We start from the raw sequence: 72,089 nt of genomic DNA on the forward strand, positions 1-72,089 counted from the left end.
GCGCACTATAGGTAGGCTACGACTTGCTTTCTAATTAGATTGGCAAAAATATGTGAATTCATGATAATTAGTGTGAATTGGGAGTGGGTACCTAGTTTTTCCTACTTTTCATTTTAGAAACCATGACTTAAGGGTTGATTACTAATGTTTAGAGGGTAGTACCATGATTAGTTCGGGTTGTACGTGTGTTGTCGCATACTATGTGATTTACTTGTTTTACTACGTAGTTTTTGGAGCATATTTTGGACTTATTCTAGGATAGACTAGTGTTGTCTTAGACCCATTGTGAGACCCCGTGGTTCTTTCGCATAATATGTTTATCATTGAATGAGTGTATGAGGCTTATATGACTTGGTGAATCATTTCAGGAGAATAAGGTTGCAAATGGGAGGTAAAAAAATCAAATAATTAGACTAACGTTATGGGTCAAGGATGCCCTTAAACAAGTTCGAGTTAAAGAATGTATATTCTAGCACCCCGCCCGTTCAGAACGCTTAAGTTAACCAGTACCTTTGAGGATAAGACAAAGAGTGTATTATATGCTAATAAGGATGTTTTATAAGGTGACATAGTCGCCCAATGATCGTAAGTTAAGTTTTGAAGTCAAGCAAGTTGAGAAATAAAAAGTTGGCAAAAGTTAAGAGCAAGTTTCTTTGATAAATTTTCTGAAAATTGGGTTAAATGTCTCAGAGCTTTTCTCCCAATCTATAGAGTTTTAGAAGAACCCCAATATATGAAATTGAAGGTCTACGAGTCTACTTTCCAACGCACTAAATCATTTGTCCATATGACTTCAGAATTGAGAGATATTCAGAGATTAGTGAGACTGCAAAAGTAGGCACGTGAAGGTGGGCCCCTAGCCCATAAGTCGGTTTAGCTTTATAAGATCAGATTTCCCTTTGTTTTATCTCATTATTTTTTACCAAAATAAGAACAAAACAGTCCTAAATCCTCTCTAAAGGTTCACCTATCATCCAAGCAAAGATTTACAAGATTTCAACATGGTTTCACCCTCGGAACATTCATAGAGATTGTGTTATTTCTTTCCTCCTCGTTGGTTGTGATTTAAAGAATTCTTCATGGTGAAATAGTCTCATTTTTTTTTATGTGGTGTTGCTGTTGTTTGGAGACTACATACTGTAAGGAAGGGGGTACAATCCATATTGATACAACAAGGCCCAAATCGAGGTATGTTAAGGCTAAGCACTGTAATTCCTTTGAGCACGAATTTTGGAATCCTAACTCGTCAAATATTGTTTTACTACTCTATTACTAGAAAGACTTTTGGTGAAAGGCATTGATATTGCAGCTGGTGTATTTTTGTGCCTCCATTATGTTGCTATTCCACTCGTTCGGTTAGATAGGGTATTTGGCGTCTTTATGTCATTTTTTTGATTCTCTTGACTATTGGTCCATGTGTACATATTCTTATTCTTCTTTAGGTGTAGTAACTTAAAAAGATTAGAGATGAACAATATGAATTTGAAATCAGTCCTCCTTCCTCGCTAATTTATATTTTTGAAAACTTTAAAATAAAACGTAGATCTCCAAAACTCTTAAATATAAATCGTAGGTTTAAACTACTAAAGTACGGGTTTTTCTGAAATACTTTCTGTTACAAACCACTAAGGAAACATATATAGATACTAAGTGAAGAACTTTAAGCTCTTTATGAACATCCTCAAGTTTAAGTTGCCTTTCTAAATCCAAGTTAAGTGTTCCAGTTTAATCTACAAGTATATAAGTTTCACGAGATATTCACATGTGATACGAAAGTGATTACGAGATTATGAGGACAAGAGTACCAATGATCCAAGATTGGCAACATGATTCAGGTAACAAATGCATTACTGATCCATGACATTACATGCTATGCATTCTACTTCAGAGCTATAATCGGAATGTGGGGCCTATTGCCTATATTTATACGTATGAGACATAGATGGCCACAAGTTGGTGAATATGATCCCAGTTCGCTACCGGAAGGCACCACCATTGCTAGCACTTGGTTGGGTAGTATGACATGCATTTGCATCTAAATATATATATATATATATATATATATATATATATATTCACGATATACGATTACGCGAGCATTCCATGCATATTTAATTTATATAAGGTTTGATGTCAGCCATGGCGGCTACTAGAGTTTTTGTTTCAGGTGGTATCTTTATTCCCCTTTTTACAGTAACTATTTATTATTCTATTTTATTCCTTACATACCAGTACATTTTTATTCGTACTGACATCCCGTTGCCTGGGGACGCATTCTTATTTCGTGCGTGCAGGTTCAGGTATGGATTTTGATTAACCCGTCTGCTAGGATTCGGGGTTCAGCTGTGAGTTGGTAAGCTCCACTTCTTCCTGGAGCTTTCATAGGATGTTACTTTTATTGTACAGTTTCGGTATAATCGGGGCCTTATCTCGACCAGTGCTTATGTCACTCTTAAAGGCTATTGTGGATGCAGTATTCTGGGTTTGTTTCTGCAGCTTCCAGTTTCCAGCCACATAGGCTTTGCATGTATAGATATGTATGTATGTGTGTATATCTTCATTGTAGCCTTGTCGGCTAGCTAGTACCTTATTATCTTTGGCTTGTCTACTTCGTCTATATGACTTACCGATATTCAGGTTATGACTTTATGGGTCCAGTCATAGTATTTTAGATGTTATGTTGCCCGACCTTCTAAGCCCTCAGTTGAGTCAGTTGGTATGTTTGTGTGGCTAACTTGATTTCTTAAGGTTTCGAGTGCCAGTCATGTCTTCTCTAGTTTGGGGCGTGACAAACTTGGTATCAGAGCAGGTCGTGTCCCAGGGAGTCCACAAGTTGTTTTGTAGATTCTTGTTTTTGGGTGTGTTGTGCACCACACTTATAATCGAGAGGCTATAAGGCATTTAGGAATGGTTACATTTCTTTCAATTTATAGATCGTGCTATAGAGCTAGGTTATAAGTACGTATGAAATCTGAATCGTGCTTTGTATTTCACATATGCTCAAGAGCATTTATCGAGGTTTTACGGTAGAGATTGTTTGTCATCAAAATTTTTTAGACGTGATATGGCTAGAGGTGCTCGACTTTGTTATTGATATGGGCATGGATTGGTGGAAACCTTATTATGTTGATGTCGACTACCAAGAGAAGACTGTTAGATTTCAGTTCTCATGGGCAGTAGTATTAGAATGGAAGGCTAATGGTGCAATGCCAAAAGGCAAGTTTATTTGCAATCTTTAGGCAAGGAAATGTTTGCCAATGGTTGTACTTATCATATTTTCTGAGTTATTATAGTGGGCAATGAGTTTCTAGGTGTATTTCCAAGTGAGCTTCTTGCTATTTCCCTAGAACAAGCGAGAAATTTTTCTACTGATACATTACGAGATGATCTACCGATATCAATTTCCCCATTTAGAATTGCACCAACAAAATTGAATGATATATTAGATAAGAGCTTTAACAGGACTAGTGCATCACCAAGCGGTGAACCAATGTTATTTGTTCGGAAGAAAGATGAATCATTGTAGAAGTGTGTAGACTAAAAAAAACACTTAATAAGGTGACTATAAAGAACAAATATCCACTACAAAGGATTGATGGGTTTTTTCGACCAACTATATGATGTCGGATTCTTCCCAAAGATTGATTTACATTTAGGGTACTACTAGGTACTTGTTCGAGAGAGTAATGTTTCAAAGACAACTTTCAGGATTAGATATGGCCATTTTGAGTTTCTTGTAATGTCTTTCAGATTGGCGAATGACCCAACAATATTTATGAACCTGATAAATAGTATATCAATGTCATTCTATACTTGTTCGTAATTGTATTAGTTAATGATATTTTGGTACATTTCATTCAGAGGCAAATCATAGATATCATCACTAAGTAGTGCTTCAGTTACCCCAAGGTTAGAGGTTGTAAGCTAAATTCTCAAAGTATGATTTCTAGTTGTATTTAATGGTTTTTTTGTCAGGGCTATGTTGTATTAGATGCTGGTATCCATGTATACTTATAGAAGACTGAGGTCGTGAAGACTTGGCCTAGACCTATGAACCTGGTGGAAGTTCGAATATTTATGAGGGTTAGTGGAGCATTATATAAGTTTTGTGGAAGGATTCTTTTTTCTCCACTTTCAGCACCCTTAACAAAGTTGACTTAAAAAGAAGTTAAGTTTCAGTAGACAATAGCCTATGAGGGGAGATTCCAAGAGCTGAGATATCAAATGACTTCAACACCAGTTCCGACCCTACAAGATGATCAAGAGGGCAATGTAATGTATTATTATGCTTCAATAATTAGGTTGGTTTATATTCTGAAACATTAAAGAAAGGTAATTGCTTATGCTTCATGATAGTTAATGAAGAATGAAAAGAACTACTCGACCTACGATTTAGAGTTGACTGCAATTATTCATTCCTTGAGGATTTTGAGGCATTACTTGAATGTCTTTAATGTTGATATTTATACAGATCCTAAGAGCCCCCAATATATTTTTAGACTGAAAAAGGTAATTCTACAATAGCTCAGATGAAATGAATCGTTGAAAGTTATTGATGTGGGATATCTTATATCATCCAAGGAAAGTAAAATATAGTAGCGAATGCCCTCAGTCGCAATTCTATGGGTAGTTTATCACATTTGGGAACTGAGAACCAGGAGATGGCCTAAGAGCTCCATCAGCTAGCTGGTTTGGGGTTATATTATAAAACTCCAATGATACTAGAATCACAATTCAGGATTGGGTAATATCATCTCTATTTGTGGAGGTGAAGGCATGCAAAAGTGAAGATCCTAGCTTAGATCAGCTCAGAGGCAAGGCTTAGCAGCAAAAAATAAATTCACCTTTGATAGAGCAGGAGAGACAGTCTTCAGATTCAAAGATCAGTTATATGTTATGAATTCCACATGGATTCTATTGAAAAATATGGGACATGTGAACCATTCTCGCTTCTCTGTTCACATAGGAACCATAAAAATGTGTCTTGGTATTAAGGAGATATGTTGTCAATAGGGAGAGGTAGAGCATGAGAAGCTTAGTTTTCTAACTCAGGAGATAGTTATTCCTTTGTGGAAGTGGAAGGAGATAAATGTGAATTTTGTCACATGTTTTCCGCATTCGCGAGGGAAGATCAAATTCCAATTGGGTGATTATTCACAGGTTGACGAAATCAGCCCATTTCTCTCTAGTCAGGACTACCTTCCGGTGGAATATGTTGGACTGTACATTAGAGAGTTATTCATACTCAATTATGTCTCGGTATAGATTACTTCAAATAGATGGACGCATTTTATAGCACAACACAGAGATCCTTGTTGAAGGATTTGGGGACTCAAGTTAATCTTAGAACGGATTTTTATGTTCAGATTGATGGCCAAGCCGAACATATAATATAAATGCTCAAGGACATGTTGTGGGTATGTGTGCTAGATTTTCATGGAAACTGGTATAATCACATGTTACTGGTTGAGTTTTCTTATAATAACAACTTCCAAGCAGGTATTCAAATAGCTCCTTATGAATCACTATATGGAAGAAGTGCAGGTCACCAATTTATTGGTTCAAGATTAGGGAAGTAGAGTTTCTAGGTCATGATATAATCTAACAGGTTATGGAGAAGGTAAAGCTTAGTAGAGATCGGTTGTAGATATCATAGAGTAGTCAGAAGTCTTATGCAGATATTTGACTACGAGACTTAGAGTTTGATGTAGAAGATTGATTTTTCTTCAAAGTATGGCCTCTGAAGGGTTTCATGCGATTAGTCAACAAAGGAAAGTTGAGTCCAAGGAATGTAGGGCCATATAATATTATTCGGAGGATTGGTAGGGTGGCTTACGAGATTGATTTCCTTTCAGAATTTAAAGCAGTTCATCCGGTGTTCCATGTATCTAGTTATAGAAGTGCATCGAAAATGCTTTGAATTATGCCCGTTGAGGATATTCTTGTCTCTACAGACTTGCTTTATGTTAAGGTGTTAGTGGTTATTTTGGTTTGGCAGGTAAGAAAGATTTGGACTAAAGAAGTGGTTTCTATGAAAGTGTTATGGTGGAATAACAACGTTGAGGAAATAACTTGAGAAGCCGAGGAGGAAATAGGGAAGAATTACCCCCAACTATTGACGACTTAAGCTAAGTTGTTTTTCAATAATTGACAATTATTCGTGTACACAAACTTAATTGGATTTTAAGTACCAAAAAAATGTAGTTTATATGGCTTGTCATGAGCTAGATATACGAAGCCTTCTAAGTGGATTTTCAGAATTGGATTTAAGATTTATGAACGTAACAAATATAGCCTTGCAAACAGCACAGTAGCATCAAGGAATACAACCAAGAGATTGTTCGAATCCATTCGCGGACGAATGTTCTTAAGGAGGGGAGAATGTGAGACCCCGTGTTTCTTTCGCATAATATGTGTATCATTGAATGAGTGTATGAGGTTTATATGACTTGGTGTATCATTTCAGGAGAAAAAGTTACAAATGGGAGGTAAAAACACAATCAAATAATTACACTAACGTTATGGGTCAAGGATGCCCTTAAACAAGTTTGAGTTAAAGAATGTTTATTCTAACACCCCGCCCGTTAAGAACACTTAAGTTAACTGGTACCTTTGTGGATAAGACAAAGAGTGTCTTATATGCTAATAAATATGTTTTATAAGGTGATATAGTCGCCTAATGATCGTAAGTTAAGTTTTGAATTCAAGCAAGTTGAGACATAAAAAGTTGACAAAAGTTTAGAGCAAGTTTCTTTGATAAATTTTCTGAAAATTGGGTTAAATGTCTCGGAGCTTTTCTCCCAATCCATAAAGCTTAAGAAGAACTCCAATATATGAAATCGAAGGTCTACGAGTCTACTTTCCAACGCACTAAATCATTTGTCCATACGACTTCAGAACTGAGAGATATTCAGATTTTAGTGAGACTGCACAAGAAGGCACGTGAAGGTGGGCCCCTAGCCCATATGTCGGTTTAGCTTTAAAAGATCAGATTTCCCTTCATTTTATCTCATTATTTTCGACCAAAATAAGAACAAAACAGTCCTAAATCCTCTCTAAAGGTTCACCTATCATCCAAGCAAAGATTTACAAGATCTCAATGTGGTTTCACCCTCAGAATGTTCATAGAGATTGTGTTATTTCTTTCTTCCTCGTTGGTTGTGATTTAAAGGATTCTTCATGGTGAAGGAGTCTCATTTTTTTTATGTGGTGTTGCTGTTGTTTGGAGACTACATACTGTAAGGAAGAGGGTACAATCCATATTGATACAACAAGACCCAAATAGAGGTATGTTAACGCAAAGCATTGTACTTCCTTTGAGCACGAATTTTGGAATCCTAACTCGTCAAATATTGTTTTACAACTCTATTACTAGAAAGACCTTTGGTGAAAGACATTCATATTGCAGCTGGTGTATTTTTGTGACTCCATTATGTTGCTATTCCACTTGTTCGCTTAGATAGGGTATTTGGCGTCTTTATGTCATTTTGTTGATTCTCTTGACTATAGGTCCATGTGTACATATTCTTATTCTTCTTTAGGTGTAGTAACTTAAAAAGATTAGATATGAACAATATGAATTTGAAATCAGTCCTCCTTCCTCGCTAATTTATATTTTTGAAAACTTTAAAATAAAACGTCGATCTCCAAAACTCTTAAATATAAATCGTAGGTTTAAACTACTAAAGTACGGATTTTTCTGAAATACTTTCTTTTACAAACTACTAAGGAAACATATATAGATACTAAGTGAAGAACCTTAAGCTCTTTATAAACATCCTCCAGTTTTTGCCTTTCTAAATCCAAGTTAAGTGTTTCATTTTAATGTACAAGTATATAAGTTTCATGAGATATTCACATGTGATACGAAAGTGATTTCGATATTATGAGGACAAGAGTACCAATGATCCAAGATTGGCAACATGATTCAGGTAACAAATGCATTACGGATCCATGACATTACATGCTATGCATTCTAGTTCCGAGCTATAATCGGAATGTGGGGCCTATTGCCTATATTTATACGTATGAGACACAGATGACCATAAGTTGGCGAATATGATCCTGGTTCGCTACCGGAAGGCACCACCATTGCTAGCACTTGGTTGGGTAGTATGACATGCATTTGCATCTATATATATATTCACGATATACGATTATGCGAGCATACCATGTTTGTTTAATCTATATAAGGTTTGATGTCAGCCATGGCGGCTACCAGAGTTTCTGTTTCAGGTGGTATCTTTATTCCCCTTTATGCAGTAAATATTTATTATTCTATTTTCTGCCTTACATACCAGTACATTTTTATTCGTACTGACGTCCCGTTGCCTGGGGACGCATTCTTGTTTCGTGCGTGCAGGTTCAGGTAGGGATTCTGATTGACCCCTTTGCTAGGATTCGGGGTTCAGCTGTGAGTTGGTAAGCTGCTCTTCTTCCTGGAGCTTTCATAGGATGTTACTTTTATTGTACAGTTTCGGTAGAATCAGGGCCTTATCCCGACCAGTGTTTATGTCACTCATAAAGGCTATTGTGGACGCAGTATTCTAGGTTTGTTTCTGCAGCTTCCAGTTTTCAGCCACATAGGCTTGGCATGTATAGATATGTATGTATGTGTGTATATCTTCATTGTAGCCTTGATGGCTAGCTAGTACCTTATTATCTTTGGCTTGTCTACCTTCGTCTGTATGACTTACCGATAATCAGGTTATGACCTTATAGGTCCAGTCATAGTATTTTAGATGTTATGCTTCCTGACCTTCTAAGCCCTCAGTTAAGACAGTTGGTATGTTTATGTGGCTAACGTGATTGTTTATGGTGTCGAGTACCAGTTACGCCTTCTCTAGTTTAGGGTGTGACACATATGCACCTTCTGATCTTCATATGTCTCCGACGTCATTCGGATGGACTAGCTCCTTATAGATTGGAATAGCAGACTTGGGTTTGATAGAATGAGCCTTTTGGCCCTTTCTTTCTCTTCTCCCTATTTATGCGGCTATGATGCGTTACCGAAGATTGTATGCTCTCTAAGGATCTGGAGTGATTTTGGCTTGGAGCCTTTTTTTATACCTCCGGGAGTGGATGTAAATCCATCGTTGCTTGGAGCCCACTTGATATCCTCTTCGGAGTTGATACACCCCCAACACTCTTGCTAGTTGTGTGGCTTACGCCCCTGGCAGTGGGCTGGTATGGCGACTTGGACATCTGAGATCCTCTACGGAGTCGATACGCCCCTGAGTCACTCTTGCTAGCTAGGCGTCGTGGGTTGATTGTCACTTTAGCTAGTTGGGTTGGGAGTTGACTGGTTCTTAGCTAATTGGCTGGGAGCCTGGTTGATGTTCTTGGGTAGATATGGATTACTTTTCTTTATTATAGACCTAGCTATTCTGTGTACCTGTCTGACTTTTGGGGGTCCATTCAGGTTTCTGTTTAAACTTGCGCATGAGTGTACCTTTTGGGCTTATGTGGGTCAGTTAGATTTAGCTTAGTTGTACTTAGATTTACTTTTTGTATACTCATTTGCCTTATTCCTTTCCCGCTTTAAACTTAATTGTGTCTAGATTCTGTCTTATCAGATTGTTTTTACCTTTCTTGATCCATCGGCATGTGATGCCTACTGAGTACCTTTGTTTTGGTACTTATCCTACACTTTAAATCTTTTTGTGATGTAGGTCCTAGTACCCGCTACACACGGTGATCATTCGTGCCATTTTTTAAAACTTGTGGATATCATGTACGAGGGTGAGCACTAGAAGCCTGGAATATCTTATTTCCTTCTGTTCATATGTTAGCTAGTCTTTTGCTTTCGAAACGACTTATTGTGGTCCACTTTTGGGACTTGTGTTTATCTTACTAGACAGCTCTATACTCGTGACTTCTAGATTTTGTGTGGGTTTTCTTTATATTTAGTCTTTGGTTTGCTTTTTCTTTCTGTCTTTTCTCATTGTTAGTATTATGTTTTGTTTAGTTCCACCCTTGTACTCACTACTTGTCATTATAGGTACGTGTAGGCTTACCAACTGGTGGGTTAAAGTAGGTGCCATAATGACTCGGGAAGTCAGGTCGTGTCAAGTTAGTATCAAAGTCAGGTTCTCCGATCTCACTTATATAGAGAAAATACCTAGTAGAGTCCTACGGATCGATGTTGAGACAGTTGTGTCCTATCTTTTGGAGGCTACAAGGTGTTTTTATGAATCCCTCTCTTTTTGTATCACTTTCGTGTGTCTTATTAGTTTCTTGGAATCTCACTTGTTTCTCTCTTTTTGTAAGATTGCTCGTACACGTCGTGTGGCGGCTAGGAGTAGAGGTCGACCTCCCTTGCCTGGTAGAGGTGTAGCACCACCCAGATAGAAAGAAGGGTGTGAAGCCTTCAATAAACCCTCCAACTGCTCGTATTGCAAATAAGTCGGTGGGGCAGGGACTAGCCCGACCACTACCTTGATTGGTTGTGGCACCAAATCTTCATACAACTATTGCCTAACTTGTGAAAGTGCTTGGGGCAGGAAGCATGCCCCAACTGCAGCACCAGTACATTCGCGAATACCGAAACCTACTCCCACACCATATCAACAAGATCAACCTATACTAAAGGTACCTAGGGGCAAGTTACCACATGGGGTTGCCTAGCGCGTGAGTGCAGTTGGATCTATGCCACTAGAAGAGTAGAATATGCTCAGAGTGTTCTTGTGTCTTTCATATGCGAAGTTTTCTAAGGCTATGGTTGAGGATGTCCACAAGTTTCTGACTATTTGTCGTGAGCGGCTGCATACTTTGGGCCTTGTGGATTCGAGAAAAGCTTACTTTACTTCATATCAATTAGACGGGCCAGACAGACAATGGTGGTGTACATTCATCGAGACTAGGTCAGATGGTTCCCCTCTAGTCACCTAGACCAAGTTCTCTGTCTTGGCCATATTCATCCCTTGCAGCATCAAAGATCGCCTCCGAAATCAGTACATTAGGTTAGAGAAAGGCTCCATGATTGTGTCACAGTATGAGGCGAGGTTTCAATAGCTCTCCTATCATACCACTATAATTCTACCCACATAGGAGGAAAGAGTTTGGCGTTCTATTCATGGGTTGTGACTTCAGCTTCAGATTGAGACTCGGTCCATGGTCTCCGCAGGTTTCTTTTTTCTGGATGTTGTTAATCACGTAGCACTATTGAGGAGCTCCGTTGTGAGGCCCAAGGGTGCAGCGACAAGAGATCTAGATATGAGGATAACTATAGTGAATCCCATTCTAAGTCTAGAGATACACATGATAGGGTTCGACATCGTTTTCATTAGGTCCAGCCTAGTCTGCCTATTCAAGCCTCATTACAGAGTTTAGAGGGTGATTTGTATAGCCAGAGTGAGGTTGGCTCTAGTTAGAGTCATGGTTCCTAGACTAGTGCTTTAGGCTGTGGTGGTCATTCTTTTAAGAGTAGATCATATTTGGGTTGTTTTGATTATGGTGAGTTAGGTCACTGGGCTAGAGATTGCCCTTTGCCTAGACGAGTTGCTTCAGTTCCACAGCCAACTTTACCAGCTTCACTAGCAGCACCTCCAGCTAGAGGACAAGGTCGGGTTCAGGATCATTGCAATGGATAGCATGGTATTCAGGGTGGTCCCAGGGAGACAGGTTAGTTGGCTGGGCTAATGGACAGGGTAGAGGCAGAAAAGGCAATTTTTATGCAGCGACAGGGACAGCGGAGGTTGATGCATCGAATGATGTGATCACATGTTTGATTCTTTTATGCCATTAGACCGCCTCAAATTTATTTGATCCAATCTAGCTATTATTATGTGTTTGGGTATTTTACTTCTTGTATGGGCATGATTTTTAAGCCTATAGCAGCGTCATTGCGTGTGTCGACCCTTATGGGTGAGTCTTTAGTATTGGATAAGGTATTTCGATCTTTCTTAGTTACTATCCAAGGGGTGACATCCGGGCTGACCTTATATTGTAAGATATGCTTGATTTTGATATTATCTGGCATGGACGGGTTATCTCTTTACCGTGCGATATTAGAATGTTTCTCTAAGACCGTTACTTTAGTCATGCCTGGTGTTCCCTCAATGGTGTGGTAGGGCTCAATTAACAGCACACCAATTGGAGTTATCTCTTTTATTCAGGCTCGGAGGCTAGTGGCTAGAGGATGGTTGTCTTACTTGGCCTAAGTGTGAGATGTAAGTAGGGAAGTCCCTCCAGTTGAGTCCATTCCACTCGTTTGTTATATTTTAGATATGTTTCCTACCGACCTACTTGGCCTACCCCTAAAGCGTGATATTGATTTTCCTATTCAGCTTGAGTCTGGTACTCGGCCTATTTCCTTTCTGCCTTATTGGATGGCTCCTACAAAGCTCAATGAGCTTAGTGTTCAACTTTAGGATCTCTTGCAAAAGATATTCATCAGGCCTAATGTGTCTCCTTGGGGCACTCCTGTTCTATTTGTGAAAAAGAAGGATGGCACGATGCATATGTGTATTTATTATAGGCAGTTGAACAAGGTGACGGTGAAAAACCACTACCCTATGCCTAAGATTGATGATCCATTTGACCAACTTCAGGGTGCCACGGTGTTTTTGAAGATTGAACTGAGGTCTGGTTACAATCAGCTAAGGATTAGGGCAGTTGACATCCCTAAGACAACATTTGGGACTCGGTATGGCCACTATGAGTTTCTAGTGATGTCTTTTGGGATGACTAATGCCCCTGATGCCTTCATGAACTTGATGACGTGGGTGTTTAGGCCATATCTTAATTTGTTCCTTATTATTTTCACAGATGATATTCCATCATATTCGCGGAGCAAGAGTGATCATGAGTAGCATCTGAGGATTGTGCTCCAGAATCTGAGAGATCAATGACTTTATGCCAAGTTCTTAAAGTGCGAGTTTTGGCTTGAGTCTGTAGCATTCTTAGGGCACATGGTGTCCAAGGATGGCATCAAGGTAGATCCAGCAAAGATTGAGGCTATTCGTGATTGGGCTAGGCCTACTTCAGTTATTGAGGTTTAGAGCTTCGTCGGTTTGGCAAGCTACTAGAGACGGTTTGTGGAGGGATTTTCCAATATTGCTGAACATTTAACCAGTTGACTCACCTTGATGTTCTTTTTTAGTGATCTGAGGAATATGAGTTGAGCTTTTCAAAGCTCAAAGGGTTGTTGACTACTTCTCATATATTAACTCTCCCAATTAAAGGTGAGGGCTTCACGGTCTATTGTAATGAATCATGTGTTGGTTTGGGTTGTGTTTTGATTCAGTGGTGCCGGGTCATTGCTTATGCATCGAGGAAGCTTAGGTTACATGAGCATAACTACCCCACTCATGACTTAGAGTTGGCGGCAGTAGTTTTCACGCTTAAGATCTGGAGGCACTACCTATATAGAGTTTGTTGTGAAATCTACACTGATGACAGGAGTATTCAATATATTATGAGCCAGAGGGATTTTAATTTGAGGTAGCTTCGCTGGATTGACCTTCTAAAAGACTATGACCTCTCTATTCTCTAGCATCCAAGCAAGGCGAAATAGTAGCAGACGTCTTGAGTCGGAAAGGAGTGAGTATGGTAAGTCTAGCCTTCCAATCTATGGTGGAGTGACCTTTAGCTTTGGACATTCAGTCCTTAGCTAATCAGATGGTGTGATTGGTTGTTTCAGACTCTAGGCTTATTCTAGTCTATGTGGGAGTTTAGTCCTATCTTCTTGATCAGATCTGTAGCCGTCAGTTTGAGGATGATGCCTTGGTGGCACTTCAAGATTATGTGTTAGTAGGTGATTCCAGTCAGGTAAACTTGGATTCATATGGGGTTTTGAGGTTTGTAAGCCGTATTTGTGTTTCGAGAGTTGGGGTTTGATTCAGCTAATATTTCGGGAGGCCCATCATTCTAGATATTCTATACATCCGACACCGCAAAGATGTACTTTGACTTAAGGGAGCATTACTGGTGGAATGGTATGAAGAGATATATTGCGGACTATATATCTTGTTGCCTTACTTTCAAGCAGGTGAAGGTCGAGCATTTGAGACCTAATGGCGAGTTTCAAAGATAACCCATTCTAGAGTCAAAGTGGGATTGCATCACTGTGGACTATGTGGGAGGAATTCCTTAGACTTCTAGAGGTGTTGATAGTATTTTGGGTCATCGTGGATCGATTCAGCACCGAGAGGTTAGCCCGTATTTACATTTGTAAGGTGATTCGTCTTCATGGAATGTTTGTCTCTATTATACTAGATCAGGGTGCTCAGTTCACTTCTAGCTTTTGAAGGACTTTTCAGGATAATTTGGGCACTCGTGTTGACCTTAGCATAGCCTTCCACCCACAAACTAATGGTCAGTCAGAGCGTACTATCCAGGTTCTTAAGGATATATTGCAGTCTTGTATGTTAGAGTTTGGAGGTCAATGGGATCAGTTTTTGCCTTTGGCAGAATTTGCGTACAATAACAACTACCATTCTAACATCCAAATGGCCCAGTTTGAGGCCTTATATGGTAGGCATTGTCGATCTTTGGTTGGTTGGTTTGAGTTTACAATGCCTAGACCCCATGGTACAAACCTGATTCAGGAGGCTTTGGAGCAGGTGAAGGTGATTCAGGACAGACTTCGGACATCTCAGAGTTGGCATATGAATTACGTTGATAGTAGGCAGTGACCTATGAAGTTTTCGGTTGGTGATAGAGTATTTCTTTGTGTGTCGCCTATGACGAGCGTGTTGAGATTTGGGAGGTGGGGAAAGTTTCGTCCCAAGCATATTGGGCCTTTTGGGATCCTTCAGATAGTTGGAGAGATTGCTTATAAGTTAGCTTTGCCTGGAATGTTCTCATCTATCCACCTAGTCTTTCACTTTTCGATCTTGCACCGGTTTGTTCGTAATAGGTCACATGTGCTTCAGTTGATGCAGTGGAGTTGGATGATCGCTTGACCTTCATGGAGAAGCCAGTTTCCATTCTTTCCAGAGATATGCAAGAGTTGTGTTCGAGATTCATTCCTATGGTTAAGGTCCGTTGGAGGCATCATCCAATTGAGTAGACAACCTTGGAGACCGAGAGTGATATGTGGGAGCAGTTTCCTAGCTTGTTTGAGCCTTCAAGAACTACTTGACTCTTACTTTCATAGGAAAAAAAAAATTAGTAGTGGACGTTGTAATGAATTCTAGGTTATTTCTGTGTTTATGCCTCATGTTCGTCATTTACATCTTTCTTGTAGTGACCCAAGTAATTTATGACTTGCTAGGACTAACAGTTTAGTCACCTGGTCATTTATTTAATTTTATGTGAGTTCTAGTATTTTGGAGCTTTGAACCTTGAACGGCCAGTTTTGATCAAAAGTTCAAAAGGATGACCTCGTAATCCAATTTTGATGATTCCATCAACTCCGAATGGGTCATTTTAGGCTAGTAGCATGGTCGGCACGACTCCGAATCTTTCAGTGCAAGTCCGTGCGATTAGGCATTTTAACTTTCAAGTTAAGGCCTAAGTTTGACTTTAGTTAACATTCTAAGTAAATGAGGTTGGATGAAAAATATGTTAGTGCGGTTAGGTCTGAAATGTTGAATTTTGGTTAGAGTGACTCTTCGTTTAGATCCCAAGGCTTCCAGACTAATTCCCAGCCCCTTTGTGGATTTTGTCTTAAAATAGAGTTTAGGTGTCAGACCCACTTTTTATCGAGATGATCTCGTATGTGAATTTTGACTGCTCCGTGGATTCCAAAATATCGAATTTGGTAAGGTTTAATATCTCGTTTGCGTTCACAACTTCCAAATGAATCCCACCCAAGCACCCCGTTAGAGAATTCAGAGTTTAAGCAAACCAGCTGAAGTGTTGATATCTGGTGCATGCTTTTAGCGACCAGAAATCAGACTTTCCGCGACCAGAATTAGTCTTTTAGCGACCAGCTATGGGCTATTTATATAGCAAATTTGCAACCTCGTTTCTTATTTTTAAAAGGTGATTTCTTTCTCATTCAAGCTCCGATTTGTGAGATTCGAAGTCCTGAGTGATCGTCGGGAGCGTGGCTACATGGTGAAGTGATCAAGAGTTGTTGAAGGACATCCAAATGAGATGAACTTCATGATTAAGTTGTTGCCCCATCTCTCTTTGTTGCTTCACTTGTTGATTATTGTTGTGGGTTGTTTTAGGCCTCAGATTGCGTTCATATTTGGAACACAGTTGGAGGTGTATTTTAGAACCTCTTGAATGAGTCAAATTCAGAAATTCCGATGCAAGTCCCACGACTCCTGTTTAACTCTAAAAATTAGGTTGTCTCCGTTTTGGGTGATTTTGGTGTCTAAATGATCGTACTGACATTGTGCTCCTATTTTTAATAGCCTAGCAGCATTAAGAGGCCCGTTCAGAAGGGAAAAGCTTTGGCATTGTGATTTGGAGCGCATGCGGTCGGCCTACAAGTAGGCTACGATTTTCTTTCTAATTAGATTGAGCATGGATATGTGAATTCATGATGATTAGTGTGAATTGGGGGAGTGTACCAAGTTATACCTTCTTTTCTTTTTAGAAACAAAGACTTAAGGTTGATTACTACTATTTCGAGGGTAGTACCATGATTAGCTGGGATTGTATGTATGTTGTCGCATACTATGTGATTTACTTGTTTAACTACGTGGTTTTTGAAGCATGTTTTGGCCGTAGTCTAGGATAGACAAATGTTGACTTAGACTTATGCACCTTGTAACCTTGGTATGTCTCCGACGTCATTCAAATGGATTAGATCCTTGTAGAATGGAATAGCAGACTTCGGTGTGATAGAATGAGCCTTAATTTAGGCGTTTGTGCAACTTGTTGGCCCTTTCTGTCTCCTCTCTCTATTTATGTGGCTCCAATGTGTTACCATATATTGTATTCTTTCTCAAGATTGGAGTCCTTCCGGCTTGGAGCCTTTTGTGATACCTCCGGGAGTAGACGGTGATCCACGGTAGCTTGGAGCCTACTTGAGATCCTCTTCGGGGTTGATACACCCCTGGGCACTCTTGATAGTTGGGCGGCTGACTCCACTGGGAGTGGGCTGGAGAGCTGGGCTGCTTGGATATCTGAGATCCTATATGGAATTCACACTCCCCCGAGTCACTCTTGCTTTTTGGGCGGCTCACGCGCCTGGGAGTGGACTGTATGGTTGGGCAACCTAAGTTGATTGCCACTCTTACTAGATGAGTTGGGAGTTGACTGGTTGACTACTTGGGCTAGGATCCTGACTGATGTTCTTGGGTTTGGATCTGGATTACTCTTCTTTATGATAGACTTACATATTTTGTGTACATGTCGGGCTTATGGGGTCTGTTCGAATTTTTGTTTAACCTTGCACACGAGTGTACCTTATGGGGTCTGTTCGGATCGCGTCATAGCCAAATCCAACATCTCCAATAGCACGATAGAAACCACGAGAGCAAACAAAAGGACTTGTTGGGAGAAGCCGATATTTTCTTATATAGTTGGATTTAATATAACAGAGTTTACGTAATCTGTTAAAACAATCAAACCATGGCACGAACCATTGATTTGATGAAAGATACTACCATAACCAGTGGACAAATATGGCACGTCTAGATCAGGAGAAATATAATCAATATCATCATATTCACCATTAGGAGTTCGGAGAAAAGACAATGTATTTGTTCTTTCAATGATAGAATGAATTCGTCTTTTGTTGAAGAGGTATAGTTATGATGAAGATTGATGAAACTGAACGATTGTATGAGATTGCACCAACTTTTAGTAACACATTTGAATCGCGTAATAGATTTCATGGGGAGCTTGAAAAATATATAAATCTCCACATCTTCTGATAATTTCTTAATTGTTCCATTCGTCATCTTGAATTTTTTGAAAGGTAATTTACATTGCACATCTCACACAATTTCTTTGTGTAATAACATGATTTTTTTTCTTTTTTACCTTGTTATCCGCATCATAAGTCCATAAGTAACTGCCCATGCATTAAAATTTGCATTTTTGTGGCTCTTGGGGTTGAACTATTTTCTGTATCCCATAGAGTTCTGATAAATGTCAAATGCATCACTATGCATGTCAATTCACTCGAGTGAATGAGTGAAATGAATTCATATGATATTTTATTTTTATTAAAATCATAATTTTTAAGGATTAGTGTTGGTGTTTTCCTTTATTTTCTTATATAATTATTTTACACATGGTAGAATGTGAAATAAAAATAGGGATATTAAATTGTACATAAATTAAACATTAGAATTACAAAGCTAACTTTCACGATAGTGAAGAAAACTTTATTTTTCTAAAAACACATAAACAAATACTGTAAAATAAACACTGTATATATAATAAATGTGTGTAATGTATCAAACTGAATTTTCAACAAAAAAATCTTAAATTAATCTCCATATAACTTAATTCATCCATAACATTCATGCATATATTAATACTAGTTTCTTGATACATGTGATGTATGTGCATTTCATGCTAATAAGTACAAATATTTTAAAATTATATAAATAAAATTAGAATATGTGTACAATAGGTTAAACTAAAATTTTAAGGGGGAGATTAATGTAATAAAATTAATGATCAATGGGCTTATTCGACCGACTTGATTGTTGAAAATAAAATTATTGGGTGTGGTTAAACCCTGCGAAGTTGAGTCTTAGTTATATAAGTACAATCCGTATGTTGATTAATTTTGATGTTATTTTGTTCAAAAATATCATATAATTATGTCTTACCTAATACATACTTGTAGATCGAGATTGTTGGTATATATTTCATTCTACATGTGTAACACCTCGGAAATTGGTAAGTTGAATTGGAAACGAAAGTTTTGAATACTATTTAAGCATTTGATATTGTTGCATCTATCTAAGTTGTAAAGCTTTATTGTTTTCAATATATTTGCATGTTTTACATATAGTACATTTCATATCTTGATGTTTCGGCCTAGCGGGTCCAGAATTTTCACGAAGTGGGTTCAAGATATAAAATAAAGAGCAACTTTCACATATAGCAAACATAAAAATCATATTTGTATGTTATAGCTATAGTTTGCATAATTGCGCTCCATAACAAATTTTATGATTGCTATGGAGCTTTTGATATGTATAATTCGCTACAAACATCCAATTTTATACAAATTGTTCAGTTTGTATAAATTCATTTATACATCTTATTTGTATAAATATAAGTGTATAGGACGAAAATATATATGTATTTGTATTTGTATTTGTATATACACTTTTCTCTCGCTTTATACAAACACACGCATTTTATACATTTTATACCGAAATGTATAAAATGGCTAATTGTATACCGAAAATGGCTAATTGTATAACGAGATCAGATAGCAAAAAAAGGTGATGTTTGCTGCGAATTACAATTAAAAGAAACTATGGCTATAGCATTTAATTTGAATTAACAGTTTGCTATTTCATACAATTTTTCCTAAAATAAAATAAACAATGTTGGAAACGAGAATCTTGACGTTTCGGCCTGGCGGGCCCAAGATTTTCACGAAGTGGGTTCAAGATATAAAATAAAATAAACAATGGTAGAAGCGAGAATCGAACTCGAGCTGGCCAAAATGAACCCTCTTCATCGCTAGGCTAAGCACCACACTTGTGCTAAATTGAGTCAAAATTTAATATATACCTATAAAATTTCAAATATATATACGTTGTTATTTTTCTACAAAGTAAGTTCATATGAACCCACTTAACCCACTGTAGGTCCGCCCCTGAGTCTCAAGATCGACATCAAGTACTTCATTGAGATCCTTTCCATCAACTTTTGTTGAGACCTCCTTGCATTTGGAGGGCTCCGGTTCAGTTATTTATCTCATTATTTAGTAGACTGTTGGTGTTTTTAAAAGATGGGACAACAAAAATAATTGATTGAAATATCTCTCAATATTTTTATGAAGCATAATAAGGTTTTAAATAGTTAACTTGAAAACATAATCTACAGAAAATCTGCATAACAAAAATTCAGAAAAGGCTAAATGATCTCAACAATTAAAACATCCTAACAAATATGTAAAATTCAAATTCATTGTAAAGCTATTTAATTTATTATGCAAAAAAATTATTGGAGTAACTAAAACCAAATTCAACACTTTTCCTTTGCTATAGATATTATAACTTAAGAAATATTCCTCCTCAATTTCTGCTTTGGCAGTTGATGCTAAATTATATATGTTCATTGTTTTTTAACTTCAAAAATTTCTTCTTTCTTCTTGTTCTTCTTTATACTTTGTGCTTAAAAAATGCCTTCAATAATTGTATCGTGTCTAAAAGATCTTTTGAAAGTGCTTTAATCTGAACTTTTGTAGGATTTGCAAAATGTTGTTGCAAGGATTTTTCTTCCATCACATATCACATTGCTTTCAAAATATGATTTTATCCTCAAGGATCAAATTTGATAGTTTTCATTCGTGAAAATTTGTGGGGCATTGAAAGAGAGATTATTGCTTGCAATTTTTTTAGGTTAAATTTTTTTGAAAAAAGCACAGGTTGAAAATAGCCCTAACGGGTTAAAATGGATTGAAAAATAACCCTTGCGGGTTCAAAGTAGTCCTAACATGTTAAAAATGATATGGTAGTTCTTTGGAAGAACTCACAGATCCCGTAAGGTCAATAAAGCTCTTGATACCACCATTGGTGTTTTTAAAAATGGGCAACAAAAAGAATTGATTGAAATATTTCTCAATATTTTTATTAAGCATAACAGGGCTTTAAATATCCAACTTGAAAATATAGTCTGCAGAAAATCTGCATAACAAAAATTCAAAAAAGGTTAAATAATTTTGACAATTAAAAAAACCTAAAAAATATTTAAAATTTAAATTCATTTAAAGCTACGTAACTAATTATGCTAAAAAATTACTACAGTAACTAAAAGCAAATTCAACATAGATATTCTAGTGTATTATTCAGGTAGCGGTGGGTCTGTTCCAAACATCTATCTTAGTTCAGTAGAGGTTTCATACATAAGTTAGTGAATCAGTTAAGTCTTGATTTTCAAATATCATAAGCATTATTATTATGTTGATTCATACTTATATATCAGACTTTTCATAAAGCATGTTTAGAGGTGTGAATATTTATCATTTTTAAAGCTTCTGCATAAGTGTATTCTTCCATTCTGCAGTAAGCCAAGTCAAGGGTTTGCTTGAGAAAAGTAATGGTTTTCGAGTGTCGGTCACACCTAGGGCAGAGACTGACTACAACAAAAACATGTTTTAGCGGCAATAAATATACATATTAACAAAGAGTGTTAAAGCCTTTACCAGCATTAGTTAATTGTCATTGGATCCCATGTCGCTAAAGTCTTTAGGGACATATACAAAGAGTGTTAATTGCCGCTAAAACTACATATTTAGTGACAATTAAGTTGTTGTCGTTAATTAATTGCCGCTAAAAATCATTTTGAGGTAGTGACTCGGTGTGTGATACAATAGGAGCTATTTGATATCCATAATACAATAAGAAATCTCTTGCCCAAAATTGGGTAACGAATGAACCCATCGTACTGATGCACGAAACAACCCAATTGACTCCACCAATAGGTAAAATAGTTCAAGGAACTTGTACCAAAAGGTTGGGCACATTCCAAGTCAAACATTACCCAAAACAATCCTACACCATACTAACTCAAGAATACCAATTTCAAGAATAGAACGGGAAGATTAACAAGATTACGATGTCACGACCCGAAAAGACGAGGCATGATGGCACTTACCATAATCCAGTAATAGGTATGTCAATCCATATCCAAAAATGACAAGCAATGTGCATATTGGATAGAAACAATAATCAACAAGAAATTTTAAACAAGAAAGCAAGGTACACTGTGGAAAAAAGAAGAACAATAACATAAATACAAAAAACAGAGGTACAAGATCCAAACCCACGACCTGGTGGAAATTAGTACAAAGATACTATATGAGTAAAAATCCCAAAAGTGGACAAAAAGTACATATTTGTCTAGAAGACAAAAGAGTATCCAACAACTATGTACAAAAGAAGATAGGTTGAACTAGGACGCCATCATCTAACCTTCAACTCTGAAGTCCTCCGCAACTGGCCTGAATCAATGCTGACGACTAGCGCTAGGATCTACATCAAGTAAACAGATGCACAGTGCAGTATGAGTACCAAACAACAAGTACTCAGTAGGCATCATAGGCCGAGTGAACTTGAAAAGTAAAATTGATTTAAAAAGCGAGAAAGTAAAAGCAACTAAAGGTCAAGCGAGCGAAATGATAATGAAATACTAACTACAAAGCACACGAGTCCAAGAACGAATGAAAAGAACAGCAAGAAACTAGCTATTAACCTAATTGGGCCCATGAGCCCATAAGGTACACTCTTGCACAATTGAAAGTAAATAACCCAAATGGACTCTTCTAAGCCCGATGGGTAGACAGAAGAGCTACAACTATTTATGAATGAGAACTAGTGAAATCCAAAACAAGGGAGTGCAATAGTCCGGACCTCAAACCATGGCTAAGACATGCGAAGAACCCAATAGAAGAATACCACCATATCTCAACCTAACAAGGGTAATGTGTCTGAAACTCAGAATCTGATTGAAGACGATGTACCCGAACCTTGAACCGCAACTATAAGATCAGTGTGTCCACGACTTGAACCATGACTATAAGATCCGTCAGGGAAGGAATACATAACATAAGTCATCATAATAAGGGCTACCATGAATTGGGCCCAACTTCATAGCTGCCAGAAGCCACTCTAAGCTTGAGTCCAAGACCAATCCCAAAACAGTCAAACGAAGCCCGCTTTCATAATTGAAAACATTGGGGCCATATCATAAAGAGAGTTATGGATGAAAGGTAACGAGAGTTGAGTTTTCGCCTAGATAAGGTTCATATTATCAAACTCAAGTCTGCTATATCAATTTATACGGAGCTAAGTCGTCCGAAGTGACGTCTGAGTACCTAAAAGGCTTATTAACTGCAAAAGGCAAGTCTAAGGCAATCACTATTTTCTGTCTAGGCTAAGCACAAGAAAAAGCTACAAATAATAACATGAATTCACAATCACAAGTTCAATCTAAAGAATGGTAAGTCGTACCCTACCTCAAAGTTGAGCACACATGCTCCAAAATCACACTTCTATAGTTTCCCCTTCCAAAAGGCATCCAATTGTTTCCACACTATTAAAAATATGAACACAACATCAATATAGACTTGTCGGCACCAAAATCATGAAATTGTGGGACCTGCATCATAAATCCCAACATTGACTCTGTTAATTTGGTCCTAATTAGCTCAAGGAACGTGTGCCTAGAAAATGGACACAATCCGAGCTCGTAAAATAACCAATTCAGATCATGCAAACAAAAGAAGCCAATTCACCATTAAATCTCATAACAAAGAAGGAAGGAGGGGAACTTACAGTTCAATACGCGTGAAAAATGAGCCAACCAAAGTGCCCAAGCATTCCTCTAATGAATTCCCATAAGAACACTGATTTCCCACAAACAAACGAGTTCTCAAAGCTCCAAAATCAAATACAACATAATAGAAAATAATCTGAAAAACTAATTTAACTTCCTGTAAATGCCGCAAAAGCGGTCACTATGGCCACTTAAGCAACATCGCAAAAGAGATGACTTTACCATTAAAGCGGTCTGGCCATGCAGATAGCCTACCGCTTAAGCAGTCCCCTGGCTGCTTAAGAAAAGTTAGGGTCGCCAAACCGGCTAGGCCTGAGCTGGTAGGTCTTGCTTAAGCAACACCCTGGCCATTAAAGCAACTTTCGCTTAGGGCTGCTTGAGCATCTGCACTAACACAATACACCAAAAAATTTAGCGAAGTCCTAACAAACTCTGCTTAGGTGCTTAAGATTGGTTTGGATGCCCATGCACGCAAACAAAATATGTTATCTCACTAAATTTGGCATTCCAGACTCAAAAGAGATGTTGAAACTTCCAACTGAGGTTATCTCGACGAAAAGTGGGTCCCACACCCAAAATCCATTTAAAGTAAATACCCACAAGGTGACTCGGAATGAGTTGAGAAGCCTCAGAATCCATACTGAAGGTCCTTTTGGACCAAACTCAACGTTTCAGAGCTAATGAAACCGTCAAAATTGTATGTAGAGGTCATCCACCTGAAGTTTTGACCAAAGTCAACCATTCAAATTTCAAAAGCTCCAAAACATGAAAACTTGCACAAAAAGCAATGGAACAACCAAGTGACCGAACTGTCAATCCTAGCAAGTTATAAATGACCTAGGGTCACTATATGAACGCTCTAAATGCCAAAAATAATGGAATAAATAATAATGACCTAGAAGGTCATTACATACAAGTTTCGAAGTGAGATAATGCTCCCACGCTTCCCTGCTCAACCACGACAATTCCCCAAATATGTCCCTTCTAATCGAGCTCAAAAGGGACTTCTTCTATGTGAAGAAAATGAGAGAGAAGAAAGATATTAAAACCCAACGACCGCCTAGTAGACTTGAGGTCCTGAGAGCAGTGTTGTCTGTGTGGAAAGGGCCACATAGTGGCGGAGGTCATGAGAGCACCCCTACTCCATAGAAGAGGACCCTATCATACTAGAGCAAGATTGTTGAAGTGATCAAGCTCTGCAGGAGCGGGGCACCGTTGGAGCCATAACTGGTATGGGTGGTATGGGTGATGTCAGAAGCCATAGCTGGTATGGGCTCACCATTGGAGCGGTTCCACCAAAGTGAGCCAAGCTCCATGAAAGCAGTATCATTAACAACTAATGTACCAGCAAGCTAGGGATTAAATCTTATGTTTCAAATGGACCCTCAAGATTTGTTTAGAGTCCCACGAATGCAAATTGAATATGCCCCAACCTAAAACAACAATACAGACTCAATAAGACTGTCAAAACTTCCAATGGAGGTCATTTTGATGAAAATTATACCCCAAGCTCTATTATAGCTAAAAATCATACGGTAGCTTGAAATGAGCCCGAAATCCTCAGACCCTAACCAAAGGTCCATCTAGACTAAAATTGGCATTTTGAAGCTAACGAAACAATTACAATTACATTCAGAAGTTATTTACCTAAAAATTTTATCGAAGTTAAATATCTAAACATCAGAAGCTCTAAATCATGGAAACTAGCATAAATAATAAACAACATGTCTGGTGATTGTCATGTCAGTCCTACTAAATCATAATTAACTCGGGGCGGTTATAGAAAAACTCCAAATATAAAAAATACATGAAAATGGAAAAAATGACCTAGAAGATCATTACAACATCCACTACTAATAGGACTTTCGTAACCGAAAATTACATCAGAATTTAATTCCTCAATAGCTTATCTTTGAAGCAATTTAAGATCGGAATAAGATTTGTAGAATGGTACTTATCTTAGGGTACAAAGTTACAAACCTATATCTGGGGGTTTTGGAGGGGTAGAAGGTGTGGGAGTTGTGTTGTCTTCATCCATGGATGAAGATTAAAGTTGAATGTTAAATTTAGCAAAGTTTGTTATTTGCTATTTTTATTTTGAAAGCTTCATTTTATTTTCTTCTACCTTACTTCAAATTTCAGCTAATTTATACAAATGTCCCTTGCCCCAATTTTTTTTTTTAAAAAAATTTATGCAAATGTACATTAATTATTTAAAATTTATTGGACATAAATTCATTAAATGATTCGGATCATATTAAATTCAAGATATATTAATCCAAATAAATATTTTAAATTAATTATTTAAGTCTAATAAATATGGATTTAATTAAAGTTCAATTTCATTGGACTAATCCATTAATTTGAGCTACAAATGATGAGCCTACTTTGCTAAGTTCAATGTCATCTTATCCTAAAGGCCTTGTTTGGTATTATGTGTCAAATGGCGTGGCATGCCACATCAAACAAAGAAGTCAATAGGATCATGTCATGTGTCAGAATCATATGACATTCCTATTCCAATAAAGACCAATAAAAATGTGTTACATGTACAAGTGATGTGTTCCGACCAATCAAATATCATCATATCACTTAAATTTGATTGATCGAAGGAAACCTGTTTCTATCACTACTCCTTCGCCATTTCACTTAAATTTGATTGACCGAAGGAAAATTTGTTCTCATCATAACTCTTCCATTCTACAACTATAAATAGGGGTCCTCATAATTCTAAAAAGATCCCAAAATTCTAACAAGAAGCTAGAGAAAGCTCGTGGATCAAACGCCGCAGATTTCTCTAAAAGCCATAAGTTCAAAAATTCAAGTACTCAAGCATTCAAATTCAAAAACAACTCAAGATCAAGACCACTGGATTCAAGAACAAACTCAAAAGGCCTTGAATTCAAGTACAAGTCAAGATCAAGTTCAAGAACAACTCAAGATCAAGACCACCAAATTCAAGAACAAGCTCAAAAGCCCTTGAATCCAAGTACAGTCAAGAACAAGTTCGGGATTCAAGATCAAACTCAAAAGCCCTTGAATACATAAATTCAAAAAGATGAATCAGAAAGTTGTAACACTCATATTTTGAAATCAATAAATACAATTGCTGCAGTATTTTTTTATCCTAATTATTATTTTCCCGATTCAAATGTCATTGTCTACGATACACTTAAAAGATATTCTTTTAGATAAACAATCAGATCTAATATTGTTTATATATTTCTATCCAATAGACAAACATTAGATTAATCTAAATTAAGGTCTAAAAAGGCTTATAAATTTTAAAACGAACCTATTCATTAAAAAATTATCCCAACTTTAAAAAAATATTATTTCCTCATTCTTTAAGGTTATTTATGGGTTTTATTTAATTTAATTTAATTATTTGTGGAGTCCAAGTTTCACATAGTATCAAAATAATTTATCTTTACATATTGGATTTTTAAAAAAAAAAATTATAAATTTGATTGAGTGATTTTGAAAAATAAAATTCTCGAGTTAGTGATTTTGTTGATACAAAATAAAGTTCAATGATTTTGTTACATAAAGAATCATATTGAGTAACCTTTTTGAGATATTAATTCTATCAATATTGGATATAAAATAAATAAATTTAAAATATCGGATACATATTTAAGAAATAAGGAAATTTTATGCTCCTTCACCAAAAAGCATCTTTTGAACTTAAAAAGAATTTCTAAACATAAATTTATTAAAATATGTTAAGAAAGGAAGAGTGTGGTGTAACAAGAAGACATGTAGAATCTGGCAATAAGCAACAAAAGATGGGAACATCGTAGAGTCTGAATATGTATTCGAAACCTCCATTTGGAACTTTGGAATGTTATGCTAATAGAAGATACATATGTAACCCGGCTTAAGTTAAGGATAACGTTTTGGGAGAGGCAATTCAATTTTTTAATTGTGATGCATACATATAAATAATAGGCTAATGATTGTACACTTCAGACTTGAAGATAATAACAAATACTTGGTCATGGCAAATTTCTACAAAGAAGATGGTGGGCTCTTATGGATTTAAAGCTACTGTACAAAATTATTCAATTCATTCAGTTTATATATATATGTTCTAATGCTGCCTCCTACTAATATTTTGTTGCAGGAGTTTCAACATCCATTTCAGAAACCCCCCCTACTCATTACACAATCAAAATTCAGTCACTTTCTCTTCTAAAGAAGAACAATATTGAGAAATACACCTCTCCTTATTTCGAAGCTGGCGGATATAAATGGTGCAGCAAATTTATCCTAGCTACTGTAATCTAATTAATGTAACTACTCTCTTCAGTTTTAAATTTTGTAAGTTATGCAGGAAGTTGGTGTTTCATCAAAATGGAAACAAAAGCAAGAATAAAGCAGGGAAGCATGTTTCTGTGTATCTGATGATGGCGGATGCAACCTCACTAGCACCTGCAGGTTGGGAGGTCCATGTTGGTTTTCGGCTGTTTTTGCTTGATCACAACAATGACAACTACTTGGTCCTCCAAGGTCTCAGTTCTTAGATATACTTCAATTTCTTTTTTTACACATAGCAAAGGAAAAAGAATCAAGTCTTCTTAATTACAACAACAGATACATTTACTGGAAAGGGAAGAAGATTCCATGCTATGAAGGTGGAATGGGGATTTGATCGATTCATGAGTCAAGAAGCTTTCAACAATCCAGAAAATGGGTATGTTGTAGATGACACGTGTGTCTTAGGAGCAGAGGTATATGTCCGTCAAGAAAAGTTCCGAGGTAGACAAGACTGTCTCTCCATGGTGAAAGACCCCATTAGCTATAAGCACACCTGGAAGATCGACAAGTTCTCTGCTCTTACTGCAGATTGTGTAGACTCTAAGACCTTCATGGTAGCAGAACATAAATGGTACAATCACTCGTTTCCTTTATTCAAACAGGGTAACTAAATATCTGTTATATACATAATGGATATCTGTATCTATGTATAAACTTGAACAGGAAGATACAGGTATACCCCAAGGGCAAAGGGAGTGGTACAGGCAACCATCTATCACTATACTTGGCATTGGCAGAACCAACCAGCCTTTCTCAGGGTTGTCAAATATATGCAGATTTTACAATGCGTATCCTTGATCAAGTTAATGCCCAACATGACTTAGGCAAAGGTACTTAACAGCAGTCGAGAACTTTAAAAGTTAATGATGTAAAAATGTTGAAAAGATTAATGGATCATTAGTATGTAATCATCATGTATACTACTTTTGGTTGCAGCCAACTATTGGTTCAGTGGATCACAGACGGTTTGCGGATGGCCAAGATTTATATCAATTGGGTATTTCAGTTTGCCAGGAGCCGGCTTTCTCGTCAGGGACACTTGTGTTATAGAGGCTGAAGTCACTGTGCATGGGGCTACTACTAATAAAATTATGCTCTAATTAGTACAAAGAATTTGATCATGACAGCAATTATTGTTGAGAGAATATTTTCTCTACTGTTTGGACAGACCAGATAGAAGAACATTGAAGTCATAAGTCTCATTCTGACAAATTGATCTGCCTGTATCAATCATGCCAATTTGGCATGCCATGCTAGTCCCGGTGTTCTTTCTCATACAAGTAATGCAAATGAACTACTACTATTTGGAATTTAAGCCCATTATTTCTCCGTTCTTGTTGTATCAATTAGTATTTGTTTAAATTGAGGAAAATGATGCAAGAATGCCCTCTCCATTTCTCTCGACTTAGGATAGTGCATTTCCTAGTTATCACTTTATTTCTTTCGAGCAAATTCTAGTATGGAAGTGAAAAGGAAGACCCTCAGAACTAAAAGTAGAATTTACTTTACAACATACTTTAAATGTTCTCTCAAAATAAATATTAAGTTTTACATTAAAATTTTTTTTGGTAAAGTAATCAAATCATATTAGAAAAGCATCAAGAAGATGCAAATGTTACAAGAGAGCAAAAGAAGCTGCTTCAAACAAAACATGAAGCAAACTTACCTGTAAAACAGCCAAAAGAATTCCCTGAATATTCTACTAAGGTAAAGACAGGGAGCTAACAAAATTCAAAAAGTTATCCACACTGTTTACAGGGGAGAGAAAGTGCCAACTGAATAAACATTCCAAACATAGGAGTCGAGATTCCATTAAAGCATATGTTATTTCTCTCCTTCCAGAGACACCAAAAAAAGCCATAAATGAACACGATACATAGATAGTCCATTACATAAATTCTGGGCTAATTATCTAGATAGTCCATTAAAGTTGGCACGATACATCAGTTAGACATTTTATCTTCAGCCATGACCAGTTGAACACCTTTGATTGACAAAAGTGTGGCTTGTGTATACAAGATGCTGATGTGGCAAACCATTTCACGCCGATTTTGAAGGCATAAAACCTCTTTTTCAGCTAAATTTATTAGTATTTTTCATACTTCATCCCCTCCTCTCTCCCATGTGTTCTTCCCAAAATCCCCTCCCTACTCTTGTTCCATAGAATCCATCTTATAAAACCTCAATTGTAGATATTAATTAAGTAAATAAAAGTGTGCTCTCTAACATGTTATGATATAATGAGATGGTCACACATTTCAATACGGTATCATAGCTAGTTTATGCAATTGAGTTAGACCCAAAATCTCCTTCTTAACATGGTATCAAAGTCGACCCATCCAATTCTTGGTTTACCCTATTTTAGGGTCTCAAATTATATTGTAAATGCTCTAGATATCCAGACTTGGAAGTGCAGGGGGGACTAGAAGATCCACATCAGTTGTGTGATGGGTAGTTGGCATCCTTCTATGGTCCTTCGAATTTTCCACTTCATGAGCCAATTTTTGGATGGAGTCAAATCAAAGGTCCATTTCTTGACAATTAATATAACAAAGTAAGAATGTGTTAGGATCCAACTTCAAAGAAGGTAAATGTACTTCCCTCAAACTTCTATTAACTTCAAACAATAGTTGTTTAGCCACAAAGGAGAATTTTATAATGCCTCTCGCAGCTGTTACACTACTGAGAGGGAGTTTTTTCTCTATGGGAGAAGGTGCATCTTCCATGTTATTTTTGAGAAGATGTATCCAGGGGCGGACCTAGGTGGAGCCCAGGGGGTTCACCCGAACCCCCTCGTCAAAAAATTACACTGTATATATAACGTCAAATTCTAATTTTATATGTATATATATTAAAATGAACCCCCTAAGAACAAAGGACAGGCTTGGCTCAATGGATAAGTGGTTCATGTAGTGCCCCTATGTCATGGGTTCAAGTCCCATTGGCAACATTTTTTCCCTTTTTTAATATTAGCTTTGGAAAATGGAACTTTTGGGCTTAGACCTTCTTCTTCTTTTTCATTATTTTTTCCTTTTATTCCATTTCTTCTTTTTAATTTATTTTTGTTTAAATTTATTAGACACATTCTTTTATTTTTATATTTTATTCTTTTTATATCTATTATTCATTTTGTTTCAACACAACTCTTTTTTCATATACGTTTGAATAACTTTTTAAAAGAAATGATGAATTATATTGAACTTGAAATTGAGATAGAAATATAGATTATTTTTAAAAAAAATGTAAATTAGATGTAATTGAGTGAAGAAACTTAAATATCGTCAGCGTCCTTTTAAACATATTAATTTAATAGAATTAATGAAATTTCTTTTATATTTTTAATTCTATTTTAGTGAGATGAAAACTAAACTTATTTGATTTATTCGTTTTTTATTTATTTATTTACAAATTATGACTAACCTAGTAAATTGAACTATATGAACTAAAAAAATTGACGATGATATTTATTTATATTAATAATATGCATTATAATATTAGTAATTCTATTCTTACACACTTTTAGAGAATCTTGACGATTTTCATAGTAATATTTGATTGAATGGATATTAATTTAAAATTTTTAAAAAGTGAAATATAAAGTAAAACATTACAAAATAAAAGTATAAAAAGCACAAGAAATTTTAAGAATGCTCGAGGGAGCATGATAAAAGTAAAAAGAAATGTTTAATACGGTATGCTAAAGTGAGTTAAATTTAGCATGATAAGGTAAATATTTTTCTTCCCCGTCTTGTTCCCTTTTTCATCATTTAATTTTCATGTGTTTTAGGAATTAACTTATGTAATACAGTCGATCCACTAAAATTCTTATCAATGCATCTTTGTTCTCAATATCTTTGATTAGCTTAGTCTTTACTTTTATGAACCAATGAAATATCTATGGTTCTTGTACAAAGTGCATGCCGAGGGGCTACTACGCTCACCGCGCACTTGCATTACCACCTGAACTTCCTCTTTATTCTTCGAACCCCCTGAGCAAAAATCCTGGGTCTGCCACTGGATGTATCCTTCATGTTAGTTTCCCTTTGCGGGGAGGAGGTGAATCCTCCATGTTCCTGTGGACGGGTTTCTTGTAGCTAATGAATTTCAGTTGCTTTTGGCAACACAAACAATACTCTCAGCCCCCAAAAAAACATAAACTAATAAATGATAACAAAGAGAGGAACTACTTACCAAGAAATCCATTATATTAAACATTGGAAAAAGGCCCAGAAACTTGAAGTACAGGGAGAGCAGAGCACAACCTGCTTGAACTTCAAATAATAAATTTTATTCACATACCAGTTCAGAATTGGGAGAAAAGGATGGTCCTGATGCCAAAAGTTAGAAACCAATAATATAAACAGAAAACAAAATATCCATTTCAATTTGATGTACACCAGAAATAATCATCAGTAATAAGTGTTTAGTCATACCTAGGTCACCTCTTAACTTCATAAACTCAATGACAGTGGACAATTATTAGTTTCAGAAAAACAGCTAGATGATCTAGGCAATCTAAGTTCTATATAAAACAAACAAAAGATGTAGCTTGGATGCATTGTTCACAGATATTGCATAATTAGCTTTCAAGTAGGCAGCAGCTCTAGCTTTTCTTCATCATTGTGGCTGTCATTGGAGTGAATGGCAACCATCATGAGCTTTTCTTGTTCCAAATCATAAACTTTGTCTGTCATGCCTTCTTTCTGGTATGCATTAATCATAGTAGAGTAAGTCATGAGATCAGGTCGACATTGCTTATCTTTCATTCGCTTGAAAACCCTCTCCATCTCCATTACGTCCTCGGCCTTTGCACACGCATAAATAACAGAATTGAATAAGGAAGTGTTTTCAGGGATCTCCAATTTCCCAGCTAACTGGACAGTGTTGATCACCTTATGAAAAAGGCCTGCATTTGCATATCCCCTGACAAGACAGCAAAAGGTCTTGGTGTCAGCTTTCATCCCTTCGGCACGCATTTGATCAAAGGTGTATTCCATATGCTTTGCCTCACCTGCATCTGAGAACGCCTCAATGACATTATTGTATGTTGATGTGGTCCATGGATATGAGAGTTTACGCATGTACTCCATTACAGATGACATTTTATCATACATCTTTTTCTTCCCATAAGCACCAATGAGGATATTAAATGTTCGCGTTTCAGGCTCAATCCCAAAATTACGGATTTTTTCATACCATCTCTCCATCATTTCAATCAGCCCCTTGTTGCCAAATATGCTCAGGATAGTGTTCATAGTCCATACATCAGGTTTGCTGTCAGCACTTTCTAGCATCCCTAAAAGCACTTTCTCCATTTCTGCATACTTGCTTGCTCTACCATAACCACTCAAGACTATATTCTGAGTGACAGTATTAGGAACTATGGAACGATAAGACATTTGTTCATAAAGTGACTCAACCAAATCAAATCGGCTAGCGTCTACACATGCCTTGATTAATATACTGTAAGTGTAAACATCTGGCTGACAATGAGGTAGGTCAATCATGGCATGAAGAAGAGAAAATGCCTTGTCAAGTATGTTGCTTCTACAATAAGCACCAATCAAGGCCGTATAAAGTTCTGAAGTAGGTTCGAGTCCCTCTTCAATCATTGAATCAAAAAGCTGTTGAGCCTGTCCTGGTTGCCCACATCTTCCAAGAAGAACAAGGAGCCTCATGTAAGTACCTTCTTTTGGTTGATAAAAAGGTTGCTTCTTTAACATCTCAAATACCTAGACGTACAAAAATATAGCCTGACTCAATCCATATGTTTACAAGTAGAAAAAGTATAGACAGTTAAAGTTTCCACCCATTACTCAAAAAAAATTTCGACAAACACCACTAAAAAATAAAATAAATTCAATATTCTCCTAATTAAATGAAAAAGAAGACCTGAAGGGCTTGTTGCCATTGCTTTTTATCAATGCAATCAGAAAGAGCTTCAGGAACAGTATTGACCCAAGGATTGGCGGTATTCTTTCTATGGATTTTTTTGTTAATAGGGGTCCTACTCCCCTTCTTGTTGTTCAGGTGGGAAACGGAAACTTCAGAGAAACCTGGGTATTCACCTTCTTTCCACTGTTTCTTCTTCTCAAATGCAATCCTAGAAGAAGAGCTTGTGGCGGCCACAGCGCAGCAAAGGCCGACGCCGGCGCCGGTGATGATACGACGGCGACCACCAATAGAAGTCGGAGAGGGGATAAGCGAAGAAGAGGAAGATAAAGTAAAGGAAGCCCTCGTCATTCCTCTACTCTCTCATGTGAAATGGTAGAGCTCCACTCTCAAAATATCTCCTGCAAAATGCTCCCTTTAATTGGATACATTGTGTTGTTTTCCCTAATTATATACTATACTAGATATCGGAGCACGGCCCAACATATATTATTCGTGATATCTCAAGTTATGTGATATAGATGAAAATTAGAGAGTAATTTCAAATTTTTATTGGAGTTGTTATTTATGGTGACTTAAATTTTTTAAAATAATATGCATTACTCCCACTATCCCGATGGAAGTGGCACACATAGAATTTTAAGAGGCAATCAAATTGTTTATATATATATCTTTAAAAAAATTTAAATTGTTAATTATTGTGATTTATAGTTTTTTTTTATATATAATTTTCAAATATATAGCAAACTAAAAAGAAAAATAAAACAAACAAATTAAAACGAAGAAAGCACATACATTTCATAAAAATGCTCAGCTAGAAGCAGATATGTCAAGAAGGGGTGTCTGCTTCTAACCTCAATTTATGTAATGTAGTTTGATTTAACATGAAGTTTAAACAAAATAGAAATTTATGAAACTTATAGTCTAAAATAAGTTATAAATATTTGTATGACTATAAATCATTTCATTATGAATAAAATTAGCATTTTAAAGTTAAATTATTACCAAATATAAAAATATAACAATTATATAAAAACCGACTAAAAAAGAAAGTGAATAGTATAAATTGAAGCATGTAAGCTAACGATTCTAACATTTGTTAAGTTTTTTTTTTAGTTGCGAAATGGTTAAATAATATATAATGATGAATGATGATATAGGAAAGTTGGTCCAAGTGTGCAAAAAGATTATATGGAAAGTACAATGAGATTAAGTTTTTGGGCAACAATATTTTGTCATTATTAGCAAATTTACCAAAATGCCTTGTAGGATCATATTGCAAAAGGTGGGAGTTACGTGGCATTGAGTAGAAGTTCAGGATAGTTTTGTCATTTGAAACCCCAAAAAACAAATAAGTCCCCTTCTCAAGCAAGACAATGCACAAAAAGTAACAAAAAAATGACCATATTGCCCTCAAAATTATTTTTAAAGACCCTAAGCTGACATGTTGACCAGCTGTGTGGTTATTGCCATTTATTTTATTATATATATATATATTACTATATCTAATAAGTGGGAATATCTACTACTTAGCACATGACAAGTGATGGATGATATGTGCTTGATAGTGTTGTACATTCTTCTTTTATGGTTGTACCTTTAAAATTTATAGTATTGGACAATTTAACACCATTAATTACCTACTACTTTATTAGCCATAAAGTTGACCTCATTTAGGCCCATTTATTATTTATATGTTTTCAATTTTTAATACATGTTGTCTATCTAATTCTTTTTTTCAACCTTTTATTTTAAACTTCTTGAAATTTAATTACATATTTATTACTCTCTCTATGCACTTTTAATTGTTATGATTTCTTTTTTAGAGTCAAACTATAAGAATTTTAACTAATATTTTACAATGTGTTTTTTCATCATATTCATACGCAAAAAATTACAATTTATATTACTTTTTGTATAGATTTTGCATATTTAAGTTTTTTTTTAAAATATCAAATTAATACAATTTGATTTAACTTTGAAAATTAGTCAAATGGACTTTCAAAAAGCGCAACATGACAAATACAAGTGGACAGAGAGAGTATATTTTAGCTACAAAATATATTAGAGGTACAACTTTTTTAAAAAATTAAATTTTTATTGCGTTGATTCTTGAAATCTTATCATTGTCATATGAATTTGAACAAATTATATATTATTAAAAGTTACATAAAAGATGCTATAAATCACAATAATTAGCAATTAAAAATATTTTAAAATCATATAAGAAATTTGGTTGACTAATTGGAATAGAATAAGTAACATGTACTATTTGAAAATAACGTCAAAATTTCTAGAATTCACAATAAATTAACAACTGAAAATATTTATGATTATTCACGTGAATTGAAACATGAGTAACCTATATTATTCAAAACTAACGCAAAAATACTATAAATCACAAAATAACTTCAAATATATTTTTAAGAAAACATATAAAAAATCGATTGATCTTCAAAATTCATTTATATCACATAAATTAAAACAAAAAAAATTAATATTTATTGGGCCCGTGTTGGCACGGGCACCAAATATCTATATATGTGTGTCACAAATGGAAAAGTCCCAATCAAGGAAGCAACATATATTATTTACAAATGACTTAAAAAGCATTAAAAATTACAATAATTACCAATTTAAAATATTTAAAAGCTATATAATACAATACGTTGACTCTCAGGCTCACATATATTGAGACAGAAAAAATAACACATATCATTTTAAAATTACCAAAAAAGTATTATAAATAATAATAATTAACAATTTAAAATATCTGAAAGACATTTTAAAAGGGTTAATTTTGTAATTTTATCCATATCACATAAATTAGGACAAAGTGATCAGTAATGTAGGTTATTTGAAAGTTACATAAAAATATTATAAATCACAATAATTAATAACTTAAAACATTTTTAAAAAAAAATATGAAAATTTGGATGACTCTCCAAATTTCATTTGTGTCACATAAATTGAGACAACAAAAATAACATATATTGGGTCCATTTTAATTCATTTGTCTTATTATTTTTTATATTTAAAAATTGCGTAAAAATACTATAAATCATGATAATTGACAATATAAAATATGTTTTGAAAAAAATACAAAAAATTCCACTGATTCTTGAAGTGAATCTATCGTAAAAATACTATAAATCATGATAATTGACAACATAAAATATTTCAAAAATGTTGTATGTGGGTAGTCTTATTATGCCTTAAATAGCGTCAAAGAAAGTACAGGTTTGTGATAAAAAAAACTTATTCCTTTATCCACACAAACAATCGCTTCAAAAACTCGGTTATTAGCCCCAAAACATACCATTTATATTATTGGGCCCGTGCATTATCTAGTATATATATAAATAGTAGTAGATATTAAAAACTATGTTTCATCTATTCGAAATAAATTAAATATGCTCAAATTATCTTTCGACTCAAAATTAGTCTTTCCGTCTTACTATTGGATCATACCCTTCTATTTAACGAAAGAGTTATGTAGAATCTCATGATGTGTGTATTAATATGCCACATAGACCTCCACGTGTGTACGTCCACCCCACCCACCTCAAGGGAAGGGTAGCCAACCTGGGATACGTTGCGGCAAGGAATAAGAAGGTGCCTCTAGCAGATTGTATTGGGATAATTTATGATTTTTGTAATCTTTTGAGAATTTTGTCTTGCATATGGTGGTCCTTTTCTATTATGTTATTCTTTGACTTAAATAGTAGTATTCATGTGGTTTCGTATCTTATTTAATCATGCATAGCCGTAAGTTAGATATTTGTAATCTTTTGAGAATTTTGTTTCGTGTATGATGGTCCCTTTCTATTAGGTTAGATTTAGGAAATAATTTGAGTTAAAATAATAGTATTATGTTGTTTTGTAACTTATTTGTCCGTGCATAGCAGTAAGGACTTGGTCCAAATGCCCTTTTTCCATAGAGGACTTGTTTGTATGTGAATATATATTCTTTAGTCTGACTTTGATGTGTGTGGTCGCAATGCCCTTTTCATTATTTACTAGTCTCTAGACACATGTGTTGCACGTGTGTTTCATGTGAATTTTTATAGATAGTTAGAACAATTAAAATTTTATGAAAATAGTGTGAAGTGAGTAATATTTTTTTAATGTGCGTCAAGAAACACAAAATGAGGGGCACATTGTAATGTTTAAAATCAATTCCTTTGAAACTACCATCGATAAATCAATTCATTTGAAGCTACTATCGGTAATGTTTGAACTTTGTTTAGTAGTTAACACACTTCCAATAAAGTCACAAATGACTAATTTGAACCAAATAATAATACAAACTTACGATAATGATAAAAAAAATCATAAAAATTAAATTGGTCAAAACTGATAGAGAAAAAACACACAAAAAGTAGAAGAAAAATATAATATACACATCATTTGTAAGACTTTAATCATATAGATTATAGATAGAAAATAATAGAGAATCAATAAGTTATCCATATTCGAAATTCAGAAGCTACAAGTTTAAAGAGAAAAAAACTAAAGGCACAGATCATGAGAGGGAAGTAATTGCATTGACAAATCCTACAATTGCAAATTATGTATAACGAAGTCTGCATCATATTTTGCTCTAGAATAAGATAATACTTATTTCTGACAAAAGAAAAGATAAAATTTACCAGCGATGTTTGACCAGCATATTCATTGCTTCACACACCATTATATATATAAAATATATATATACACACACACTAATTACATGGAACATGTGTTGCATATATTTTTAGCTTTTATAAAATTTGTGTATTAAAATAATAAATCAAAAATATATTTTAAAAGTTGTCACTTGAGAAAATATTTGTTGTTATGACACAGAGACATCATTTAAAATTTGAACTTGTATTGTATACTGTAATTCATTACTTTAGTTATTTGTTTGTTGAATAGAAATAAATTCAAAAAAGCGGACAAACGTAGTTACCATCTAGCAATAAATAGGTGAAGAAAATCAATATCATATAGCCCCATAATGGTATATAGAAATATACTGATTGAATTTCATGCTCTAGATTACTGTATATGCATGCAATTACCTCTAAATACTGAATTAACTAAAAGAATTGAAATTTAAAGACAAAAGAAATCTTAAAAATTATCAATAACTGATCAAACAGGATTAAATGAGCATATTTCTTGAAAAAACTTGCGAACAAAGCAAAATAGATGTACATTTATCAATTCAGCCTAAACGTTTAAATTTTGTTGTCTGATTTTATAGATATTTATTTTATAATAATAACATATCCCGTGAAATCCGTCTAGGGAGTGTCGGGTGTGCACAAACCTTACCTCAATTTAGAAGACCCTCGATTTGAGTCGAGTATAGCAAATCAGAGTAAATATGAAAAGGAAAAATGACAGTGAAGAGAATATAATATAATATAACAACTATTACGAAAATAATAACAACCAAAAAAGTGCAATAACTGGAACTTTATAAAAATAATTGGTGGTAGAAAGCAAAAGAAAGACTATACAAGAATAAAAATACTACTACGACAAACACCACTAAGCTTAAACCCTTCGGAAAGCAAGAGAACACTCCACTACAACCTTTTACCTTAATTAATCGGCGATCTCCACGCTTAAGCATTTTCTTTAATTGATGAAATCAATTTCTTTTTTCTTCTGAGCTTTGAAAGGCAAATTAACTTTTGTATCTGCCAATAATAATTTTACCTCATGCACATGATATTTATAAGCCAAAAGCTTGCGTAAAATTTTGTAGAAAGCTCAAAAGTTATGTTGGAGAAACATTCTTAAAATGCCTTTTAAATTTATAATTATCCGTTAGAAAGAAGTGAAAAAACAAATACATGGAATAAGAATTTAATGCCCAAAAGCAATCAAATTTAAATATGCAATTGATTCTATTTTATACTAAGGAATTAAATGTACATCCATGATGCCTGAGTCTATTTCCTTAATTTAAGGCCACAAGATTTTAAAATCTTCTTTATTTTCTTAAATTTCGTGTCAAGTCAAATTATGTCATTCTTTTTGAAACGGAGGGAGTAATAATTTTATAAATATAAATATGATACTTAGTATAATATGGTAGGATTATTATTTAATATATAACTGATATTATATTTTATAATATTTTGTTTTATTGTAAGGGCGAAATGGTAATCCAACTTAGAACTTTGGAACTTTCCACTTTTAGTATTATATATATATATATATGAAATATGAATATGATGATATAATATCATGATGGATAGATAGATAGAGATTAAGATATAACTGTTTTAAACCAAAAAGAAAAAAAAATGTTGCACCAGCAAACACATTTGCAACCACAAAATACCGGATGATAAGTTTGCTATGGATCTTAGTCTCAGAAGAATAAGCTTTGGGATACAATTCAAGTTGATGTGCTAAGGGCACTATTAATTTTTATAGCACATCATTTTCCAAACTGTATCTGAAATTATGTCGTAAAAAATACATGATGGTAGACGGAATTATGAAGAAATATCCTCAAGATATGGTCATTCATATCCTTTAGAGACTTCCACTGAAATTTATCTTGCGATTCAAAAGTGTCTCCAAAACTCTTTACACTCTCATACAATCTTCATCTTTCATCAATATTCATTACAATCACACATTAAATTCGACATATGATAACATCCTCTTAAAGTGCTCCTTCAAAGAAGAAATTGAAAGATATAAAGCTGTTTTTTCTTTTATTTCTAATGACGATGAAGATAATTTAAATACTGTTTATCCAGATCTAGATGTTCCTTATACGTCAAGTATTTCTAGTGTTAAAAGTGATAAGCTCATCAATTCTAGCCATGGTTTAATTGCTTTGATGGAACCACGAACCACCATCGTGTTCAATACATCAACTAGAAATTATAAACGTCTCCCTCCTAGCCCTTTCCAAATTTCAAAGGGAGAATATCAATCGTTTGAAAGTGGTGGATTTGGTTACGATTCAGTTGTTAATGATTTCAAGGTTTTTAGAATATCTGAAGTTTTCAAGGAAGATGGCTTCGGACACATTAACGATGGAGAGAAAAGGGTTGAGGTATATGAATTGGGTATTGATATTTGGAGAAAATTGGATCATGTGGATCAACAATTGCCCAAATTATTTTGGTTGAATTCTTCAGTGTCTTATAAGGGTTGTTACCATTGGATTGCATCATTTGAAGGACAAAAGATCATTCTTTGCTTTGACGTGACAACCAAAATTTTCCGAAATATACAAATGCCAGCAGATACAAGCAAATTTACAGAGGGCACACTTCATAGCCTCCTAATTTTGAATGAGTCTCTGAGTTTGTTATGTTACCCTTCAGTTATTGATCCAAATACAGATTTTATGGAAATTTGGATTATGAAGGATTACAATATTTATGAGTCTTGGATTATGAAGTACACAATAATTGGTCTTCCTACTGAAAACCCATTAGTAATGTGGAAAGATTATGTATTGCTTTTTCAAAGCAAAAATGGATATTTGATGTCATATGATCTTAAACAAGATGAAATCAAGGAATTGAATATACAGGGCTGTCCAAAATCAATGAGAGTTATAATTTACAAAGAATTCTTGACTCCCATTCAAAGAGGATGGTAAATTGGTGAACAGGTTCATAACTGTTAGACAAGTTTTTCCTCTTTTTCCTCACCTGATACAGAGGCGGAGCTAGGTGGGGGTTCATGGGTTCGGACAAACCCATTAGTTTTTTCGTACTCTATATTTGTATTAGAAAAATTAAAGGACAAATTACTTAACTACACTCTTTTATTTACCTTAATATTCATTTATCCCTACTTATTTCAAAAATTTCAAAAACCTCTTATTTGCCCCAATTAATAAAATCTGTAAGATACATAAAGATTTCCCACCTTTTTTACAACCAATACCCACGTTTCCCATTACACATTTAATTCCTTTGCCATCACACACGTTTCCCATTAACAATTAAACTCTTCCATTCCATCCCTAAAATCTCTCCACATCTTAACAAATTTCAAATCAATTTGATTTTCAGTAAGAGTATCCTCAACTGTACCGATTTCTAAGTTTCTCCATTGTTGTCTTCTTCGTGCTTTTTACTGACACATATGGAACAGGGTCCATTCGATAGTGTTGGTGTTTCTCATACTAAGAATAAATCCAAGCGATTGCATGACCCATTAGCAATGAAGGACAAGATTGTTGTCAAACCGAAAAAAAAAAAAGGTTGGAGAAACCCCCCCCCCCCCCCCCAAAAAAAAGGGAAGAAAAGTGACATATGTTGTTTCCAGACCCACACTTCCTAAGGTATGTGTCTAAATAAACTTTTATATTTTTATGGTTTTGTTATGTTGGTTGTGTTTGGACTGAAATTGTTAAAATTCAATTACAATGAAGATATATTACTTATCAATTCAATGTTTTAATAGTATGTTAGAACAATATCGATTTGTAATCGGTAAATTTAGTTTTACATTGATGCATGTGGTTTGTGAAATCGAATTAAGAGTCATTTAACAATGAAGACAGATTCACTAATTTTATCATTCACGTATCTTCAATCATGTTAATTTCAAATTCAGTAAAAACATCATGTGTTGTACAATTTTAAAGGTGTATCAGTTCATGATTTTGTTTGTTGATGCATATGATGTATCTGATACATTCATATAATTCCTTAAAAATGAATGCATGATACATATATGTATTGAAATTCATGTACAATATACTGTTAGTGTCCTTTACAGTTTGTTCCTGAAAATAATTCAAGTATTTGGTTGGTTAGGCTGATGTTAATTACTCATGTATCTTATGCATTTGACGACGTGTTTGATATGATGTCACTATAAAACTATAACGTATTTACTAAATTTACAAAGTATCTTCAATGTATCATTCTCTCTAAATTACATCATTTGTTTGAGATTAGACAAGTACAATTATATATTTTGTTTTTCTGTATAAACAGGGCATGAATTATGTTATCAAAAAAATACCAACACATCCATTGAGATTTGGAGCAATGTTCAATTTTGATTTTGTGAATGAAATCAAAAAGTCCATAAATGAAGAAGGCGTTGAAATGTTCAAGAATACAATTTTTGGACCATATTTGAACATTCCTAAATGTAATTTCCAGGGCTAGATTACTAAGTGCTTGATGTTGTTGGAGGTGCAACACGATAACAAAGATGTATTGCATGCTCGACATGCTAACGGGACTGTATTGCACTTTGATATAAAGGAATTTGCCATTGTGACTGGCCTTAAATGCAAAGAAAATGTGACAGATTTTTCATATCCGGAATCCACTCCGAGCCGGTTACTACAAAGGTATTTCCCTGATTCAACTGCAGGTATAACCAAGAGTCGCTTGATACAACGTTTTGTAATGGGTAATTGGGATACCATACAGGACGCCGTTCAGATGGCAATCTTATACTTCATCAATATTTTCATGTTATGCCATCTTAGTGAGACCTCCATAAATATTGAAGAATTTCTAATGGTTGAAGATGGTACGTATGAATTGTATCCTTGGGGAAAGATTGCATTCGATAATCTAATTACATCACTCAGGCAAGACTTCAACCAAAGCAAACAGATGTATGCTTATTTGGTATGCCTTATGCACTCAATGTATGGACTTACGAATGTGCATCTAGTATAAATCCAGAGATTGTTGTTAAAGTAGCGAATGGTATTCCCAGGATTTGTAATTGGACTGTCGTGGCTATAAAGCCAAAATATGAAAAGTTTATGTCCAGCATTTTCTCCGAGGTAACATTACTTTTAAATTTGCAATTAATTGTTTTTCAATAAGCTTTCTAATTATTTTTTTTGTAAATAACAATTTTTGTATGATACATAATATTGTATAACATTCAACCATTTTAAAATGCAGAATGCATGTTCAAACATTGTACCAACACAAGATGAAGTTGAGGCCCTTAATTTACCCGATATTCAAGATGTACATACTCCTGAACCATTCACAACAGTTGTGCTGCCAAACAAAGTGCAAACAAGGGCTTCCACTTCAGGTTTTAAGGATTTCTCAACAAGCCCTCTTGGTCATTTATTGAGAAAATCATCACGTGTGTCTGGTACACCATCTCCACCATCACCTAAAAGGAGAAAGAAAATTGATACACTTAAAACAAAGGTGTCGGAACCTGAATTGTCAGAGCAGTTAAGGCCGCCATTAAACCAGTCATTCTCAATGCCGGATGAAGCACCTACCCCACCTGCTAATGTATCTTTTGCACATGTCTCTTCACAAGTCCAAAAAGATAAGTCTATATATCCCGATATTGAAGAACTGAAACAACATATGAAGGAATACATAAGTAATGGTATTAATTTATATTTTTTTGCTTATGCATAAATATAAAACTGAATGTTAATTTTTTTTGAATAGGTTGACAGTAAATTTGAGTATCTTGTGAATTTGATAAAGGCAAACCACTCTGAGATGATGAATTTTAGGAATAGGGAGGACGACAAACAACCAAAGGTACTGTGTTGTATATCTGTTTTGTTTGTGTGTTTTAACTTTCATAGATTATTTTGTTAAAAATTTAATTCATGAAGAATTTGGGCGGCAAGTCTACGCCGTGCATTGGAAGTTTCTGGTAAAGAAGGCAATGATGGACATCAAACAATTACCTGCAAGTTTGATCAACAACCAACCTCACCAATACAGATGGATTTTGCCATTAATGACCAAGACATTGGTGTATCTGATTTTGATGTCGAAGATCAGGTTTATTTTTACTTTATTCATTGAGGATATCTAATTAAACAATTTATCAGTAACATATTTTGTTTGAAAAAAACTTGTTTAAAAAATACAGACTGAAGATACATTGAAGAATCATCAAGAAATGAAGGAAGTTTCAGAATTTCAATCATCAAATGCAAATGTTCATCATACTGCAGAAACATCTGAGCATAAGAAGGTACTATTGTCATCGTAAATTGACTATTAGTATACATCAATTTTGTAGTGATACATCAAAATGTGCCATTATAATACATTGCAGTTTACTTGTGTGATTATGATACATCCAATTTTTGTGTGTATGATACTTTATATTTTTAATTATATGTGTATATGATACATTCCATTACAAGATACTTACCAGTGTGATTATGATACATTGCAGTTTATTTGTGTGATTTGTATACATCAAATTTTTGTGTGTATGATACTTTACATTTTTAATTATGTGTGTATATGATACATTCCATTGCAAGATACATATCAGTGTGTCTAAATAAAATTGATTGTCTACTATATGTAATCTGTCTTCATACATTAACAGCCCTTTGTATATGATACATATGTTATTTAATGTATCATAAATTGTACAATATGTTGTTATTCAGGATGATCCAACAACACAAATACCTCAACAGTTCTTCAAAGGAACAATGAACGAAGATGCTTCATATAAAGTTCAACATAACACCAATCAATCTGTGTTGTATACTGCTACATTTGATACATTGGTAATTTATGCTTTATGTATCATTTATATATCATATGGTTTATCAAATCTTATTTAATTATCAATTTGAATCATATAGGATTCTATAATATCTGGTACAACATTATCTGAAACTCGAGAAGTCATGCATACAACTATTGATGATCTAGGAAGATTGCCTATTCCTGTTAAACCAGTTAGTGTGGCAAATCCACAGGAGTTAACCAACAACCAAAGTTTGCTTTTGGACAGTCAATTACCTACTGATATTCCAATCACAGAGATTGTTGTCCGAAGCGATACAAATACTCCTCTTGTACGTATCAGGATGCCTTCAAAAATCTATAAATCTCCTTATTTGACTTCATTTGGATCAAGTGAAAAAGGAAAAGAGGTCATGGAGGATGTAATTCATCCAAATTTTCCATTTGAAGGTTGTGAGATCACAAATCGAGCCCCGTCATATCTGATTGATGAGTTTATTGAGTGGGTTACTACAGGTCTTCTCAAAACACATGCGAAAAAGTAAGTTTTATACTTTTTACTACATTTGTTCAATTTTGAAACTACAAATCTTGTTGCACTTTTAAATAACATATTTTCTTTACACTTTATAAAACAGGAAATCAACGAGGATAAGTACAGAGCAAAAGCCTCTTCATTGGGTTTTGAAATGATGGATTATGTTATTGCATATCCGTCCAATAAAAATTGGTTCTATGCCATGTCCCAGCCCAAAAACTGCTGGACTGATTAGGTAAATATGACATGTGTATGTAAATTTCATGTTTCTGTTACATTAAATGAAAATGTATCATATATAGTTATCTTGATGTATATGATACATTCATTTAATAGGTGTTATATACATATTAATTCAGTATCTAACATTTTATTTTCATTATTTTTCTTTTTAAATGCATAATTATGTTTATAATGTTTTGTGTAGCACATCGATGTTGTGTTTTACTACCTTCGTAAAAAATTAAAACTTCGCAGCATGAATTAATACAGATACACAACAGTCAATTGTTTGTTCAGTTCACATATCAACAATACCCATGAAAGGTATTATAACAATGTGGTTGATGATGATATTAGTACCCAAGAACACATTGATCGTGTTGTAGCTGTATCTGTACATGAGAGGTCAATAACCAATGTCATGAAAGGATTTTCAATACCAGCTGCATTACCATGGTATCTTGTGGACGATGTTTACATTCCGATTAATTGTGATGGAAAGTTCCATTGGGTGTTAGCTGTTGTTGAATTGAATCGGAGGTTGATACATGTGTATGACTCTTCTATAGGCATAAGGAAACAAGTACATTATGAGGAGATACAAAAGTTGTCAAGGATGCTACCTTCTTACCTCCTTGATAGTGGTTTCTTTGAAAAAATTGAGCGGACAATTTGGCCAGAACTTGATGCATATAAGGACAAACAAACTGGTACACTTTTGGAGTCATATTCCTTTCAATATTGAATACGTTCAAGGCATCATGCAACAAGAAGATGATAGCATGTAAGTATTTAAATATGTGTAAGTTTTTTTAACAAATTTTTATTCTGCATTTTGTTGTAGGGACTGCGGGTTATATGTAGCTACATTTGCAGAGTTTTTGAGTGACCAACTTGTTATACCACCTGATACTGATGGCCATCTAGCAAATTATCTTCGCAATAGATATGCAACATTGTTGTGGAGATACGGCATCGACAAGTTCAAAGGTGGATACATAAGTGAGAATGACGATCCACCAAAGCCTAAGGGTCAATTCACAACACCAACTGAACAATATTTCGTTGACATAGATTAGTACTTAATAGGGATTGCATGAACAACTTTTCATGTTGTTTTGTTTTGAAGACAAATTCACTTTTTTTATGTGTTTCTCTAAAAACTTAGTACAGTATTTTGTTATTTATTAAAATCCTGTGTTTTCACTATATTGCTTTAGATACATTTGTTGCTTTATAACGTTAAGCCCCACAATCATCAATGTTTGACTTTAAGTAATTTGATAGTTTACTTACGAAATGATATATATGATACATAAGTCATAATGTATATTATGCATGAATTTTATTCACATATACCAAGTACATTTATGTATAAGCCACTTGAATTATACGAATGTATATGATACATCATGTAAATCAACAAACATAACACAACAAACTATTAAATTGAACTACAACACTGCTAAGGTAAAATATATCAAAATTATAACTGTATCAAATACAATTTTAAGAGTTTTAATGTGTGCTTCATTAATAGTCTTCAGTGTATATGATACAACATAATGTGGTGTATATGATACATATACTACACGTTTGCAAAAGTAAATTTTGGGACACTTAATTTTGTTTAAATCATTAACATGGTAATGAATCAATATTTTATTCATTTACACAATAATTATTTTTCACAGTTTATACATTTAGTATAAGAATAATTTTATATTTAATATAAGATTGGCACACTGTTATGAACTAATCCGTGTTTTTCTTTCTTCGATTCCTTGGTCTTCCAGCCAACCTTCTGTACCTAGGTGGCAAGACAATATCATCTAAGCCGTTGAGGCCACAACTTGTTAAGACGCAACTAAACCATATACATAAAAGTCTACAAAGCCTCTAAAAGATAGAAAACCTTAGAGTAGGTCGGGACAGACCCCGCCTTACTCTTAACTACGATACAATACAAAAATGAATCTACTAAGGACTCAGTAAAGCTCTGAATCAATTTGGAGCTCACCAAATGTAGCTAAGTGTCATGTGCTCCTACTGAGGAGGTCTACTAGCTGAAGTACTTGTGCCTGCAGCATGAAATGCAGCGTCCCCCGCGAGGGACGTCAGTTCGAGAAAATGTACTGAATATGTAAGGCAATAACATATATAAATAAAAGTTCAAATGAAACCAAGTATCAATATATGTGTGCATAAATCAGAACAGAAGACCACCTTTGTTAACTCTTGTGGAATCATGTATGTTACATTCTTGTCTTTACCTTTCTGTGTGTTATGATCGTTATAAGACATGTGATACGAATGACCAACTGATCAGTGGTAGAAGAGGATGACCCATGCTAGGCATTTTAACCCCTGGGATGCGGTCCTCATAATTACACAAATTGGGATCGGCCCATGGTAGGATTTCACCCCTGAGCTGCCACCCTTCTATACCAATTGGGATCGACCCATGCTAGGCTTTCGCCCCTGAGCTGCCACCCTTAATTATACAGATTGCTTTACTTAGATTCTTTAATCTTTGAGATTGTTGTTTTGGTGGTCATAATCATTTTTTATATTTAGGACCATGGACCAGTAGTAGAAGACATGAAAATAATACTTCAAGGCAGTAACAATGACAAAGGAGCTATGTAACATCAATGCATTACTTGTGAGCTTAACTGACACAATTAACTTCAACAGACTAAGAAGAGGATTCACCAAACTTACTTTTACAAATACCATTTCTATACCAGCACATAGGAGGATAATTACACAAGTATAGAGTAATAAACATATAATGAAGTAATTTTATACACTAAGGAGAGGGTGAAATATTGTCAGCTATTTGGAGATCGTACACTGCCACTATGTTTCCTTTACTAGGAATAAAACTTAGGAGATTCACTTATTGATATTAATTGTAAGGATCAGATTTCATGCCGAAGAATATTAAATCGAATTACCTTACATACCTTATTCTCTGACCAATACAACTATCACGATTTAGCCTTCCCTTTCAAGTTTTAATCTACAATATAAGTAATGATAAACTTAAATTAGCAACTATCACACCATGAGCCTCATAAAACAGTAGCTAACTTTGACGGAAAATGATCTCATACAGCCCTTAAAACAATGTGTATCACCACACCCTCCTTCTCTGCCCAATACATACATTATATATCCTTTTCCAAGATTACCCAAACTACACCAACAATAATACACATAAAACAACCTCAAATATTCTTTATCATACAACCAATTATTGAACTCACCATCCCCTTGAGTTCTTTATGGAAGCACACCCATAATTCCTCACTCAAACTCATACATAAGAAGGAAGAAAAATGGAGCAGTCACCTTACCTCAATTTCTGCCACTTCTCCTTATAATTTGAATTCCTTTACAACCTCAATTTCCCTTCACACTTAAACCAAAAGAATAAGAGAAAAGTATCTTAATAATTAAGGAAAGTGAGCAGTGGATTGTGGGAACTTCTGCCTTGTACTTATAATTAAACATGAATAACATGTTTTCTAGCCTTCTATGGGAGAATTAAGCTAAATCCATAAGTGTTTTTCTTACCTTGTCTTGCAGAGATGAGGGTTTCTTCAATAACCCTAGAAGAACTTTAAGGCTGCTGTTTTAATCCTTAAGAGAAAAGTGAGAGAGAGCTGGAGTGAATTGTGAATTTTGTGTGTTAAAATGAGTGAAAATATCAGCTATATTGAGTTTATATGGTGCCTTCTTGGCCATAAAAAAATAATCCTCTAGAACCTCCCTTTTTTGGTCCATTTTCAGCCTCTAATTGGTCAAGTAGGTGATGCACCTACTTATGTACATCAAACAGCTCAAAAGGTCAACTAGGTGATGCACCTACTAGCTTTCACTTGGGCTTAAATATATATTGGGCCTTGGCAGATTTGGCTGTTGGACTTTCATTTTATTTTCCTTTTATTTAACATAGTTTGGGCCTCAAGTGAGTCCATTAGCATAGGGCCAAATCTTAGCCATAAACCTTGGCCTTTTTAACTAGATCCATATAGCTCAAGTAGGTGATGCACCTACTTGGTCCTTTGGACTGGTCAATAAGTCAAAGGTAGGTGATGCACTTGCTTGTCACCTACTAGTTTAGTTTAGTTAAGCAAGAAGCTCACTTATTTTATTCCATTTTCTAAATATTAAACCCTTTTGCTTTAACTTAGCACTTAACTTTCAACTTTAAGCTCAATTAACACCTTACTGTCTCGAGTTTAAATACTCCCGTTGGAGTTAACTTGCAGTACACATGCTGAAACGAGCAAGGCATATCACATCACCTTCTGAGCTAGTTTAAACCAACGCTAATCATATAAGAAACATGGTCCCTCACCTATACTATAAGGCTATGTCAAGTGTCACAAGAATAAAACAAGCATATGCATAATACGAGCTGTTACAGCGGTGAGTCCTCATTGTTCGATGATGGGACTTTTCACTTGAGTTTCTTTTTAGTACTTTCTGTTTCGAATTATGTTGTCGGGGCTGTGACCCCATTTTGACTCATGAATTGTAATTGATGGCTAAATGAGACAAGTTAGACTTTCGCTTTTCCTTTATAAAGATTTTTGGACTTAAATGCATTTTTACACTTATTGTTCTAATACTTTATGTTATGAGATGCTAAGGGCTTGTACGAGACCCCTTCTGGGTCAAGTACGCCATGTTATGTCTAGGGGGTACCATTGGGTCGTGACATATCATCTGCTAGTGCACATTCACCAAGGAACAAAGATGAGTTCAGAAACCAGAATTCGCAGAACTTCAGAGCTCAACCTACTCAATCTCAAGGTAGTGTGGAACAAGGGGCCAATTGGAATCCTACATGTGCTAAGTGTGGTAAGAACCACCCAGGAGTGTGTCATGATGGATCCACTGGTTGTTTCAATTGAGGTCAGACATGTCACCTAATGAGAGAGTGACCTAAAAACATATAAGGTAGTGGTATTAGGGGCAATAGAGCCCAATCTTCTTCAGTGGCTCTGGCAGACAGAGTTGTACCTTGAAGAGCTACTTCAGGGACAGACAGAGGAGCAAATGCTCTGTATGCTATTATCAGTCTCCAAGAGCAAGATCATTCACCTAACGTTGTCACTAGTATGATCAAAGTCTTTTCTTTTGATGTATATGCATTGCTTTATCCAGGTGCGAGTCTATCTTTTGTGACTTTATATATTTCTATGAATTTTGATATTCTTCCCGAGCAACTTCTTGAGCCCTTCAATGTTTCCACACCTATTGGTAAGTCTATTCTAGCTTAGAGAGTTAATCGTGATTGTACCATTTCTATTAATCACAAGGATACCATGGCTGACTTAATCGAGTTAGATATGGTGGACTTTGATGGTATTCTCGGTATGGACTGGCTTCATGCCTGTTATGCCTAAATTGATTGTAGCACTCGAGTAGTTAAATTCTAGTTTCCTAATGAGTCAGTTATTGAGTGGAGGAGTAGTTCAGCAGTGCCTAAGGGTCGTTTTATTTCATTCCTTAAGGCCGCAAAGTTAGTTTCCAAGGGGTGCATCTATCACTTGACTCTAGTGTTGAGAGACCACCTATTCAGTCAATTCTAGTTGTGAATGAGTTTCCAGAGGTCCTTCCAAATGATCTTCCCGGAGTCCCTCCTGAGAGAGAAATATATTTTAGTATAAATATTCTTCTTGATACTCGACCTATTTCTATTCCATCTTATATAATGGCCCTATCTGAGTTAAAAGAGTTAAAGGAGCGGTTGAAAGTCCTTCTTGATAAGGGTTTCATTTGACCTAGTGTCTCACCTTGCGGCTATCCGGTCTTATTTGTGAGGAAGAAGGATCGTTCACTTAGGATGTACATTGATTACAGCCAATTGAACAAAGTTACTATAAAGAACAAGTATCCCCTTCTAAGAATTGATGATCTCTTCGAACAACTTCAGGGTACCACTTGCTTTTCTAAGATAGACATCAGATAAGGCTATCATCACTTGAGGGTGAGAGAGAATGATATTCTAAAGACAATATTCAGGACCCGCTATGGTCATTACGAGTTTCTGGTTATGTCTTTTGGTTTGACAAATGCTCCGGCAGCGTTCATGGATTCTTATAGATAAAGTGTTTAAGCCTTATCTTGATATGTTTGTTATCGTATTCATTGATAACAATCTAATTTATCCGAGGAATGAAGAGGATCATGCTAGTCATCTCAGAGTAGTTCTTCAAACTCTCAAAGATAGAGAGTTGTATGCCAAATTTTCCAAGTGTGATTTTTGGCTTGAGTCACTGGCATTCTTAGGCCACATTGTTTATGGTAAAGGGATTCGAGTTGACACTTAAAAGATTAAGGCAGTGCAGAACTAGCCAAAATGAACACCTCCAACTAATATTAGGAGTTTTGTGGGATTGGCTGGTTATTATAGAAGGTTTGTTGAGGGGTTTTCATCGATTTCATCCCCTTTGACGAAGTTGACTATAAAGACAACAAAGTTTTAATGGTCTGAATCTTGTGAGAAAAGTTTTCAAGAATTGAAAACTCGATTGACTACTGCCTTAGTGTTGACCATACCAAAGGGTACACAAGGCTTTGTAGTGTATTGTGATGCATCCAGAGTTGGACTAGGTTGTGTATTGATGTAGAATTGCACAAAAATAGCTTATGTCTCCAAACAACTTAAAATTCACAAGAAGAATTACCCAACCCATGATCTAGAGTTGGCTGATGTAGTATTCGCTTTAAAAATATTGCCTCACTATCGTTATGGTGTTCATGTAGATGTTTTCACATATCACAAGAGTCTTCAGTATGTATTCAGCAAGAAAGAGCATAATCTCAGACATAGGAGGTGGTTGGAGTTACTCAACGATTATACACACGTAGCCGGACCAAGGTGTGGTGTTCATGTAGATGTTTTCACATATCACAAGAGTCTTCAGTATGTATTCAACAAGAAAAGGCATAATCTCAGACATAGGAGGTGGTTGGAATTTCACCCCACACCTTGGTCCGGCTACGTGTGTATAATTTACTAACCCTTACCTATACCTCATATTAGCCATCACAATCGATGTTTGGCTTAGTTCTTACTTCGCACCAATCGACACTAGACTATTAGATAGTATCACACTAAATCTATGTTGATAATTCTTTTCTTGTTAATTACCTCCTTGGTCCGGCAAGTAGTAACAAGGCTAGTTCTAACGTTGGCCACCGTTAAAAAGACTTCTAAACGAAAGAATTATCAATGCATGCAAAATACTAGTCATGAATTGCTTATTTACTATTCATACTTTGTTAATCACTCATGGTTCCCACAACCCTCGTTGTGGATTTAGTTACCCATATTAGCACGAACACAATTAATAGGTTTAGACAAAGAAATCATGAACTTACGTAAGGAGAATAATAAACCCAGAAATTCAACTTGAATTGCAAAACCAAAATCTTCAAAATGAACTTAGGAAATCAATAATTGCTAGGTTTGCAAATTAATCTCCCAAGTCACAAAGTAAAACTAGAATAATAATGTCTAACCCCCAAAAACGAGGTTTACATACCCTATTTATAGAAAACAAGTGCTAAGTTAAAAGGGAAACAAATTAAGGAAAGTTTGTTCAGGCACGCGTCTTCATTCCACGAGACTGACTCATGGACCGTCAATGGATCTATAGTCCGTGAGTCCCTTCCGTTAGCCAGGACTTGGAAAATATTTCAGCTTCCAAAAATCAGCTTCTCTAAAGTAAACGACGGAACTGCAGTACGGACCGTAGATCGATCTACGGTCTGTCAATCCCCCTCCGTAGCTCCACACTTGGAATCTTCAAAAATCAGGTACTGAAATCCTCGTAGTATCAATCTACGGATCAACAGTACGGTCCGTGGATCAATCTACGGACCGTCAATGGCCACCGTGGTTCCACACTTGGTCAGATTTCCCTGATTTGCCTTCCATGCCTTGTCTGCTGATCTACGGCCATCACCTACGGACCCTCCAAGGACCTACGGTCCGTGGATCACTTTCGTGAAAGCACTTTTTCTGCATTTCTTTCAGTTGTTTCTTTACTTCCATGCCTGAACATCTTTCCTGCAAAATATGATAAAAATACATAAAAACCAATACAAAAAGGCCCTAGACACACATAACTTGTAAGTGAAATGTATTAGAAATACCGTAAACTCACGGTATATCAACACCCTCAACTTAAATTCATTTTGTCCTCAAGTGACACACTAAGACTCTAAACGACACTTATATAAAAGCAAGCATTTCAAGCACAAGCAATCACATGGCTCTCTACCCCACTCTTTTTGTGGGTACACAATTTGTTCTCTTAGACTCGATAAGCTAATTCATGCGGATCAAAACATGACAATGATCGACCAACCAACATACAACATACACTGTTTCACTATCACCAAGGTACTAACTCTCCGTCAATGTACTAAGTGCCCTTACTTCAAACGAAATCCCTTTTATTTCACACAATGACTTATGAATTTGAGTACAAGGATTCATTCAACACTCACACTCAGAAATAACTTCAAGTACAGTTAGTGCTCAGTACCATAGGCTTGCCCTTATTTTTACTGCTTAGACTCTCCAAACTAGACTCTAGGATCACTATAGGACTTTTTTGGCTTGTAACGTAGGCTCAGGGTCAGGTGTGGTACATTTGAGTACTTTTTAGTGACTTTCTGCCCTCCTTGACATTACACTAGGCTTTCAAATTCTTTTTGCCCTATTTTTGCCGTCCTATCGTTTTACCTTCTTTCCCTTAATTTTCTTCAACCACAGATGTGACTTTAGACTTTGTAGCTCTTTTTACTTTTATTTTATTTTTCTTTTAGCTTTCAACAAGTCACATCCTTTCCTCTGTTTTTCAACATCAAACTCTTTGCATACCCATTTTTCTTTCGGTTTCCTCTTTCATAGCCACCCTCAACTTTTTATGGATTTTCCATTGGCTGAGGTGCACAATACCCGATGTAGGGTCAGGGCCAAGATTGAAATTACTTTTATACATTAGCCACCCTCAACTTAGGCTTTTGGCCTAAGTCGAGGTGCACTTGTCCAAGGAGGGACCGGGGCCAACATAGTCGATTATAGGAAGGTGAGTTCGGGGTTTAGAAAGAAATGGTTTAATTTTAGGCTCAAAGTATTTGGATCAAAGGGAGCATTTATTTCATTTGGTTGGATCCTTCTTTTAGGAAATTTGTGGACTTATCAGAACAATGACCTATGATCACTTCCTAACTCTAGGTTGAATTGTCTTAAGCAGGACTAACCGGGCAAGTTCTAGTTTTGCACAAAAACTGTTTGAACACTCAACTATTCTCACACTCTCTTGGCACATAGTTTCATTATCAGATTATCAAATTACCCACTTCATGTTTCAGCGTAAGTCATGCCATCAAGTTGATTCATTATCATGTCATACTCAGAGCCAACATATTCAACTAATCGTAGCCTACAAATTCTAGCAATCATAAAATCTAACGGGTATCATTTTTCATAAGCCATCATGCTTCTTTATTTTTCATGCGTCTACAGATACGATCCTAAGACATGTCAGTTCAACATAAATTAAATAGTCTCTTGGGGGAAAAGAACACAGGCAAGAAAACCCCAAGAGAGGATTTATGAGTTGGGTTAATCAGACTTCACCCTATCACTCACAATTCATTTACCCCACCCCCAACAAAAATAGATGCGATTGTACCCAATGCATACAAAAACAGTAAAAGAAAATGGATTGGGTGAAGCAAACCTGTGGCGCATAGCGCCGACAAATCATTAACAAGGAGGTGGGTCGGTTTCCCGGAGTCCGCTGGAACAATAGTTTGGTCACCCTCAGTAGTTCCCACATTATCCATCATAGCACCTTCAGTAGTGCTCTTTATCACTCTCACTGCACCATCAGTGGTGCTCACAACATCCCTCAAAACAAGCGGGACCTCTACAACTGGGGCAGAGCTCGATGCCCCTGCAACACTCTCACGCACCCTCCGCTGGTGCAACTCTTCATCTAAAATCGAAGCCTTCCTAGCCGCCTTATCCTGCCTTCACTGTCTCTTTTGGGATTTTTCCTCCTCAGTGCGACTAGAACGATGCCTCTTACCTTTAGTACATGTAGGTTCAGGCTCATCCTCGGTGGTCCCACTAAATAAAGCATCCAGTGCCGTGTCATCAGCCAACGCAGTAGGTGCAGCCTGAGGCTCAACTATAGGGGTAGCAAGAATGGCATCAACGTCGGCCCGGAGACTGGCTAACTCGGACTGAAAAGAGGATAGATCTATGGTCGGGGCTGGTCGCTCAAGGACTCTTAGTTCAAAGGTATCAAGATGCTTATTAACGGCCTGGACCTTTCGGTCCATCATTCTCTCCATCCTTCGCTCGATTCTGGCCTCGGACTCTGCTATCGACTTTTGCATCCAAGGCTGGATGTGATGCAGCAGTGTGGCCATCTGAGCCTCTAATTTCTATACTCTGGCCAATGGGACAACAGCAGCCCTGAACTGTGGTGTGGACCGGGATGAGCTAGGAGCCATACTAGCTGCTTGAGAAGAGGAGGACGGGACAATATCGGTGTGATCTGGTATACTGGGGTCACCACCCGGTGCCTGCCCCACTGTGTCTGCAAGATCAGCACCTAAGGGAGGTACCTCAACTTGGGACTCTCTGCGAGGTGCCGCCACATTTGCCTCATCTCGAATGAGGCCTATATCCAATGTCCCTGTAGGGTGGATTAACCTGTCAGAATGCCAGATCGGCACTCCAGAGTCCCTGCACAATTGAAAAATTAACCATGGAAAGGGGAAAGTAGTGGAGGTCTTGAATGCCCTCTTGTGAATCTCTACCAGCAGCATGTGGGCAAAGACAATCTCTACTCTTGCTACCAATGCTGCCACCATAACCGCTCTGTCCCATGTGAGTTGGTTGTCAGCTTTTGTAGGCGACACCTTGTTACGCACCAACAACTAGAAGAACTTGGCCACAAAATTTAATGTGGCCTTTCGGATACCCAAGCGTGGAGTGGAGACCCATTCCGCACGCTCGCCATCTGCAGAAATGTACCTAGCCAACCAAAGTATAACAGCCTCTCGCTGCTCAGCATTCCTCTGGAAAGTGCCACTCCGCACGATGTCTCATCTGTAATCAAACTCCGCTGTGTTTAGAGACCAAGAGTGACCCGTGGTAGGACCATAGAGAAAATGGCTGATGGTGGCAGGTGATATGTCCACCGGACAACCTCGGACCATAGATGAAGTGAAAGGATCTTGGGCTAGGGGTTTTGACCGCTTGGAAATCGAACCACGGAGAGTGGAAGCATAAGAGGCGTAGAATTCCCGCACAATCTCCTCGCTATACATCCCTAGGTCTCGAGCCACCCAGTCACACTTGTGAAGGTTAAACAGCCGGTGGATGTCCGGGACAGTGTGCAAGCTCCCCGTGAGGACTCTGCGCTCCTCTGTAATAAGTCGGGCCATCTTCTGTTTGTCATTTATCATCTTGGCATCCCGATAAATTTTCCATTGGCCCTCTACATACCATCTATTTAGCTCGCTGGCTACTGGAGTAGGATCATCATTTCGTGGTGCAGGTACGGACTCCAAGCTAGTGGCCTCATCAGATGAGGCTGCTTGATCATTCTCACCAGACCTTGTGGCTAATTTAGCACTGGACCCTGCAACATGGGCAGATTCGGACCCTGAAGCATGGCTAGACTCAGAGCCCGAAGCCTGGCTAGACTCAGAGCCAGACGTGGACCTCTCAGCTGCACTGGAAGCAGCCCCAGTTGGTGACCCGATCAGTGTGTGCTCCTCATCAGACTGGGAGACAGTGACTACATTGGGAACCACCTACCAGGGGGAGCCTCTGGTGGCTCGGGGTGCAGTGGGAGAAGTCCTTGTGTTGGGAGGAACGTATGCTGGATCCTTTTCCGTGTCCGTGTCCTCATCGATTAACCTGATGCTAGGGGCAACAGATTTTGACTTGCCCTGTTTTGAGTAGGTGACTAGCTTCTTGGGTGCCATCGTACCTGTGGATGCGATATTAGTGCCAAAACTAACCATAAACACATTAAAAAAAATTTAGCACTATAAACGAACAGTAACAAAGTCCCATGAAAATTTCAGACAGAGGCTACAATAGTCATCCACAGAGGAGACCTACGGTCCGTAGACTGATCTACGGTCTGTGGATCAGAGGACCAACACTATTGGTTGTAGATGGAAACCACAGATGTGCAAAACGGTTCGTAGATTGATCTACGGACCATAGTCCACATCTGTGGTTTTACACTGGGTGAAATTTTCAAATGCATCCAATCCATGGATCTAGTCCACGGTCCGTAGATGGATCTACGGTCCATAGACGGGGTATCGTGGATATGAGCTGTGCCAGGTTTCAGCCAATTTTTTTTTTCAAGTTCACATCTTAGACCATTTTCAACAATATTCTAGTCTAACTATGTATTTCAATATTGAATCATGCTAGTTTGTCATTCTCAGGATTCCGATTAATCATTTTAACTAAGTATTTAAGACAAACTTTGGAACCCCAAGTCGAAACTTACATTTAGACTTATAATCACATATAATAAGGCAACACAATCACTATCTATCGTTCCAAGGGTATTGTAACTTCCAATTTTATCATGCAATTACATCTACCAATTACCCAAGGTCAAGACCCGACTCCCGACTTTCTATATTCAATCTATGAATCAAAATTCAAAGTGAGGGGAAAGTCTATTACCTTACAAGCAACGAGGAGTGGGGTGATTACGTGGCGACACTAGGCTTTGCAAGACCAAAGAATTACCTCTTGGTTACTAACCCGAACATCGGACCTTGTGGGAATTTTTGTAAAGGAAAGGGAGTTTAGGGGTTTGAAGAAAAAGGAAGGGAAGATTAATTTGGGGAGTGATGGGGTGATTATTGAGTGATTTAAGGAGTTCGGGAGGTTATGAAATGGTTTTGGGATTAAATGGAGGGAAGTGGAATGATTTTAAAATTGGGGGTCTTTAAATAGGGGGGTCCGGGTCGGGTCAGGCAGCCTTAGGGTTTGCACCCACGAGACCCCGTCTACGGTCCATGGGTCAATTGATGGTCCGTAGATTGGGACCATCGATGACATTATACTTGAAAATTTTCAGAACATACCTGGGATCTACGGACACCATCTACGGTCCGTGGATTGAACCACGGACCGTCAATGGGGACCGTAGACCTCTGCACCAGACCTTTTTCTGCAAATTTCTCATTTCGGCCCTGCACATGTAGCAACCATTAGGCTATTCTTTTTACATTTTCTGGACACTTTTTGGACACGGACCCTATGCTAAGTCTAGCCAACACAAAAAAAAAACTAAAACTTAAACACCTATCTAAATTAATACAGAGAATCAACTAAAATATAGAACTGCTAGATGGAAACAAAAACCTATCATTGGCTAGATTGTACATCTTGGGTTGCCTCCCAAGCAGCGCTTGATTTAATGTCGCGGCACGACGCTAATCTCTTGATTACTCAGACTTCATCAAGATGGTAGGCCTCGATCACTTCTTGCACACTCTCAGCATTTTCCAGATAGATCTTAATCCTCTGCCCATTTACCATGAACCTTGTTCCTTCCCTATTCTCAAGCTCAACCGCTCCATGGGGGAGCACTTTTGTGAGCAAAAATGGCCCAGTCCATTTGGACTTGAGTTTGCCTGGAAACAAGCGCAACCTAGAGTTGAATAGAAGCATAAGATCACCAACCACAAATTCTCGCTTTTCAATTCTTTGATCATGGTACCTCTTCATCTTCTCTTTGTACAAGGCTGAACTTTCATAAGCTTTTAGGTGAAATTCATCAACCATATTCAAGTCATTCATTCCATGATTAGATGCGGCGCCCCAATCCAAATTTAGTTTCTTCATTGCCCACATTGCCTTGTGCTCTAGCTCTACTGGTAAATGACAAGACTTCCCATACACAAGTTGGTAAGGAGACATACCTATGGGAATCTTGTAGGCAGTGCGATAGGCCCATAGAGCATCATCAAGCTTCCTTGACCAATCCGTTCTGTTAGCATTCACAGTCTTCGCCAAAATCTGTTTAATCTCTCTGTTGGACACTTCAACTTGCCCACTAGTTTGTGGGTAGTACGGAGTGGCCACATTGTGGCGGACACCATATTTCTCAACTAGTGCCTTGAACAATTTATTACAAAAGTGGGAACCTCCATCACTGATTATTGCCCTTGCTGTACCAAATCTAGAGAAAATATTCCTTTACAAAAATGCGGTGACACTTTTACCTTCATTGTTAGGGAGCGCAACTGTTTCCACCCACTTTGATACTTAATCAACCGCAACAAGAATATATTTCAGCCCATGTGAAGTCACAAATGTACCCATAAAATCAATGCCCCATGCATCAAACAACTCTATTACCAATATGGGATTCATAGGAAGCTCTTGCCTCTTTGAAATCCCTCCTTCTCTTTGGCAACGATCACATGACTTTGCGAAATCATGAGCATCTTGGTGAATGGTAGGCCAGTAGTACCCATACTGCAAAATCTTATGTGCAGTCCAAATACCACTATGATGCCCACCCACATGCGACGAATGGCATGCTTCAAGTACACTCAACATCTCAGCCTCGGGCACACAACGATGAATAATCTCATCTGCACAACTACAATACAAGTAAGGCTCATCCCAAAAGAATTTCTTCACGTCATGCATAAACTTCTTCCTTTGGTGAAAAGACAAATCCGGCGGCACCAAATCGCTTGCCAAATAATTAGCAAAGTTTGCAAACCAAGGAATCAGATCATGAGAAGCAGCCAAAACCTGCTCATCTGGAAAAGTATCATTAATTTCAGCCCCATCACCAAGCTTTAGCATAACTTCTTCCTCTAATCTGGACAAGTAATCGGCAACTTGATTTTCGGTCCCCTTTCTATCTTTTACCACAAAATCAAACTCTTGCAGCAACAATACCCATTTAATCAACCTTGGTTTTGCATCCTTCTTCGCCATCAGATATCTCAATGCAGAATGGTCAGTATGCACTATGACCTTAGTACCAAGCAAATAGGATCAAAATTTTTTGAATGCAAAAACCACCACAAGAAGCTCTTGTTCAGTCACAGTATAATTCTTCTGGGCCACATTTAGAGCTTTACTAGCATAGTAAATAGGATGGAGTATTTTCTCTCGCCTCTGTCCCAATACCACACTAAGCGTCACTCCACTTGCATCACACATTACCTCAAATGGTTGTCCCCAATCTGGTGAGATAATGATAGGTACAGTAATCAACTTCTCCTTCAACTCTCCAAATGCTCTTAGACAAGCATCATCAAAATCAAACTTAGACTCCTTTTCGAGCAGTTTGGACAAAGGATGTGCAATTTTAGAGAAGTCCTTGATGAACCTCCTACAGAAACCTGCATGCCCACGAAAACTTCTAACACTTTTTACAAAGATAGGTGGTGGAAGTTTTTCTATTACCTCAACTTTTTCTCGATCAACCTCGATACTTTTCTCAGAAATCTGATGGCCTAACACGATTCCTTCTTTCACCATAAAGTGACACTTCTCCCAATTTAGCACTAGATTGCAATCTTCACACCTTTTCAGCACCTCAGCCAAATGATCTAGACAGCGGTCAAAAGAGTTACCTACCACATAGAAGTCATCCATGAACACTTCAATAGTGTCCTCCACCATATCAGAGAATATTGACATCATACACCGCTGGAATGTCGCTGGAGCATTACGCAAACCAAATGGCATCCTTTTGAAGGCGAAAGTCACATAAGGGCAAGTGAAGGTGGTCTTCTCTTGGTTCTCTGGAGCTATAGAAATTTGATTGTAGCCTGAATAACCATCAAGAAAACTATACCAACCCTTACCAGCAAGTCTATCCAACATCTGATCCATGAATGGCATGGGGAAATGGTCTTTATCTGTCCAAGCATTTAACTTACTATAGTCCATGCAGACTCTCCATCCAGCCACGGGCCGCATCGAAACAAGCTCATTTCTTTCATTAGGAACCACAGTGATCCCACATTTCTTGGGCACACATTGAACAGGACACACCCAACTATTATCTGCAATGGGATAAATAACTCCGGCATCCAACCACTTGATGATCTCCTTTTTAACTACCTCTTGCATAGGTGGATTTAGTCTTCTTTGGTGCTCGATACTAGGCTTGTGATCTGGCATGAGTTGGATTTTGTGAGAAAAATAACAGGAGGGATCCCAATAATATCCGCAATAGTCCACCCAATAGCTCGCTTGAATCTCTTCAACACAGTCACTAAGCACTCTACTTGTCTTGCATTTAAATCTGCCGCAATGATGACCGGCAAAGTATTATCTCTACCCAAAAATACATACATCAAATGTAGTGGTAGAGCCTTAAGCTCCACTTTCAGTGCCTTCACAATAGATGGTCTCGCGGGTGGGGACTCACAATTCTTCATGTCTAGCTCATACTTCTTTGGTTTTGACCAATATTTGTATCTATCTAGTGCATCTACCAACTCATCGTACTCTTCAATACCATCACTCTCGAAGTTCATCATAACTGTTGTTAGTGCCTCAACACCTAGTCGCTCTTCAATTTGCACTTATGTTCCACTCTCAACTCTGTAAGTTATAGCAGATACTGTTTGGAGTTCACCACTCTGCTTCATGGATCTACAAATATTGAAAGTTGCTTCTTCACTGTTCAATCTGAACTTCATTTGCCCCTTCTCCATATCAACCAATGGACGCCCTGTGGCAAGGAATGGTCTCCCAAGGATGATGGGAACCTCAAAACTGACCTCACAATCAAGAATCACAAAATTCGCTGGAAAAATGAAAGACTCCACTTTCACTAGCACATCATGGAGTACACCAATGGGCCTCTTCACAGTTCGATCAGCCATGAGTAACCACATGGTAGTGGGCTTTGGGTCCCTTAGACCCAACTTTTTTTAAATAGACAATGGCATGAGGTTGATGCTAGCACCAAGGTCACACAGTGCCTTAGCAAAGTGTAACAGCCCGATAGTACATGGAATCGTGAAGGCACCAGGATCCTCCTTCTTTTGCACAAGAGACCTTGTAGCAATAACGCTACAATGCTGCATTCTATCCTCATCTTCAAAACTTACAGACCTCTTCTTTGTCACCATATCTTTCATAAACTTTGCATACCCAGGCATTTGCTCCAAAGCTTCTATCAATGGGACGTTGATAGAAAGTTGCTTCAACATACTAATAAACTTGCAATAATTACCATCTTTAGTCGTCTTCACTAACCTCTATGGAAACGGTGGTGGAGGTCTAGGTATGGGTACCACTTTCTGAGATATCTCTGCTTCTTTCTCTGTCGCATTCTCAGACTCTTCTCTAACCTCTATCACATCATCTTCTTTTCTAATCTCAACTTCCATCACAGATGGCCTAGGTGAATCTATGGTTTGCTTACCCCCTCAAGTAGTAACTGCCAGACAATGACCGTTATTCTTTGGGTTCTGGATGGTGTTGCTAAGAAAAGTACCAAGTTGACGTGGGTTCACTGTAGTAGACAATTGGGTCATCTACTGCTCTAGGTGCTTTATTGACACTGCATGGGTATCAACCTTTTGACCAATACCAGACAAGTCATTTCTCATCTCCTTCACATTCTCATCAGTTGCATCAAACCTTCTCATCATCTTCTGCATCATATCTTCAATACGCACCATATTGCCTCTAGCTTCCCTAGTACCAGATTCTTGATTTTGAGGGGGAACATAAGGTCCAACCCGATCGTTTCTATTGCCATAGGTGTTTCTGTTATAATTGTTGTCGCGATTGAAGTTCCCATCTCGGACATATTGACCCTCTTGGTTGTAATTTCCATAGTTTTGACCTTGGTTTCCTTGACCTTGCGCCAATTTTCCGCGTTGGATCCTTGGGCGTTTGGTCGGAAACCCCCCGTCTGATCATTCATCGCATAAGCATCTTCCCTATAGTAACACTCTTCATCTAGTGGTGGCGTTCTAGTCAAGTAATTCACAGCATTTACCTTCTTTGCACCTCCACTCACATGCTTCAATACCAACCCGAACTTGGTCCTCATCTGAGCCATCTCCTCACGAATCTCATCCGCAGACTGGGTATTTTGTATTCTGAATGACAAATGTGTTTCTCCCAGTATCTGACCTCCTAGTGCTCCATGCTTTATTGTTGCGAGGTATCTTCTCCAATTTTTCAGAAATATGTGCATATGTGCAGTCTCCATATGAACCTCCTGCAATAGTATCAAGCACTGTTTTATTGTTGTTATCCTGACCTCGATAGAAATATTCCTTCAGTGACTCATCATCAATACAGTGATTTGGGACACCTCTTACGAAGACAATGAATCTGTCCCAAGAGCTACTCACAGACTCTCCAGGTAATGCTACAAAATTATTGAGCCTATCATTGTGATTTAACTTCTTGGACACTAAATAGTACCTTGCTCAGAACACATCCATCAATTGGTCCCATGTAAAGATTGAGTTATAAGGAAGCTCAGTGAACCATACTACAACATCGCCTATCAGTGATAGAGGGAACACTCATAATCCGATGACATCCATATCCAAGTCTGGTCTACCTACAAACTTTTGCAAACCACCCTTAGCTTGGCTAAGTGAGCATGTGGGTCCTCCGATGGCAATCCTGAGAATAAGCCCCTTGTTGTAAGCATCTGCATCAAGCTACTAGTCACCACAAATGTGTGCCCTAGAGGTAGAGGAGGTAGGACAATAGGTCCATCTGAGTTTGTTATATTATCGTTGCCCCGATAGTTGTCATGTTGTCGTGGGCCTAGTGGATCTTGCACCCTCAATGCATCTCCCAATTGATTTTCAGCTGGAATCTGATTGTCCCTACCAACTACCCTCGGTTGTTGTAACTCAACTGCATCACCTAGATTTCCTTCGATAGGATTAACTGGATCTCCTAGATTGTTCATTCTTCGCAAAGTGCGGTTCAACTCTGGATCGTAAGGAGTAAGTGCTTCACCCTGACTCCGTGTACTTGGGCATACACTAGAGTCAGAACCTGAAGAGACAAAAACAAAGAGAAAAAGTAAAATTAGGAAATGTTTTACTAACGTTCAATAATGTAGTTAAAATAAATTTAAAAGCTAAATATCCCTGGCAGGGGCGCCAATATTTGATACGCTCAAATTACACCTCCCTAAAGAAGCATAAGTGATCATTATCAAGTAAAGAACCCAACTTGTAGGTTGGGGTCGATCCCACGAGGAAAATGGTTTAGACCTTACTTTAACCAACAATCATATTCAATTAGTCAAATTAATTCCAGAAACAAGTAAGTAAATGGAGGGTTTTGTGAAACAAATTGTAAGAATTCAATAAGTAATTAACAAACAAAAGTCAATTTTTGTTGTTATCAAGATGAGAGAATTAACTAGGGTATACGTGTTCCCCACAAGCTCATAACGCAGTAATCCTAGTAATAACAATCCTTTCCTAGTATATCACATGCAAAGTGGTAAGTTATGTATCTCTAAATCCTTGGTCCGGCATCTAGAAAATTTCACCCCGCACCTTGGTCCGGCTACATGTGTATAATTTACTAACCCTTACCTATACCTCATATTAGCCATCATAATCGATGGTGGCTTAGTTCTTACTTCGCACCAATCGACACTAAACTATTAGATAGTATCACACTAAATCTATGTTGATAATTCTTTTCTTGTTAATTACCTCCTTGGTCGGACAAGTAGTAACAACGCTAGTTCTAACGTTGGCCACCGTTAAAAAGACTTCTAAACGAAAGAATTATCAATGCATGCAAAATAGTAGTCACGAATTCCTTATTTACTATTCATACTTTGTTAATCGCTCATGGTTCCCACAACCCTAGTTGTGGATTTCGTTACCCATATTAGCACGAACACAATTCATAGGTTTAGACGAAGAAATCATGAACTTACGTAAGGAGAATAATAAACCTAGAAATTCAACTTGAATTGCAAAACCAAAATCTTCAAAACGAACTTAGGAAATCAATAATTGCTAGGTTTGCAAATTAATCTCCCAAGTCACAAAGTAAAACTAGAATAATAATGTCTAACCCCCAAAAATGAGGTTTACATACCCTATTTATAGAAAACAAGTCCTAAGTTAAAAGGGAAACAAATTAAGGAAAGTTTGTTGAGGCACGCGTCTTCATTCCACGAGACTGACTCACGGACCGTCAATAGATCTATGGTCCGTGTGGCCTTTCTGTCAGCCAGGACTTGGAAAATATTTCAGCTTCTCTGAAGCAAATGATGAAACTGCAGTACAGACCGTAGATCGATCTACGGTCCGTCAATCCCCCTCCGTAGCTCCATACTTGGAATCTTCAAAAATTAGGTACTGGAACCCTCGCAGTATCAATCTACTAATCAATAGTACGATCCGTGGATCAATCTATGGACCGTCAATGGCAACTGTGGTTCCACACTTGGTCAGATTTCCCTGATTTGCCTTCCATGCCTTGCTTGTTCATCTATGGCCATCACCTATGGACCGTCAAAGGACCTACGGTCCATGGATCACTTCCGTGAAAACACTTTTTCTACATTTCTTTCAGTTGTCTCTTTACTTCCGCGCCTGAACATCTTTCCTGCAAAATATGATAAAAATACATAAAAACCAATACAAAAAGGCCCTAGACACACACAACTTGTAAGTGAAATGTATTAGAAATACAGTAAACTCACAGTATATCAGTGTCCATGGGTAAGACCCATGCCTCGTGGATGGGGTCGTAGGTCCCAAACCTACCTTGCCAACCCTCAAAACCAAACCACTCCCAACAAGCACAGGCCGTGAGTTAAACCATGCCCTGTGGTCGGGGTCTCATGGGTGAGTCTGTTTAAAATGGTTATGATGGGGACTAAGGGGTCTTTTCAGAATTAATTAAGGATTAAGTGGTGTCATTTTACCTTAGTTTAGACAACCTATATAAAGACTTTAGACCCTTAATCAAGTCATCCTAAATCATTATTTCTACACCCCCAAAAGAAACCCAATTCTTCCTCAAATATCCTCTATCTAGAAAGTTAAGAAGAAGAAGAGGGTCAAGCAAGGTCAAGTCAAGACTCCATTGTTTCAAGCTTGGTAGGATTATAATCAAGGTATGATGGTTTATTCATTCATGGATTCCTTTCATCCAGGAAGCCCCCATGTTTTCTCCAATTTAGAAGAAGAATTCCCCAAGTCAATCTAGGGTTTCTCCTAATGTTATGGACTATGATCCAATAGACTAGATTATGATTGTTTATGATCGTTTATGATTGTTTATGATGGAATTACATGATTTTCGTATGATTATACATGTATTCTTGATTAACATAAGATTGTATGGTGAAATTGATATAGTTTGGTTTTATGCTATGGAAGGGGAAATTGAGGGCTTAGATGTGACCTTCTAAGATTGATGAATTTCTTTATGAATTGCTTGAGATTAGAACACCTAGATATTAATTTCTTAAAAGTAAAGCTTGTAAACATGAATTGATTAGATTAGGGCTTATATGATGAAACATGATTTGGAGTGTTGATATGGAGTCTATATATAGATATATGATTAGAATTGATTAAGGATGAAGCATGTAGGTAGCATACCTTGATATCTAAGTCTATGAGATATTTATGAGAAGTATTGCTTGAGAGTAAAGCTTGTAGTCATAGATGATGAATTCTAGGGCTTTGAGAGTAAGGCTTGTAATTATGAATGTAAATTTCTTGGGTTTTGAGAGTAAAGCAAATATGATGAACTATAGAGGTTAAAGCTTTGAGAGTGAAGCTTATGTGTTTGATAAATGGTGGATAGGATTTACCCACATGACCTATATTATGAAGGTATGCATGTTATTATGAAATCCCCATATTTCCCAATAATGATCTTGTGATGTGGATTTATTGATGAAAGAGGTTTTTTATGGGATTATGCTTGTAGTGATTGGGTTACTTGAATTATGTTGATATCCATGTCTAATGCTTAAATTCTAGATGTGTTGGTTGAAATTAGGCTTTGAACCTTGAAAGGGCAAGTTGATGAGATTATGCATGTTTTCATGAAATCTATGCAAATGCCATACATACACTTTGAGAGTGGAGTGTCTATGATTATGATGTATTTGTTTTGTTGTTGAAAGAATACTCTCATATACACACTTATGCATGAATATTATATAATGTGAAAGGTTTTCTCACAATATGATTCTAAGGTTGAATGGCTTTCTCACCTATTGAATTTATATGTAGACATGGACGGTGAAAGATTATTCTCACGCATGATCTAAGTGTTATCCTATGAGTTATGTTGGATTGAGTGTCAAGATATTCTTTCATGAATATGAATTAATTCAAGACTTAATAAGTACTCTGTGGGAATTAATGCTTAGCACCGAGTGGATATTAATATGAGATGGAAGCCCTCACGTTAGTTGAGGCCGGATTTCTAGAAGCAATCTCTTGAGATAGATGCTCTCAAGATAGTAGAGGCCGGGTATCTAGTAATAATCTCCTTGTCCCATAAACTACGTGCCCCCGTAGGTTACTTAGATAATGGATCCACCTAATCTAAGAGTATGGTTCTACCTTAGGCAAGTATGACAACCCTTTTCGGTATGGGTAACACCAGATTGCACGGTAAGCTCACATGGTCTATGTCGGTTAAGGCTTATTCCCACAACAAGAATATGAACATGAATAATGAACTAAGGTTACTTCAAGGAAGTATTGTAAGTATGTTTTGATATGAGGACTACTTTATGATGTATGTCTAGTTTTGTTGTTGCTATAGTTGTTTTCCTTGATATGTCTTACTAAGGTGAATGTTCCCTTGTCTATGAGAAATAAGCTAAGGATGAGATCAAAAGATGATGAATATGAATGAGGGCCTAAATTGGTTTGCTTAGTGTGGATGAGATTTATGGGTTTCTATCCATGCATTGCACAAACATGCTTTGAGGTTACTTATGAAGTGTTTCTCTTACATTATGTTGATCTGTATGCATTTATTATGACTATGACTATGTTGTTACATATTAAGCTTATGATTTATGTTACTTTCTCTTATGTCTATAGCCTATGCCTTATGTTGATTATCTCTTATGATTATGATATATGTCTTATGTTCACAAATGCATTTATTATGCATATGTTGATGATTTATGCTAGCCATCGCATTGAGTACATTATTGTACTAATGCATACTCTTGCCTACATTCTTATCAAATGTAGGGTCCAGTGATATTGACTTCCATCTCGGTGGCTAAGTTATAGTAGGAGCAAGCAAGTGAAGACTTGGTGAGTCCTGATAGCATCGAGGACTTGATCACCTTTTCCTTTTATGTATTTATTTTATGTTTAGACTTTTGTATGGGTTGTGTCCCTAACTCTTTTCAAGTATTAGATGGTTTGAGACAAGTGTAAGAGTTCCGCTTCGAGGAAAAATGTTTTAAATTTCTACACTTTCTATTATGTTATGTTATGATATGTTAAGTAGGGTACAGGCTTGGATAGAAACTCCAGAATTTTATGAATCAAAGATGGAGGAAGATCCTCGAGAGTTTCTAGATGAGGTCTCTAAGGTGTTGGACTTTGTGGGAGTTACTCCAGTAGAGAAGGTGGAGTTGGCTTCTTACCAGCTCAAAGGGGTTGTGCAAATTTGGTTTAAACAGTGGAAAGAGGATAGACCGGTAGGAATTGGTCCTATCGAGTGGGAAAGGTTTAAGAGTTCTTTTCTAGATAGGTTCTTCCTGTTAGAGTTGAAAAAAACTTTAGTGCTTGAGTTCATTAACCTTAGACAAGGTAATATAAGTGTTAAGGAATATGCATTAAGGTTCACCCAATTGTCTAAGTATGCTCTAATTCTAGAGTCCGATCCTAGGTCGGGAATAAGTAAGTTTTTGTCGGGTGTGTCCGACTTGGTAGTGAAAGAATGTTGTATGGCTATTCTTGATCATGATATGAATATTGGTCGCCTTATCATTTATGCTTAACAAATTGAGTAGGAGAAACTATAAGGGAGAGCTAGGGAGAAAAACAGGTCTAGAAATGATTATAGTGATTTCTCTCATGTGAGGTCCGATGGACATGGTCGTTCTACAAATCGACAAAGGTCTTCTAGACAAGATTGCTCCAATGCTCCTAAGTATAGTGAAGATAGGGTGTCTAACCTTAAACCACAATTAATTAGTAGCGAGTCCATATGGCCTACATGTGCTAGGTATAATAGGAGACATGTGGGTAAATGCCTAGCGGGTTCTAATGTTTATTTTGGTTGTGGTGAGTTGGGCCACAAGATAAGGAATTGCCCTAAAGTTGCTAGAAATGAATGGGATAGTCGTTGTAGGTCTCAACCCTACCCTCCATCCAGTCTAATTGGTTCGGGTAGGAATGCCCTAAAGCAAAAAATGTTATATGCTCTCCAAGCTAGAGGTGAACAAGAGTGTCCTCCAAATGTTGCTCCTGGTATGTGTTTTATGCTTATTTAGATTCTGGTGTTGCTTGTCTTTTATGACTTGTTAGACTTGGTATGATAAACCTTGATATTGTTTTATTAATGGTAGAACCTGACATAGCCATGATGAGTTTTGGGGTATGTTGATAGATTTGGTGAATATGGTGTTTTAGTAATGCCTAGATATGTTGAATGAGTAAACTCCTCTAAAGGGTAGTAGTGTAATTCACCATGGTTTAGAATCATCTTGTGTGATGGATGTGAAAGCTTAGTGATAACTTGTTCCGACCTAAGAGTTGAAAGAAATGGTGTTTAGAAAGTTTATATAGGCATACTCCCAAGGGGGAGATGGTGTGCCTAGATAGGAAGGTCGTTAAGTATTCTTAATGTTCATGATTTGGGTTTGGGAAGTTTAGTCCCCGTTTTGTAAAGCCCTTATGATATTTTAGACCGGCTAGTTAAGAAATAGAAGAACAAGGTAGTTGCTTCAATGAAGTGATAATGAGTGGTCTTTAGTGAGGGTTTTGGTTGAGAGCGCTACTTGGGAGGCCGAGGGCTAATGATATGTCCCGATGTCCTCATCCTTTTTCCTTCTATTCCTCTTTTAGCTTGAGATAATAAGTTCCTCTTAGTTGTATTATGTTTTGGAGTCATGTGTGTTTTAGATGTTTCCATGATTTCCTTATGTGGTGCATGTTCATGAAAAACTTGTGTTTTGAAAGGAAATGAGTTTGCAAGCTTGATTTCCTCATGTTGTTGTGCATTGAGTATGAGTTGCCTATTTGACTTTATGAGATGAATCGATGAACATGTTTTGATATGCCTTTTGAGAGTAAATTGCATTTAGACTCCACGATAATTGTTGAGTCTTCATTAAAGCTTGGAAAACATAATTCCTCCTAAGAACATGAGAAATATTGAAATTTCATGCATAGTGGGTAGTTAGATGTAGTTCCTACTTCCTTGTGATGCATTAATTATGTTTAGCTTAGCGTTGATGATTCCTCTTTGGTGGTGTCCATTTAGAAGTGTTGCATGCATGATGGGTTGCTAGTCTAGAGTCTTAACCTTAAGAACTGCCTAAGTGAAGAAGAAGAAGAGGGTCAAGCTAGGTCAAATCAAGACTCCATTGTTTCAAGCTTGGTAGGCTTTATAATCAAGGTATGATGGCTTATTCATTCATGGATTCCTTTCATCCATGAAGCCTGATACGTTATTACACCTCTATTAAAGAACCATAAGCGATCGTTGTCAGATAAAGAACCCAACTTGTAGGTTGGGGTCGATTCCATGAGGAATATGGTTCAGACTTAAATTTAACTCACTATTATCTCCGTTTAGTCAAACTATTTCTGAGAAAAGTAAAAGTGGGGGGGGGGGGGGAGTTTGTAAGAAAGTAACATATTGTTGATTAAGTAATAAGTAGGCAAGATTCAAACTTTGAGTTATCAATATGAGAGACAAACTAGGGTATATGTGTTCCCTATAAGCTCTTAACTCAGTAATCTTAATAATAGTAATCATTTCCTAGTATGTAACATGCAAAGTTGGTAAGTTGGTTATCCATCAGTGATTGGTCCTCCAAATAGGGAATTTCACTACACACCTTTGTCCGGCTACGATTGTATGCTTTACTAACCCTTACCTTTTACATAAGATTAGTCATCACATAAATGTATGGTTTAGTTTTCACCCTCACACTAATTGACACTGGACT

General features: G+C 36.7%; 1 protein-coding gene and 2 pseudogenes across 2 annotated transcripts; 2 read left to right on the forward strand and 1 right to left on the reverse strand.

Moving 5' to 3' along the window:
* Nucleotides 1-32,053: 32,053 nt before the first annotated feature.
* LOC125814901 (pentatricopeptide repeat-containing protein At3g06430, chloroplastic-like) lies at nt 32,054-34,004 on the reverse strand. 2 transcript variants are annotated; one of them, XM_049494350.1, is made up of 3 exons: nt 33,589-33,991; nt 32,589-33,428; nt 32,054-32,501 (listed from the first exon to the last, which is right to left on the reverse strand). In XM_049494350.1, the coding sequence occupies exons 1-3, from the start codon at nt 33,937-33,939 to the stop codon at nt 32,283-32,285; spliced, it is 1,410 nt and encodes a 469-aa protein (XP_049350307.1). In that variant the 5' UTR covers nt 33,940-33,991; the 3' UTR covers nt 32,054-32,282. The 2 variants fall into 2 exon arrangements, with proteins under 2 accessions (XP_049350307.1, XP_049350306.1); XM_049494349.1 differs by having other exon boundaries at nt 32,054-33,428; nt 33,589-34,004.
* A 6,050-nt stretch (nt 34,005-40,054) lies between these two features.
* On the forward strand, nt 40,055-41,215 carry LOC125814919 (F-box protein CPR1-like; annotated as a pseudogene).
* A 1,465-nt stretch (nt 41,216-42,680) lies between these two features.
* LOC125814920 (uncharacterized) lies at nt 42,681-46,913 on the forward strand (annotated as a pseudogene).
* The last annotated feature ends 25,176 nt before the right edge of the window (nt 46,914-72,089 follow it).

The sequence above is a fragment of the Solanum verrucosum genome, unplaced genomic scaffold (assembly GCF_900185275.1).
Source record: "Solanum verrucosum unplaced genomic scaffold, falcon-dt-bn FXZP01000265.1, whole genome shotgun sequence".
In the NCBI taxonomy this organism is placed as follows: domain Eukaryota; kingdom Viridiplantae; phylum Streptophyta; class Magnoliopsida; order Solanales; family Solanaceae; genus Solanum; species Solanum verrucosum.

Bases quoted from the DNA above. Each gene is read 5' to 3' on its own strand.
- LOC125814901 (XM_049494349.1), bottom strand. From the start codon at position 33,939: ATGACGAGGGCTTCCTTTACTTTATCTTCCTCTTCTTCGCTTATCCCC. The intron at 33,429-33,588 runs GTCTTCTTTTTC...TTGTACGTCTAG, and splicing joins AATGGCAACAAGCCCTTCAG to GTATTTGAGATGTTAAAGAA.